The 66,445-nt window shown below is 43.5% G+C and overlaps 1 protein-coding gene across 1 annotated transcript; it reads right to left on the bottom strand.

Moving 5' to 3' along the window:
- Positions 1-1,209: 1,209 nt before the first annotated feature.
- Positions 1,210-52,088, bottom strand: LOC138355468 (retinoid-inducible serine carboxypeptidase-like). The gene is made up of 10 exons (XM_069310576.1): positions 51,646-52,088; positions 10,913-11,142; positions 10,113-10,253; positions 8,044-8,133; positions 7,648-7,758; positions 5,759-5,996; positions 3,441-3,614; positions 2,931-3,008; positions 2,487-2,644; positions 1,210-1,662 (listed from the first exon to the last, which is right to left on the bottom strand). The coding sequence occupies exons 1-10, from the start codon at positions 51,707-51,709 to the stop codon at positions 1,600-1,602; spliced, it is 1,347 nt and encodes a 448-aa protein (XP_069166677.1). The 5' UTR covers positions 51,710-52,088; the 3' UTR covers positions 1,210-1,599.
- Positions 52,089-66,445: the final 14,357 nt, after the last annotated feature.

Below are 66,445 nucleotides of genomic sequence, written 5' to 3' on the forward strand. Positions count from 1 at the left end.
CGCTCCCTTGCTATCCTCCTCTCATTCCTATCTCCTTCTCATTCGGTGGTTATAATAGGAGCTGCCTCGTATGGGCCAATAGACCCTCTGCAGCTCTTATTATTATTACTATCCCCCTCTAATACACCTTACTTTGCTCCTCAGCTCTCTCTTGCCTGTCTACTTCTTCATCACAATCGACTTGAGAATGGTCCAGGACGGACCGAAACGTCGTCGTCCCTTCACCTTCTAGTGTGTGGTCTGGTCAACATACTTTAGCCACGTTATTGTGACTCATCGCCTGCATAGTGTCACTAGGTTACCATTAACTCGTGTAGTTGTGGCCCTCTGCCTTGCTGCTTTGTCCTCCCTTGGTGTGACACCAGTTTGGATATCCAAAAATACCCTGTTGAATGATGCAAGTGTTGACATTTGTGACTGATATTTGGAACCTCGGACTGCCATGAGGATATTCAGTATATCTTCAAGACCCAGGGCTCTCCCATCCTCCAGATTGATTCCTTCACTTGTCCCACTCATGGTTGCCATGTTTGTTCTCTATTGTTCACATGATGGCAGGACCCTCCCATCTTCTGTCAAGTCATTCTTGCCGATGCTCCATTCAGGACTACATTCCCTCCATGCCTGTGCAATAGGTGTTTGGCCGTGGTTCTTGGAGCTGCGAGGTGACCCTGGGAGTTCTCACTGCATTAACTGCGGGGAGGCTGACCCTGCCTTTTCTGGCATGCTCATAAGTTTGAAGAGGCCATCCTCGCCTTGAAGCATCACGATTGTATTTCTTTTCCCTCGAGGCTCGGTGTTGGATCCTGCGTCTTGAATTTGTTTCTTTCTATACTTGTACTCGTGCATTTCATCACACTTCTTCACCACCCTTCCTTTCCTTCATTCTCCAATGATTTCAAACCCTTGGACCCCAATACCTCCTCCAGCTCCCCTTCTTCTGCAGCCACCAGTGTTCCTTTAGCATCTGTCAGTTCCACTCCATCCTATTTGCATAGTTAACTCCACTACTCTACTTCCTCCTCGTTCATCTGTGCTCTCCTTTTCACAGTCTTCTGTCCCTTCTCCCAATCGTCCTTGTGTTTCCCACTTTTGTTCTCCCTCAGACTATGGAAGCTATTGCATCATCACTGGCACTGTTGCTATAGTACTGTATAGCAGCAATACAGTAGTATTAACAGCAATAATTTGGATATTACATACTAAGTGTTTTATTCACTTTTTATTATTACAGTAATTACATTATATAAATAATTGGCCACTAATATAGTTCATAAAGATTCATATGTAATAACTTCGGCATATTAGTATTTGTTGGGGGGGGTGGGGCATTGCTGATTTACAGTATACAAATTATATCACAGTAGCAAACATTAATATTTATGCTGTCCTAACATTCAATAGTCAATGCCATCCTGTAGCACCAATAATACTTCATGTATCCTCCCCATTGCTTGACTTTTCACACTATACTGTACCTATATATCTAAAATATACATTTTTTTTGTTTTTTTCTTTTGTTTAACTAAAATCTTTCTAACATTAACTTTATTTAATACTTTGCCACTCTTCTGTTTCACATTTTATATTACCAGTATTTTACTTCACGCCTACAACCGCTTTCATCATCCTTAGAGCCACGTCGCTCGCATCAATAGGAATCTGCAAATTATACAAAATCTTGGTTTTTAAATGTCATCTTTTCATATCCTTATATTAATCACCATTTTCCAATTTGTGTATGGTCAGCAGGCACTCACGAAGATAAATACTATAGGGAAAACAAAAATTTTCCAAATGCCCAATAAATTCACAAGATAATAGTATACCACACCAGACACAATTTCGTAATATTTAACTAGTTCATATCAAAGGCAGTTCACTCAAGGTGGCTATCTTGATAATGGAAAACTACTATTTATTTATTTATTTATTCAATTACACTTAAAGCTCGACGTACCATAATTTAGCACAGACCAGGGCATGCTTTTTCACTCTTGGGATAATAAACCCAAGAGATTGCTTATCCACAAAAGGTATAAATATTAAGTCTGCTGCATAACTAGCTGGAAAAAAAAATCCTCGGGAGTAATGCAGCTACACGAACTGCCAACTGTTAACTCCTGTTGGCAGGCTGATGGGTTTAAAATCCCATCGCTCACTAAGCCTTACCCACTAGTTTCCTCTGGAATACAACCAACCAATTTTAACAACCACTTCTGGGTAAACAAAACATGTACAGGTATGTATTGGCACCTCATCAATCCTTCCCAGCCAGGATACAAACCTAGGAAAAGTACCTTGTGAACCACAGTGTGCATTACCACTGAGCCATCACTGACTTTGCAAAGCCATGACCTGTCTGTCTTTATTAAACCCATGAAAAAATAGTGACCTTTTGTTTATTTCAAGTTTAAATTATTCTGTTGCAAGAAAGACCTACTGAACTTGCTTGCACTGCATATACCGTGTGAAAATGATCTTACCATATGTCCTGCATTTAAAATCCAGTAAAAGGTGAAGTTCTTGAATGATTTTGTAAATGCAACAGTGCCACCACTCTCATCTTCCATGGGAATTCTAGCAGCATTCACCCACTGCTTGGTGCCTACCCAATGCAGATTTTCAACCCATTTCTGTACACCTGCAAAAGAATATTAAAAGAAGCATTTGCTTTCAAAATTGTGTATCAACTACTGTCCTATCTATTTACACCTCTCCCTCTCTCATTCATTAATATATTATAATAATAATTTACTGTGTCGGGGACAGGAAGCCAGAGTGTATTCACACACGTTTGCCTTTTATTTCTATTGCTGTTTCAAAATAATTTATATTATGCACCGTATGTATCGTTTTAGACCACCGTTGAAACCATGATTTATACCATTTGAACACCTTACTCTCACAAAATAATGAGAGATACTTACCTAAAATATTAACAATCAGGTCTAGCTGACCATTGTAGACGATGACCTTTATTGCCGATGTATTCAAAAGAAGCTCCACTGTTGAAAATAGAACATTTAGTGTATCATTACAAAGTTTACTTTAGTTATACATTACTGTATACACAACTATGATTATATAGCAAAAAGTTACCAAAAGTCTGCAATCCAGCAGTGCTTTCAATCATTACGCTTTACTTTTATTATTGTCTCTTTTGGGGTATTAAAGTTTTATAGACACAACATAATGGTACAGGCAAAAATACTAAGCCATTACAGATATATAATACTTGGAAGGGTTGAATATAAGGTTTGGGGACAGGACAGAGGGAAGAAATGGTGCCGAACCACTTGACAGTTGGGATTGAATGCTGACCTGCAAGAAGCAATACCGTCCCTCTTCTGTCCATTCCAAGTACAGTACAGTACAATACAGTACTTGGTTTATTGACAAGTCAATTTTCAAGGATTTAAAAGTTACTATCAACTTACCATCTTTCACAGCTGAATTCATGAAGTCTGCAGCAAGGGCCCTGAACACGAGCTGGCTCTGTCCACCCCAAGTCACGTTGTGTGGGATAACCTTCAGTTTGTCACGTATAGGCCCATTCATTAATGCATCCAATACGGCAGAAAACTGACCCACATAGCGATGATAGAGGCATTCTGTTAAAAAAAAATCATATTAATATGTATATGCAGTATTCTGAGGCCTGTAATGGTCTATAAGATAAGGTCTCCTGACATGATTACTCCTAAATCTTTTACATTACTGTACTTTTTCTTTCAGTAATGTGGGATCTGACTGTTTTATATGGGGTTTCTGTCTTGATATTTTTGTTTTTCCCCCATAGCATTCCCCATAACTAGAACTTATCCTCATTATCCATGTTATTTTCATTTAAAGACTTTACTAACATCCGATTGGAAGTTTACTGCATCCTCTATATTGTCTATTCTCATGAAAATCTTAGTGTCAAATACAAAGGACAATACAGTACTGCAGATTGCATCCTTGTCTGTCTAATATGAGGATAAGGCAAAGTACCGAAGCAAGCACCGTACCCTAGGAAACTGAACTTTTCACGGTGGACGATTCAGATTTTACTTTGTTGTTGATTACACTCTGGGTTCTGTTCTTTAGCAAGTTAAAGATCCATCTTCCTACTTTGGCAGTAATTCCTGTATACACATAATGCAAATTATGTGTATACAGTATTACATCAGCATTCTGATTGTCTTCCATGGCATCTAAGGCCATGTCATAGTGGTCTAGCAACTGTCACACGAAGGAGCACCCTTCCCTGAACCATGTTGCCCAGGATTATGTAGACACTGCGATTCCGTGTGTTTTATGATCTTGCCATTTGGGACTCTTTCAAAGAATTTTATGATGTATGCTGTTAGAGCTATTCATCTAAAATTTTTTGCATCTGCTTTAACTACCTCCCATGTGAAGTGGCGTGATCTTCACTGTTTTAAGTATGTTAGGGATAACACCAGTATCTAGGCTCCGTCTCCAAAAGATATTTAGGGCCTGTAATAAGTTTTTTGTTTTTCAATTCTTGATGACTATAGAATTCAAGGAGTCTGGGCCTGGTGCAGAATGCATGGATATGCTGTGTATGGCTACTTCAAAGTCAAGTGGCGTTAGGAACATATCTGATATAGTTCGATGGTGGTATCACATTTATAAAAAATTTGTTTGCATCACTGATCTTCAATATGTTCAGGGGTTCACTGAACACAACTTTCATACTGTAACCTTAGTATGTCACTCATTTCTTTGTTGTCATCTGTGAAGGTTCCATTGCCCTTGCATAAGGGCCCAATGCAGGATATAATTTTTGTTCTAAAATTTGCATAGAGAAAACATATTTTGGATTCCTCTCCATTTCGCTTATGACGTTTTGCACACTCTGGCTCATCTGGATTTTATATGAATCTTGCAAACTTTGCTCGATCATTTCTATTTCTCTACATTGCCTTCTTTCTTTATTTTTCTTGGGATCGAGCGAAGCATTTGACATGTTCTGCAATTTGTTTTCATCGCACATAGCGGCAACACCATTCTCGTTCCAGTTTTCATCTTTTTCTCTTTCTCCTTAGTTGTATGTGATTCGTACGTATTTCTAGTGCTACTGTGCCAACCTTACAAACAATTCCACTACTAGCTACTAATACGATGAAAATTACAAGAGGAATAGTTTACGCGACTTAGTTAGCTTGGAAATCCAACTAGCAAAATAAACAAAAAATCTCAATATCAAATTGATACACAGTACAGTTTTCGACTTTAAAACCGCATAGTCTTCATCATAAAATAATAAAAGCTAATGGTGTTAACTGATATTGTTAGTACAGTATGGTAATAAAATACAGTACTTTAAATGAACTACTGTAACAATTCTCCCAATTTAATCTCAACACTGATTAACACTACAGAATCAGTTATGTAAGCTCATCATTCATAATCTAGCTGTAGTTCACAATCCATTGTACCTTCATGTACTATATGGACAGAATATGAATACAATATGCTATTGATAATTTTTTAACTATTAAAAGAATATAATTAAATATATTAATATAAAGTACTGTATAGAATTTATATACACAATATAAATACTGCATACGTATTTATTTTAAGATGACAAATGGTTAGTTGTAAGATTTACCCAAAATGCTGTGCATGATAAGCGACCTCATAGAAGAATACTAGCAATAATATGCCATCTACCAATATAATGTTAATTAAACCAGTGCATATTTTTCTTCAAAGCATAATAATAATTATGACACTATCTTACCATGAATTCTTGAAGCAATCTCATTTGAGGGAAGAACTGTAACAGCATTAGAAGAATTATCTTTATGAGCCTGCTTGAGAATGTTGTAGAAATTGACACCGTTTGTTACATTCTCGATCAAATCTTCTGCCTGACCCCAGAGTTCTGTGGCTTGACCCATCTTTCCAGCCTGAACAGCATCCGATACTTCCTTGGCCTTCTTACTGATCTTGGCCAAGCCTGCAGAGTCGATCAGTGACTGGAAGGAGCATTTTAAATCAATTCAATAAATGTTTTATCTTCAAAAAAGTACATAAACCTTATTTCTGAGAGCCAAGAGAAATGTGTAACAAAATAGTTTGCCTAACCAATTTGCCTACATGAAGTAATAAACCATATAATCTCAGTTAATTACATGATTCAAGCGGGAAAATACCATTCAAAGCAACATGGGAACCTTTGACAATCTACTGGCTTCCTATCTCTGTTGAGGCCACTAAAGACAATGGCACTCAGGTCAATTTAGTTAAACCTCTGGGTAAATAATACGCTATTCTCAATAACATAGTAATATACGTTCAGCTGGATATATGACATCTCTGCTTTTCCTCAATTTTCACACTGGCCAAACAGCATCACCAATCAATCTTTGAATCTTGCATTCAATCGGTTGTTTTTCTTAGCCAACCTCTAGCACTCCAATTTCGCTTGCGTGAAAAAACTGCCCGAAACACTATGCATGTTAATGGCTTTACAAGAATGTACAAATATCAATGCTATGTGCTCTCATAAACCCAATGTACTGTACCTTCTTCTATATAAATAAATAAATTGTGCTTGATTCAGTACCTGTATGTTCATTCTCACTTTCAGATCCCAACTAATGTGCTCTGCATATTTTCTGGGACAATAATGCTTCCAACCACAAGAGTAAAAATGCCTTCTAATGAATCATTGGTTTTATATGCCAATACAGTACTAGTAAAGTGCAGTATGCATTGGGAACGATCCAGGAATTTTAAGACACTGGAACTAGCAGATCATTATCATAAACTCCAAACAAAGCACTTATAAGGAACAAGTAACAAAATCAGTATACACGTATTAGTTGTTAAAAATAAATATGCTCGGAAATATGCTCAAATGTCTCATTCCTGACCTGGACAACAACTTGGACCCAATCTGCTGTGTGTTGCCTATACTAACTTCAAGAATGTTATAATACTGGGGGGGATATGAATATTTAGGCAGGGATAGAAAGAAGTCATATGAAAGTGGCCCTTTTAGGTGTAAATGGAAATGGGGCTCTTTTGGTGGGTGGGTGCAAGTTTGACAGAGTGCAAGTTTGTGTGGTGATAGAGCCACCTGGAGAAACCTCTTCTGTGGCCACTACCTGATGATGAGATTGTAAGGTGTCAGGGGTATGCTGCGGAAATCATAAAACTTCCCTGTTATACATATATAGTGCAAATAGATACTATTGTACTACACTATGAAGTCAGGGATAACATTTTATAAATTATAATTATTAAAAGAAGTGCTATGCAAGGATAACTACATAGCAGGTGGAAGATATACGGAAGTCGGGGACAATTTATCAATAAATATGCAGTACTGTACTGAAGAATCAAATATTTCTGCTCTCTTTGTATGTAAGCCTGAAATGTTGGGGAAAAAATACAGACCGATAACATTCAGAGTTGTGTTGATACCACTCAATTCTGTATTAATTTTTCATCACCAACTTATTTTCAATTATAAAAGTTTAAAAATTGTTTGTCAAGTGCTACAACTACAGTACTATACAAAATGAATCCCAGGCAGTAATCTTGAGGTTATCTTGAGTTTTCTCAAGTAACTCAGTAACTCTTTCTATCAACATGCCAGAGTTCCGCTGCCCATAAACATACCGTGGCATAGAGGTATGGTCCCCACGAGAGCACAGCATCAACAGGGGACACCCATGAATCTCCCAAAGCTACACCAGCCAACTGACATTTTATCTTCTTCTGTTGCACTGCCTGTAAAAAAAGAATGTAGCAAACATTTTATTCAACACTTGCTATTCATAGTTATTGTGTCCAATATTCATGGCAAAGTGACCCAATTCAACTTTCCATACCCAAAAGTTACATTCTGTAACTAGATTATAAGTACTGTGCTCTGGCTTCATTGCTTGTATTTAAGAAATGTGAGTACAAAGCATGCATGATGTGCTTTAAAGGTTAAAATAATTTAGGCAGCTAATAAATAATCTATTGCATTTAGTAACTATGTCTTGGAGATTCAAGTAGTACAGTACTCACCTTGTTGAGTGATTGTGCAAACTTCACTGCCATTTTTCCCCCATAGGATTCTGCAAAGATGTAGAGTGGGATATTCTCAAACTCTGGAACCTGTGAGGAAGAAATTTACAAATAAGAATACAGTATAAGAATCCATAAGAACATAGCCTCGGCTGTATTCATAATTAAAATTCTAACATTTATCTCACAAAAACTGATCAAAATAAAAAATTTAACCCAGTTCCATGGCAAAATACTATAGTAACTTCTAGCTGCCTTATTATGTTACAAAATGTTCATATGAAACTATTAAAGATCATATAAAAAAAGCTGTACTTTACAATTTATATATACTGTACAGTATTACACGGTTATTTATATTCAGTAGTTACTGTCCATGTGTGCCATACAACTTTCAAATTTGGTAGAATTTTGCATAGCTGCAATATCGTCCTGAGCTGAGCCAGCTATATATTTCTACAAAAGTCAATGCATTTAATTTTGTATTATGCATTTAATTTTGACTATGTAGCAAGGGGTATTGCAGCACAACAGTCTACATCCTCAGCTCACAACTTAAGGGAACAGGGTTCAGTCCCTGTTACAGGCAGGACAGAAATGGTTATACACATTTCCTCTCACCTGAAACCTCTATTCCCCTAGCTATTTAAATAAGTATCTGGGAGTTACAGAACTGTTGTGGGCTGCATCTTGGGGAAGGTCACTAGTTGACTGAAGGGGGGCCTCGATAAACCTAACACCATGCTTCTTGTCCCCCAACAACAAGAATTATCTGCTTGTTAGTCTTCAGCTTTATCTTGCCCTTCTTAGGCTACAATTAGATTATATATATTTCAGCTTTGGAATTGACTTACTGAATGTACACAGTTCTCGGATGTGGGTGTTCAAGATTATTATTATAAAATAATTATGGTAACAGTAAAAAATTACTGTTACCATAATTATTTCAATAATACTTTTAAGAAATCTTTATTTTTATTTTAATTTGCTACTTCAACATTTTCTGCTGACAGCACACATACACACACCAAAGAGCCAGAGCTCAACCCCAGCAAGCACAATAAGGTGAGTACACACACACACACCTCTCATTCCCCTCATTGTTTGCTGATGATGCAAAAATTATGAGGAGGATTAAGACGGAGGAAGACAGTATGAGACTACATGATGACCTAGACAGTCCAACAAATGGCTACTAAAGTTCAACCCAAGTAAATGTAAGGTAATGAAACTAGGCAGTGGAAACAGGAGGCCAGACACAGGATACAGAATGGGAGATGAAGTCCTTCATGAAACGGACAGAGAGAAAGATCTAGGAGTTGATATCTCACCAACCCTGTCTCCTGAAGCCCGCATCAAAATAACATCGGCGGCATATGCGAGACTGGCTAACATCAGAACTGCCTTCAGGAACCTATGTAAGGAATCATTCAGAACCTTGTATACCACATATGTAAGACCAATCCTGGAGTATGCGGCCCCAGCATGGAGCCCGTACCTTGTCAAGCACAAGGTGAAGCTTGAAAAAGTTTAGAGATATGCCACTAGACTAGTCCCAGAACTAAGAGGCATGAGTTACGAAGAAAGGTTGTGAGAAATGCACCTTACGACATTGGAAGACAGAAGAGTGAGGGGAAACATGATCACTACCTACAAAATTCTGAGAGGAATTGACAGGGTAGATAAACTATTCAACACTGGTGGTACGCGAACAAGGGGACACAAGTGGAAACTGAGTACCCAAATGAGCCACAGGGACGTTAGAAAGAACTTTTTCAGTGTCAGAGTAGTTAACAGATGGAATGCATTAGGCAGTGATGTGGTGGAGGCTGACTCCATACACAATTTCAAATGTAGATATGATAGAGCCCAGTAGGCTCAGGAATCTGTACATCAGTTGATTGACAGTTGAGAGGCGTGATTAGAGGCGAATACAATCCTTGACAGATGAACCCCATACAGTATATATATATTTATGAAAAACACCAAAATTCATTTTCTACCCCTAATCATGGCCTTTGGCCATTATTAATGGCCACATGCAGACATGGGTCACATCTCACACTCACTTTTATGAAAAATCCTTTCATAAAGGACACAAGGTCATCAGCAATAACAGTGTTGTTGGTGGCCAGAAGCTTCGGGTCTTCAACATAGCTGTAGCCTGTTCCTACTGGATTATCAACGAAGAGTACGTTCACCTGCTCCGTCTGAAAAAAAGGGAGTACTTTAGGAAATATTTATTTCTAAACCTGCATCAAACAAAGGAGGTTTGATGCTGATAACATCCAAGGACAAAACCAATGATGATCTTTTTCAAGACACTAGTCCTCTCTCTAGGGTGGAATATTGTTGCACACTAACAGCCTCATTACCAAGGTCACCAAACAGGAGGCCTGGTCAGAGACCGGGCCATGGGGACGTTGATCTTTGGAATAACCATAACTTAGACTACTACTACTACTACTGGAGTGCAATTGATTAGCTGAAAACTTTTTTGGGGGGGGGGGATTTGTCGGATTCTTTCATTAGTCTAAATTATGGAGTTGAGTTTAGGTGCAGATAATCATTCTAGCAAGAGGCTAAGCAATGGGAACTACAACAATTAATTGTCTTGTCATTCAGCGCTTTCCAACGGTGATTAAGAAACGACGCATGTCACTTGAGCTCAAAACCAAATGCGTGAAAAGTAGTTAGACAGGTATACAAAAAAATCAAATAGTTGGGGAAGGGGGGGGGGGAAGGCTATTGTATATTTGTGAGTACATTCCATCTCTCCATACATATATATATAAACTTAACACATGGCAAAATTGCACCCGAAATCATCTTGTACAGCTGAAATATTAACCACTGTCGGTATACATACCCAAGCATTGGTCCTATTTTGCTGAGACGCGTCCTGTGGGCCTATCTCGAGGAAATTGCCAATGCCCGTAGAAGAGGCACCTGGGCCACCCTGAAGCCACAGAACCAGTGGCCGAAGCTTGTAGTCGACATCAGCGGTGGTGTAGTACAGCCAGAAGAACATGTGCGCCTTGTCGCGCACTCTCACATATCCCCAGGTTTCCTTGCCCCGCTTGATTCTTTGTGAGAACCCTGAAACAAGATAACTTTGTTAGACACGTTTAACTCAGAATTCTGATTTGTAAGACCAATCAATAATGGAGGGGGGTGGGGGGTGGGAAGAGACCTTTGACAAGCCACCGTCTTTTTGCCCCCCCCCCCATTAAGGCTACTGCCCAGTGAGCACAGTATGACGTTGGTTCGTCGTTGAATCAACGGTAAAGGTAAATAGGTAGCCTCGTGTTGGGTAACTGTTGTGGGTTACATTCTTGGCAGCATCAATGGTTGGCCTCGTTAAACCAACGAGATTACAACAATGAGATAATATATATGGCTAAATAGGGCTGTATTCACCTATTTGTGCTTGCGGGGCTTGAGCTCTGGCTCTTTCGCTCCGCCTCTCAACTGTCAATCAACTGATTTTTTTTACACACCCCCTCCCCTCAGGAAGCATCCCGTAACAGCTGTTTAACTCCCAGGTACCTATTTACTGATAGGTGAATAGCAGCATCAGGGTAAAAAAACTGTCGTGGCGACATACAGCTGGCAGGGAGTTAGCGCTAGATCCTGCAAACTCACTTAGGTAAGAATATCTAGGTGAGTACATTCCATCCCTCCATCTCTCTCTCTCCCCTTGAGTGGAAGGGAGAGCAAGGCCTGTAACTTAGCCCACACACTAATGTAAATACGGTCGGACCCAGCGACCAATCTTTATACCCAAAGGAATTTTCCGTTAAAGCTGAGATAGTTGTTAGAGGCAATAAGCGTGCACAGTAGGACATCTTTCCACAAGATCTTACTGCCACCTAGATTATCCGGGAGCACTAATTAACGTGCCAATCTTGCATACCATACCATATATACCTTCTACTTTGATGACCAATCCACACACTAGAAAATGAAGGGACGACGACGTTTCGGTCTGCCCAGGACCATTCTCAAGATCAATCGACTTGAAATTGGTCCAGGACGGACCGAAACGTCGTCGTCCCTTCATTTTCTAGTGTGTGGATTGGTCAACATACTTCAGCCACGTTATTGTGACTCATCGCCTGCATACCTTCTACTTTCCTATTATATTCTCTATCCAGATAGAAGTTTGTGAAGGCAAATGCAGCACCCTTATTTTCTACCATAACTTAGTCGTGGACCAATACGTCTTCCGCTATGTCTTTCAATTGTATCCCAGAAAACCGGTCAGGTGACGTTCAATATGTGATGAATTACCTAGAAGTATGTCCTGATTAACGAAATCCAGTACAAGGTCCTGAGGTTAGATTCCCGGGAAGAACGAGCCGTTTAGGCACGCTTCCATACACCTAATGTGTGTGTACACCTTGCAGTAAATACGTACCTGGGAGTAAGGCAACTATTTTGTGTTACATCTCAAGATCACACTTTCTCCTGCAGGTCTCCACGCATACTTCTCTATCAATTATATTCTTCTCAGCAAAGATTGGCTTGTAGAGCATTAGTGCCTTTATTTTCCAGAAGTCATCATGCCTACAGACCAAGCACTCTGCTTTGCATTCTTCTCCACAACTTAGAAAACACGGTAATTTCGTCTTTAGTTCTGCAGAACATTACCGAGTTTACACTTTCGTTTAGGCAGTGTGTCTAAGGGTAGTAAAACAACATTTCAAACAAAAGAGCTCTCGAAGAAACCCTACAGAGCACAGTAAGGGGGGTTCGGAAAATACACTAGAATTTTCAGCGATGCGCACACTCTGTATCGCTGTGTAATGTAGTTTTAACACTTGACACTAACATCCAGTGTAGTTTTGACTATATGTGGGGCACCATTCCTAACACTATACTAGTTTGGAAGGGCAAACTAACACAATTTATATATAGATACCGTCTACACCATTATTTGTTAGTACCAACCATAAAAAGAAGCCAAAGCAAAAACTTAGAAAATAACAGAAATGAAATTTAAGGATATTGACAAAGGAATATGATAATATAAACGCCTTGAAGGAGAAGAGAGCCGAAGACGAGAGAAAAAACAGGAAAACTGAAGGCGGGAGAGTAAACAAAATGACTTAAAAGGTTGTGAAAGTGGAACCAGGAGAGACGTACAAGGAGAGGGTGAAAATAAAATAAAGGTTAACCAATAGGTGAACATATGGTGATTATGATATACTGATTGATCCCATAAATTAGAAACTTATGGAGAGGTTAAAAAAAAACTTAATTTACATTCTGTCAAAACGGTGAAGAGTAAGGAGCGACATGATAGAAGTATAGAAAAGATAAGAGATATTACGTACTCAATATACACAAAATAGAACACCAAACAACAGATACAAACTGGACAGATTCGAAAGACCTGCGTAAGAATTATTTAGGAAACAGAGGAATAAACTATCTAGAAAGATAATACACTAGAGGCTGTTTCAGTACAGGTAGCAAGAGGGACAAGAAGGCAAATATTTGGGGGGACGAAGTATTTCCTCTGTTCGAGTAGCCTAGCAAGTTAGGCGCCGTTCGAGTAGCCTAGCAAGTTAGGCGCCGTTCGAGTAGCCTAGCAAGTAAGGCGCCGTTCGAGTAGCCTAGCAAGTTAGGCGCCGTTCGAGTAGCCTAGCAAGTAAGGCGCCGTTCGAGTAGCCTAGCAAGTAAGGCGCCGTTCGAGTAGCCTAGCAAGTAAGGCGCCGTTCGAGTAGCCTAGCAAGTAAGGCGCCGTTCGAGTAGCCTAGCAAGTAAGGCGCCATTCGAGTAGCCTAGCAAGTTGGGCGCCGTTCGAGTAGCCTAGCAAGTAAGGCGCCGTTCGAGTAGCCTAGCAAGTAAGGCGCCGTTCGAGTAGCCTAGCAAGTAAGGCGCCGTTCGAGTAGCCTAGCAAGTAAGGCGCCGTTCGAGTAGCCTAGCAAGTAAGGCGCCGTTCGAGTAGCCTAGCAAGTAAGGCGCCGTTCGAGTAGCCTAGCAAGTAAGGCGCCGCAGACTATTTACCATTTCAAATGTGGGCATGCCACTCCCAGAGTTGGGAGTCAGTACTAAAGCTTTAAGATGGAGATGAAAATCAAAGTTAAGAACACAGAAGTTAACTAAAAACGCACGGGAGCCTGTTAACTCTCACTTTAGGCACTTATCTTTGTGACGTGATAACGATAACAAAGGTGTTATGATCTAGAACGCATTAAAACGCACTTTAGACGTCGAGCCAACCAATTATTTTGTTTGGGGTTTGCACTCGCATGAGTGCACATGAATGTGAACTTGTGTAAGCGATTGTATGTTGGTAAAATACACACAAAGGGATGAGGTAGCTCAAGCTATTCTCACCCCGTTCAGTACATCGTGTTAATACATACATAGACACACATCACAAACAATAAACATATTACCAAACATTCTGAGATAAACATATACATTTCCTAATGTGCGCATTAGTTCCTATCTATCTTCGCTTATTGGAACTCTGGCTTACTATTTCTGGTTAGTACTTCATTCATCATTACAAATGAAGTACTTACACATTTCTTGAGCGCCACTGGTGGTGTTATCTCCGAATTCTGCTATTTTATCAGATTCAATTATATAATGATTATGGGAATAATTCTGTGTTACGGGCTATTCATGCCCGTGCCACCTCTTGAGTGGCTTAATCTTCATCAATCAGCTCCGCTGACAGTTTACAGGGGCTTACAGTCCACGTCAGCAGGTGCTGTAAACTCCCAAAGGTTCTACTTGTAGCTGAGTCTAAGCCTAGCAGTGGTAATATCTAGAAGTCTGCTAACCTTATTGGATGACCCATAGACGTGTGGTTCTTCCTGCATAAAAGAATGATGATAGATGGAGGAATTGGTGTGAATTTCACTTTGCCTCAAGTCTACAAGATTTTGTTGCTGTCCGCGGAATATTACTACTCTCAGGCTGCTCAAAGGCAGTCCAAGATGATGGGTAATCAACTTCCTCGTTACAAGCAAATGTTTTTGCTAACTCATCAGTTCTATCATGCATTCGGAGGCCTGTAAGATGCCAGTTAAATATGAGTGCGTGCGTGCGTGCGCGCGGTCGGCTGGAGCGTGTCCGTGCCTCTGAATACATGTCGAGTTTGCCTCCACCACTTAATCCAAGGATTTATGCCACTGGAGTACTGTACTTTTCTAATTAATCCCAGGCTCACCAGCCGTATTTAAATACCCCCCGACTTGCGTGTCTCTTTTTAATGTCATTGCATTACATGTCATTGCGTATCTGGTTACTGAGTATTATATATGTTGAGAGCATGTCTCTACCTAGTTAACTTATTACACAGGTGGGTTCAGGAGTAGACGCCTTCTGACTGCCTTCCCTTCCCATAAGAAGCGTATCTACAAGTCTTTTTCCTCCCTCATAAAGACTGTGAAGCAGTATCCTCCCCCGCGATAACAGCTTGATGGTTAAATGCAACCTCAGAATACTGAGAAAAAAAAATTGTACCACTTACGGGCTATTCATGCCCGTGCCACTTCTTGGGTGGCTTAATCTTTATCAATCAATCAATCGTCTTTTTCCTGAACACGTCCCTCCAATCGGTTTTACTCCCAGGTCCCCAATTACTGCTGGGTGAACAGCGGCGAGGAATTTAGAACTGGCGCCCAGTCAATCCTCCCTGGCCAGGAGTCGAACTCTCACCAATTTGTTCGCCGGGAGAGTGGTTACCCCTACGCCACCGTGGACTGTTGGGGGCCGCGTGTGTGCGTACTCGGATTCAGATTCTTTGAGTGAGTACATCAATCAACTGGTGCGTGTGTACACAAGTTGACGCGTTTGTAGGTGCGCACGAGGGAATGCGTCCATACCTAACCCACTACCACCATGCACACGGCACTATAAAAGAATGCGCGCGCACCAATACCCCACTCCTGTGTCAGGTAAGTTACGGGCTCACCATAGCCCGTGCTACTTGGAACTTGTTCCGAGTAGCTGAATCTATAACAACAACCACCAATACCCCTGCCACCCGCACCCCCCCCAACCCCCCACACAAACAGAAGCCACTAACCTCCCTCCCCCCCCCATTCAATCCCTTCACCCCCCTTCCTACACAACTTCATTTCCCTGTTATCTACCCCCCCACCCCCACCCCGCCCCCACACTACACCGCACCACGTGGTACTCAAGAGATAAGAGGTTCGCGTGGCGTAAAAACAACTTTCTCCACTCTTTCAGAGCACTGACAACAACGCTTATCAAACCCCCCCTAGTTTTTATGATGCGTATCAGAGGAAGTTACCCAAGTGTTGTTGAACTGCCGCCTCTTATCTCTGAAAGCAGGAGCCACCAAGACGTACCACTAAGATTTGACTAATGTGTTAATCTCCCATTAAAATATAAATGGTACACACACAAGCCCCAAGGAACGTAACCAATGATATACGCACACAGTATATCATTGTATATCACAGTACTCCATACACAGTTTCAAATGTAGACATGATAGAGCCCAGTAGGCTCAGGAACCTATACACTAGTTGATTGACAGTTGAGAGGCGGGACCAAAGAGCCAGAGTTCAACCCCTCGCAAGCACAACTAGGTGAGTACAGTTCCTTGGTGTAGAGGTTTAATGTCAATATCCGCGTCGTAAATAACGACCTAGGTTCGAACCCTGGACATCGTTTGGGGCCTGACAGCTGAGTGGACAGCGCTTCGGATTCGTAGTCCTGAGGTACCGGGTTCGATCCCCGGTGGAGGCGGAAACAAATAGGCGTAGTTTCATTCATCCTGATAGTCCCTGTTCACCTAGCAGTAAATAGGTACCTGAGAGACAGTTGCTACGGGCTGCTTCCTGGGGATGTGTAACAAAAAGGAGGCCTGGTCGAAGACCGGGCCGCGAGGACGCTAAGCCCCGAATCATCTCAAGATAACCGTTACTTCACTGTCTGCCCCCCCCCCCGCAGCAGGTCACTGGTCACTCTGCTGTAACACCACAACCAGATAGCACGTCATGTAACTCTCACAGCCTAGTAACCACGTCATGTAACTCTCACAGCCTAGTAACCGTAACCTATTTCAGTAGCTTAAACCCTACATCCCAACATTTAAAAAAGATTTACAAACCTCTATTGACTCCTGCACAAAACTATCAGGGCAAAGACAGCCTTAACAGTTAAAAAAATACACTAATATCCACCTCAGTCTTCAAAAGGGAAGGCGAAGTGCAGCGGAAATTATTGACCAAATCACATTAATCTCCGCCACACGCGGGGTCACGGGAAGAAGTGATGCCCGAAGTGATTGATTGATTGATTGATGAAGATTAAGCCACCCAAAATGTGGCACGGGCATGAATAGCCCGTAAGTGGTGGCCCTTTTGAACCATTACCAGTATCAATAGATGATACTGGAGATCTGTGGAGGCGCGACTGCACTCTGCGTGACAGGAGATGTCTCCCGTCCAATGCCCGAAGTGCTGCTGCTGCTGCTGTTTTAGAGTCAGCTACTTAGAACAAAAGTTCCAAAGTAGCACGGGCTATGGTGAGCCCGTAGTGGACTTACCAGGCACAGGAGCGGGGCTGTAACTCGCCCCCGCACCCCGAAGTGCTCTTACAGCAAGAGTTTTAAGGTTCGTGTCCCCTCCCCCTCACCCCACACACACACACACAAACGCTGTAAAGCATAAATATTTTACGTCCAAGCACTCAACCTTTTGTTTATGCCGAGCCGAGCACCACAGCATGAGAGGTTGAGGGCAGCGACCTTTCAACCTATATCTCATTAATTCTATATTATATATATTATAATAATAATAATAAACACACCCACCCAGAGTTCTTACATTCTTGTACAGCCACTAGCACGCATGGCGTTTCGGACAAGTCCTTAATCCTAATTTTCATACACACACGCACACACACATCCCCAGGAAGCAGCCCGTAGCAGCTGTCTAACTCTCAGGTACCTATTTACTGCTAGGTAAACATAGGGGATCAGGGTAAAAGAAACTCTGCCCATTTGTTTCCGCCTCCGCCGGGGATCGAACCCGGAACCTTGGGATTACGAACCCCGAGCGCTGTCCAGTCAGCCGCTAGGCCACCAAATTATTGTTTTTTATGTACTTATGAAGAGGGAGAGACACGTTAGTGTGTGTGTGTGTGTGTCATTAAATAATTAAATACCTATTTCACTACTAATGCAAGAGGCATCAGGTGAAGGGAAAACGTGCCTAGTCTGTTGTTGTTTTAGATTCAGCTACTGCGAACAAAAAGTTGCAAGTAGCACGGTCTATGGCGAACCCGTCGTGGACTTAAAAACCTGGCACAGGAGCGGGGTTGTAACTGTGTGCTCAGGCGTTCCTGTCCTGCCAGGGAAGTGAGCCTCGGCTGGCAGCAGAGACCAGAGAGCACTGCGCATTGTACCGTGAACTTCGCTCTTGTAATGAATGGCCTAAAACTTGTTTTGCGAGTGCAAGTGTTGGAGCGTGATAACGGGCCCCACGCTCACGGCCCCCGAGGGCCATTCACACACTGATATAATCTCATGGCCACTTGAATTCCACTCGTCTCGGTAAACACACATCAATGAAACTTACATGTTTCTTCCTTAAACATCATAGTCTTCTCCGGCGCTCGGTGAACGACTAGGGGTCATCTTATCTTGAGGTTATCTTGAGATGATTTCGGGGCTTTAGTGTCCCCGCGGCCCGGTCCTCGACCAGGCCTCCACCCCCAGGAAGCAGCCCGTGACAGCTGACTAACTCCCAGGTACCTATTTACTGCTAGGTAACAGGGGTATTCAGTGTGAAAGAAACTTTGCCCATTTTGTTTCTGCCTCGTGCGGGAATCGAACCCGCGCCACAGAATTACGAGTCCTGCGCGCTATCCACCAGGCTACGAGGCCCCCTGGACCTCGCCTGTGGTGGTATTAACATGTCAGTTTTTGTAGAAGTGATTATTGTTGTTATAGATTCACCTACACGGAACAAGTTCCAAGTAGCACGGGCTACGATGAGCCCGTAACTTACCTGGCACAGGAGAGGGGCAAATAGCATGGGCTATGGTGAGCCCGTAGTGGGCTTACCTGGCACAGGAGCGGTGCCGTCTGGTGAGTGTGTGTGTAGAAGTGATTTCAGAGTGCGTTAAGCAGGACCCAGCTAGGTGCTGTGACCTTGAGGGTACCGGTACATACATGGGTCAAGTTCCCACTATTGTGCGGCGCTGAACTTTTCAAGGCGGAGTTGGCTTCGCTAGTAGTGACACAGAGTTGATTTTATTGTTGGCAGCTTTGGCAGGGTCTCAATCCACTCTGACTGGTCGGTAGAGCGACGGGCCGGGGCCGTTGCTGGGTCGGCGATCCGTCACCAATGGTCTAAGTTGATAGACACCGTTCCTTCGCCCTGTCCTCGTATCCCAGCTCAGTGTTCTCGTATTCGTATAAATCAACTTTTGACATTTAAATATCTACACAAATCAGCATTTGACTCAGCATCTGGTAAAATGAGTTCTTAAGCTACGGCAACGCGCTTTGTTCACATCCAGCTAATGTAAACACACTTTAAATCACCGCAATCAAAACAATAACCTTCCCTATGTCTATCAACAGTAGTAGGCATCCATCAGTCTCAGGAGACTATGGAGTTGCGCTCTGGTTATCGGTCTGGAGTGGCCTCTCCAGGGCGCAAAGCCAGGGTAGGTTGATACGGGGGAGAAGCTGTTACCCATGCAGCAGGTCCTCCCTCTCCACGGCGCCAAAAGTCTCCGATGGAAAGGCAAACGCCAATATGATTGGTTCCAGCGCCGTCGCAGGAACGGGTCAGAACGAGGTTGAAGGCACCAACGAACTGCCCCCAGGGGCTCCAGTTCCGGAGTTGACCTCGAAGTTGGTAAAAAAAAGGCACAGAGACTCCAAACCCGGAGACCGCCGTGATCGGGGCCGGAGAACCACCACCCCAGCAAGGGCAAGAACGACCCCAGCCTCCTGAAGCAGAGCCTGGGGGGCCGCACGAGCCCCAGGAGGTGGACGACCCGGTCCCGCACCTACGGGTTCCTGACAGAGATCGTCACGGCCCTCTGTCACCCGAGGCCCGCTTCCTTCACGACCCAGCAGAAGAGTAATAATTATTAATTACAACAATGTTGACCAGACCACACACTAGAAAGTGAAGGGACGACGACGTTTCGGTCCGTCTTGGACCATTCTCAAGCCGATTGTGAGAATGGTCCAGGACGGACCGAAACGTCGTCGTCCCTTCACCTTTTAGTGTGTGGTCTGGTCAACATACTTTAGCCACGTTATTGTGACTCATCGCCTGCAAATTACAACAATTATAATTACTATAACTATCAATAAACCTATAATATATAATATTAAATTGTAAATATGATTTGTTTTATTATAGACAAGAAAGAAGACCACATACTGTGTCGTCTACTATACAAGCCAAATATGACTCGGAAAAGCCTACCCGAGAGAGAGAGAGAGAGAGAGAGAGAGAGAGAGAGAGAGAGAGAGAGAGAGAGAGAGAGAGAGAGAGAGAGAGAGAGAAGATTAAGCCACCCAAAAGGTGGCTTGGGCATGAATAGCCCATAAGTGGTGGCCCTTTTGAGCCTTTACCAGTATCAATAGATGATACTGGAGATCTGTGGAGGTGCGACTGCACCCTGCGTGACGGGAGATGTCTCCCGTGAAAAAAAAAAAGCCTACCCGAGTCAGTACTGAATTTATAGCTTGGGGCTGCAGGGCAAGTGTGACGCAGTTAGGCAAGCAAGAGCCCTCTACCCTAAACATGCTCAAATAACGTTGAATGAACGCAATCAACGTTACTCAAGCTTGTTTTGCCCACTGGTAAGCTTGACAAGGCACCAGAGAAAGACTTTAAAACACATGATAAGCTCACTAATATCAAATAAATCGCTAATTACATGTTGTTTATTTAGTCAACTCGCCCCCTCGATTATCCGAATCCACGGAGGGATCAAACACTGTCTAGTCCGATTAAGTGGACGGATAACAGAGACCAGATAAGTGGGTCAGGGTACACGAAAACATTCGGCTTATCTAGGTTTGGATTAGAGATAAACGCAAACGCATTCATACCAACACCGCGCACTTCGCCAGACAGATGGGACGTCGGCGGCGTGTGCGCAGACTACGGCTCTGACCGCCGTGTTACTGGGATACAAGGCTACGGAGAAGTGCGCAATTTGGCTAGCGGTCTGGGGACTGGGAACAGCGCTAGTTGGATAGATCCCTTTGGGGCGCAGCGCTATTTGGATAGATTCCTTTGGGGCGCAGCGCTAGTTGGATAGATTCCTTTGGGGCGCAGCGCTAATTGGATAGATCTCTTTGGGGCGCAGCGCTAATTAGATAGACCCCTTTGGGGCGCAGCGCTAATTGGATAGATCCCTTTGGGGCGCAGCGCTAATTAGATAGATCCCTTTGGGGCGCAGCGCTAATTGGATAGATTCCTTTGGGGCGCAGCGCTAATTGGATAGATTCCTTTGGGGCGCAGCGCTAATTGGATAGATTCCTTTGGGGCGCAGTGCTAATTGGATAGATTCCTTTGGGACGCAGCGCTAATTGGATAGATTCCTTTGATGTGATGGGTTAGTTCGATAGAGGCTTCGAACTAGCACACAATTGAAAAAACATTGTTTCAAGTGTACTAAGGTGTTTTTTTTAATATAGTTTATTTATTATGCACCCCATACCCATCTTGTGGGCGGTAGTGGACAGGGTTACAGAGGCACATAATGGGCTCAGGAACTGAACCCCACAATTCATGTAGCTAAGCCAAGTTACAATCTTGATGAGCTAGTTACAAAATTCAATGCACATCGTCACATTTTTAGACTGAATACATGTATCTGTATACTGTCGTCTCTCTAGACTGACGACAGTCTGAATACAATAAGACCATACAGTGGCACCTCAAGGTTAAGGTATTTGAATCTATTTACGTAGTCAAGCTGCGAGCTATCAGACAGTTGCATCTTGCGAACAGCTCCTGTATCATTATATCATCTGATATAATGTATCATCATATCATCAGCATGTCTATGTATGTATTAACACGATGTACTGAACGGGGTGAGAATAGCTTGAGCTACCTTATCCCTTTGTGTGTATTTTACCTCAATAAACTTATTTCAATTTCAATCATCAGCATAGATAATGATGGGGACGTTGCGTTTGCTCGGTACAGAGTTTAACAGCGTGTTTATTAAGATATTAAATAAATTAGGGCTGAAGACACCTCCCTGTGGGGTGCCTTGCTCTTAAGTCTCTTGTTACACTCCTATGCCCCCTGGAACAATACAGAAGTCTTCCTGTTGGATAAGTAACCCCTGATCCATCAGAGAAGCCGACCACCAACATTCAGTCTCGCAAGCTCCCTCAAGATAACATGTCGGTTTGCAGTATCTAAAGGGTGAAATCCATACTATTGGATCCTATGCTAATGGATCCCCCAGAGGATTTTATGCCCGGGGTGGAACAGAGACGGTCGGCCGTGTTTCACCCGCATACCTCTGTTCACCAAGTAATAAATAGGTACCCCTGCCGGTCAGCCGAGCGGACAGCACACTGGACTTGTGATCCTGTGGTCCCTGGTTCGATCCCAGGCGCCGGCGAGAAACAATGGGCAGAGTTTCTTTCACCCTATGTCCCTGCTACCTAGCAGTAAAATAGGTACCTGGGTGTTAGTCAGCTGTCACGGGCTGCTTCCTGGGGGTGGAGGCCTGGTCGAGGACCGGGCCGCGGGGACACTAAAGCCCCGAAATCATCTCAAGATAACCTCAAGATAAGATAACCCCAGGAGTTAGGCAACCGTTGCATCCTGCGGAAAGGTCAGTAGTTGATCTCTGGGACGTCATGAAACCTAAGTACAAGCTTCCTGTCTCCCCAACAATGGGAATTAAGGGCATATGGGCACCCTCGGCCACCCACCCCTCCCCCCCCCTTCGACATAAACAGTAAGTGATAGCCAGTGAGATTAGTTGACCACCACCACCACGTGTCGACATCCTCCATACCACAACAGTTGCGGCAAACGCTGCACATTCCTTGTCATCACACTGACGAGGCAGTTTACAGTAATATCATGCATAGGAAATATACCTGAGGCGACTATTAATTGACAGCTCTAGGCATTAAAGCTGAATCAACCAATCAAATAAAACAATGTAAGTCAAGAACTAACGAACCTTTTTTTTTTTTACTCAGAAAAAATGTAGTGTATTCAGCCTTCTTTATCTTGTCATATTTTGGTAACTTTCTCAAAAGAATTTAAGAACTGTCAAGTTTACTGTGAATGATGATAACGTGTCTTCAGGTTCTCCATTATTCTCGTGTAAAACTACTTCCTCCGCCACTATACAAGGAAGGTCCCTCTGTGAGACTACTCTGTAGATAGTTGACTATCCTGGATAGTCAGTCCCACGGTGTCTGGTCCAGCCTCAATCACCACGTGTATGAGTGATAAAAATATGATAAGGTTTGAATTGTATGGGGGAAACGCCTACTAACAGACAGCCCGACTCCCCGTCTGTCTGTGTCTGCCAGACAGCCAGACTGACTCCTAGTCTGCCCGCCCGACCGTGTGAGCGCCCAGCAGACGCCTCGCTAAAAATAAAATGAGTTACTCTCTGAATGCCACAGACGTCGTTTAAAAAACAAATCACTTACACGCCTGTCATGTCAGGGAAAACAAAATCTCATGCCAGAGATGGAAACATTAAGAACCAACCTATACGGATATCCCACCCCCCTCTTCCCCCATGCTTAGCTTATTATTTGCCAATACAAAATACAACACCCCATTTGACGAGTCAATTGCACTACCACTAGAATGACTATCTATGGAGACGGGAGACATCTCCCGTCAATTAATTAAGTGGAATTAAGTGGATTAAGACGGGAGACATCTCCCGTCCACGAGGCTAACCATAGCCCGTGCTTCTTGCCCCGCTCCTGTGCCAGGTAAGTTACGGGCTCGCCATAGCCCGTGCTACTTGGAACTTGTTCCGAGTAGCTGAATCTATAACAACAACAGACTATCTATGGGCGACAGACGTCACCGTCACATCCACGACAGGCGTCGGGTGCTGCAGACTCCGGCTCCTCCTCCAATATAACAGCATTATCAGGAGAAAATGCTAACCCAGTTTGACTATAAAACATGGCAGGGATACGAGGACAGGATAAATGCTGAGGATATCAGGAGTATGGGAAGGTTAGGTGCCCCTCCCACTTGAACCCTCGGAAATTGAACGCCGACCTGCAAGAAGCCGGCTGGCCCAGATTCACGAAGCAGTTACGCAAGTACTTACGACCAATCCAAAGTTGTTGAACAGCTCCCGCTTCAAGATAACGACCAAGTGCTACTTGTAACCACTTCCTGAGCCACAGAGGACGTACGCCACGCGTGCTGTCCTCACAACTTCCTGAGCCACAGAGGACGTACGCCACGCGTGCTGTCCTCACAACTTCCTGAGCCACAGAGGACGTACGCCACGCGTGCTGTCCTCACAACTTCCTGAGCCACAGAGGACGTACGCCACGCGTGCTGTCCTCACAACTTCCTGAGCCACAGAGGACGTACGCCACGCGTGCTGTCCTCACAACTTCCTGAGCCACAGAGGACGTACGCCACGCGTGCTGTCCTCACAACTTCCTGAGCCACAAGAGGACGTACGCCACGCGTGCTGTCCTCACAACTTCCTGAGCCACAGAGGACGTACGCCACGCGTGCTGTCCTCACAACTTCCTGAGCCACAGAGGACGTACGCCACGCGTGCTGTCCTCACAACTTCCCGTCACTGGTACACACTTTCTTAACAAATTCCACTCCACAGTAATTTGATTACACCTCGACCCACGAGCATAAAAATTGATCGGCCTGGGCCAAGGGAGCCGGTCGGCCGAGCGGACAGTACACTGGACTTGTGATCCTGTAGTCCCGGGTTAGATCCCGGGCGCCGGCGAGAAACAATGGGCAGAGTTTCTTTCACCCTATGCCCCGGTTACCTAGCAGTAAAATAGGTACCTGGGTGTTAGTCAGCTGTCACGGGCTGCTTCCTGGGGGTGGAGGCCTGGTCGAGGACCGGGCCGCGGGGACACTAAAGCCCCGAAATCATCTCAAGATAACCTCAAGATAACCACCAAAAAAAAATCTACCAATACTCACTTTTGAAAATGTGGTCTTGTTAAAACCCCCGCTCCCACCTGCAAACGTTGAACACATTTTCACACCAGCCCGTGTGCTCGTGCCTGTGACGATTGATTGATTGATGAAGATTAAGCCACCCAAAATGTGGCACGGGCATGAATAGCCCGTAAGTGGTAGCCCTTTGGAGCCATTTCCAGTATCATTAGCTGATACTGGAGATCTGTGGAAGTGCGACTGCACCCTACGGAGAGGTCGTGACCTCTGGTGCCTGTGACACCGCTGGGATTATTAAATTTTCACTCTCCTGGAGACAGGGGCGCCAGGCTTGGCACTAAAAGAGGTGACTGAAATCATCCCTCAAGAGCAGATTGATTGATGAAGATTAAGCCACCCAGGAAGGTGGCACGGGCATGAATAGCCCGTAAAGAGCTCCCCGGGAGACATGTAAAATACTTGAACCTTCTTCAACTTACAGGCTTCACCTCGCCTCAGGTCTGTCTTCAAGGTTTGCAACGAGACTAGTGTCAGAATTAAGTGGATTAAGCTATCACTTGGGGTTATCTTGAGATGATTTAGGGGCTTAGCGTCCCCGGGGCCCGGTCCTCGACCCGTCCACTACCTCAGAGACCTAAAGATATAATCCAGGGTGGATATGATCAGTACATACAAAATACTGGAGGGAATAGGCCGATTCGGATTCACGAAGCAGTTACGCAGGTACTTGTGAACCTGTAGAGCTTTTCTCAGTCTCTGGCGGCTTTGTTTACATTTATTAAAACAGCTGATGAGCTCCAAAGCACCAGGACGTTGTTTTTTGGGCATTAATAACATTTGTTTGAGAAGTTTTGATGCTCGTAAACCGTTTAATAATTGTAAACAAAGCGGTCAAAGATTGAGAAAAGCTGTACAGGGGGCCAGATTCACGAAGCAGTTACGCAAGTACTTACGAACGTGTACATCTTTCCTCAATCTTTGACGGCTTTGGTTACATTTATTAAACAGTTTACAAGCATGAAAACTTGCCAATCAACTGTTGTTGTTGTTATAAACAGCCTCCTGGTGCTTCGGAGCTCATTAACTGTTTAATAATTGTAAACAAAGCCGCCAAAGATTAACAAAAGCTGTACAGGTTCGTAAGTGCTTGCGTAACTCCTTGATGAATCCGGCGCCTGGTGGGCCAAGACAGTCTCTTCAAAGAAAATGGGTCAAGAGGGCATAGGTGAAAACTGGAAACGCAAACGAGTCAGGAAATGTACAGAAATACTCCTTTTCCTGCGCCCGGATGGCCAACAAATGGGATGTCCAGAAGGAAGTGCACTCCCCCATCTCTCTCTCTCTCTCTCTCTCTCTCTCTCTCTCTCTCTCTCTCTCTCTCTCTCTCTCTCTCTCTCTCTCTCTCACAACAGCAGCTCGACCTCACTCTCCCCGATGCTAACGTTAGGCGTCGTTTAACGTTAAACTAACGTTTTCTACTCATAATGCAAAACAAAAATCTAATTCCAAATTCTAAACCTATTCTTCAAAAGAATGCGTGCACAAAGAACACAAGAGTAATGTACAAATACACAAACTAATGACGCCACTGTTACGCGAAGCGTTTCAGGCAAACCTTAAAATAATTTGAAAAAAAAGGTACATCCAGGTACAAAAAAAAATATTATTATTTTCTACCACAGACGTGGCCAGACATTTACAATGCTAAGCAGCATATAATACATTTTCTTCTGTCCTCCATAGACAGGGTGAGAGATTTATCAAACATACAGTTCAGGGATTTATTGAACAATCAACCACAGAAGGGGATTGTATAGTGCCTTTAAAATGCTAGGCTAAGCTACATACGTAAAATACATAAGATACACAGATTTATGTATGCATATTGAGTGTAACCATTGTCCCCTTTACACAAGTTGTACCTAATAGCCAGAACCCACTACTTGGCCTACTTTGCAAGGCCCGAGTTGCCTAATAACCCGAGTTTTCCTGAGGAGATATATATGTTCACTTGAGACAGTTAAGCAAGTCCCAGCTGTGTCTGGGTACAAGTGACAGGATGAACAACCCAGCGGGTTTTCTTCCTATTGGGGAGTGTTGTACATGCTGCTATGGCGGTGTGTCCACTCACAAGATGAGTGGCGCTGCCCAATAAACTCGCCCCTCGGGGAAAAATTTAAAAAAAAATTAATTATATATATTTGTCTAAAATATATATATATATATATATATATATATATATATATATATATATATATATACAATAGTTTATTTATAATATATAATAGTAATTATTATATATATAATAATATATATATATAGTTTTCAGTTGCATATTGTCCTGGGGACCATTCAGGCTTGTTCGCATATATATATATATATATATATATATATATATATATATATATATATATATATATATATATATATATATATATATATATATATATATATATAAATTTTATGAAATGATAAAGCTTTCCATTACATTATATATGATTTTATTTTTGTTCTAATTTGAGTTCAAACGTAGAAATACGACCAAACCTAAAATGTCACTAATTCATGTTCTTAATATAATATTATTATTTCAAACCAATTGGAAGCAATTTTTTTTAAGACAGCGTAAATCCCTCTGCCTATTAGGCACATTGCATACTAGGCCGAGTAGTGCGTTCTGGCTAATAGGTAATTATATCTAACCTATAACTACCTATAAAATATATCTGGCTATTATAATATTATATATATATATATATATAATTATACTTTATCCCTATCATACTTGGTGGTTGATGAGTATGCTTGCGTCACAGCCTTGGTAACCCCAGAAGTTGATTGGCCTTAAGCCCAGCACATCGCTATACACACACACACACACACACACACACACACACACACACACACACACACACACACACACACACACACACACAAAGTGGCGAGTACCCTTCTTATCGGTGTATCAATCAGTTTACTTTAGTCCTGGGTAATGTTCAGGACTAAGGTATACTCGCTGGTTGGTCAGGAAACAATGCAAAACAATTGTTGTAAGTGTAAACCAATCATAGCTCTACGGTGGTTTACATCAGAGGGTGTGTGTGTGTGTGAGAGTGAGTGTGAGACAGTGAGTGAGTGTGTGTGTGTGTACTCACCTAGTTGTGTTTGCGGGGGTTGAGCTCTGGCTCTTTGGTCCCGCCTCTCAACCGTCAATCAACAGGTGAGTATGTGTGTGTGTGTGTGTGTGTGTGTGTGTGTGTGTGTGTGTGTGTGTGTGTGTGTGTGTGTGTGTGTGTGTGTGTGTGTGTGTGTGTGTGTGCGCGTGCGCGTGCGAGTGAATAAGTGATCCAGTGTGCGTGCGTGCGCGTGAGTGAGCGAGTGTGTAGCCTCTCCATGGTAATCCAAATGCTCATTAGTATGAAGGTGTCGATTCTATCACATGGGCGGCGCGGTCCACGAGGAGCGTTCGTGCAAGTTAGTCACCTGCTGGGTGGCTCGCGTTACAGGAAGCTGTTGTGGTTCGCGCTTATCTTTCACCCCCACATAAATACTGACGTAACGGATCTAATGACAAAATAATGCAACACAAGATATCATTTGATAGCTCAAAAGTTTGGCGTATTTCTACAAGCTGGGCCCAGGTTGTAACGCCTTATTTATAACGTATTTCTACAAGCTGAAGCATTACGGGATATTCGTGCCCGTGCCACCGGGAGCAGGGCGCATGCGCTACGGAGCTCCGAGTGACCAATCAGGTGGGAGACACCCTAGCGTCATCATCCTCCCAGCCACAACAGCTTCCTGTAACATGAGTGGTCCAGCATGTGACTATGTTACACGAACGCTCCACCCCCCCCCTAGTGTACCTCAACCCCCATGATCGATTCGAAACCTCCATACTAATGAGCATTTGGATTACTAGAAACTGTACAACACATCAATATACCTTGTCATACTCCCCGACGAGACCAGTTTACGGGGCTATTCATGCCCGTGCCGCCTTTAATCTTCATCAATCAACCAATCAGGAGACCAGTGTCACCCACGTAGACCTGAACACATCTCTAATCCTGTCCATGGAGGACAGAGGAAAATGTATATATGCTGGTTAGCATTGTAAATGTGTGGCCACGTCTGTGGTAGAAAATAATAATAAAAAAAAAATAAACGTAGACCCATATGTGCAAGATATTGAGAAAGGAGTGTTGGGCGCACCCTTTAAAACCAACTAATTGTAAACAATTGTAAATTGTTTACAATTATAAACAATCATGTTTACACTCACGATTGTCACCCAGTAAAAAAAAAAAATGCAACAGTATTCCTTCACCGGAAGCTCTCAAATACGAAACGAAACTGCCCGAAACGCTTTGCGTAATAGTGGCTTTAGGCATTGCATGTACTAGCTCTATCTATAAATCCATCAACTTTTGTATCTTACCTTGTATGTATGTACCTTACCTGAATAAACATTTATTTATTTTATTTATTTAATACGCCTAAACAATCCACCTAACGTATTGAGGCCGTTGCTCAGTAAAGTCAACATTACGGTGGATGAATTTATACTAATATGTCGCATTATTTTGGAACGGATTGGTTACATTCCGTCAAAACGTCGATGATATGATACCACAAAATTCGGCATGATTCGACTCCGTGAAAGCTTTTCCAAGATAATATGCCTCGAGGACATACACTATCACTTGTAGGGTGTCGAGTGTCGGTTCTTAAGGTACAACTCTTTATTCAAAAAACGCGTGCAATAAAATCACATACGCCATGTTATACGTCAAGGTAACGAATGGTGTGTTGTTGGGCTGAAGGTCTATCAACCTCTGGAGGATAAGTAGTTACCACAGTAGTTTCTTTAGCCCCGAACACAGTCCAGGACTATCTAGAGATGATTCCAGGCCTTAGCGTCCCCGCGGCCCGGTCCTCGACGAGGCCTTCTTTTTGTTACACACCCCCAGGAAGCAGCCCGTAGCAGCTGTCTAACTCCCAGGTACCTATTTACTGCTATGACTAACGTAAATTCCGTGTATATACCCCGAGAAGTGGGGGGGGGGGGGGGGTGGGGGGGAGGGATACACTTGTTGATGCATACAAATATATTCCATTATTTATCATTTCTACATTACTGTCGCGCCTCGGCTCTCCAATACACTAGGGGTAGAGTAACAAAAATTAGCACAAGGATTTGGTGTGGAGGCGAGAGGGCACATCTCGGGCCGTCCCTGAGGCTCCCGACCCGACACTAGGCTACCAGAAAAAACATTGGATCATTTGCATCTCCATTACCCACATTGGCCCCCAAGTGGCCGCAGCGTGTTTACATTCCCCTTGTGTGTGGACAGCCACTACTGGTTGCTTGCCTCCACCCACCAAGTAATGTCAACCACCACACCTTGACCCCCCACCACCACCACCAGCTTCACTACACCCACAATGTTGTTGTTTTTATAGATTCAGCTACTCTTAACAAGTTCCAAGTAGCACGGGCTACGGTGAGCCCGTAGTGGACTCGCTTGGCACAGGAGCGGACACACCCACAACCGCCACCTTTCTTATATCCCATGTGTGAGCACCGCCGCCCCTCCTCCCCCCAACTTGCTCGCACACCTTTCGCTTAAAAGTGGCAGCGCATGAATTAAATAATTTGTCTTGTACGGAACAGGAAACGCGTGCGCATGTTACAAACACACACCTCATATGTCAGATCAATGCTAGAGTATGCGGCTCCAGCTCCATCTAGTCAAACACAAAACGAAGTTAGAAAAAGTCCAGATGTATGCCACCAGGCTAGTCCCCGAGCTAAGAGATATGAGCTACGAGGAAGCTTTCGAGGAAGCTAGCCCGAGCTTTTTCAGTGTTAGAAGTTAAATGGAATGCACTAGGAAGTGATGTGGTGGAGGCAGACTCCATACACAGTTTCATATGTAGATATGATAGAACCCAATAGCCTCAGGAACCTGTATACCTGTTGATTGACAGTTGAGAGGTGGGACCAGAGAGCCGAAGCTCAACCCCCGCAAGCACACTAGGTGAAGTACACACACTTCAACTAGGTGTGGAGTGTGTACTTTCTCGTGAAGGTCTCCTCACCAAACTCCAACGACAGCGCTGCCATGCCAACCCGAAGCAAGTTTCAAGAAAAAAACAGAAAACCCAAAATTGCGAGAAAACTAAGAACATGGACACAACCACCTGCAGCTGAAGAAAGAAGCCTGAAGACCCAAGACTGAGGCGTCCCCCAAATAGCACCTACACACCATGCTACTCTCCAACTCACCTCAAGCCCTGGCACACACCTATGAAGCGCACCCAAGCCGCCTCCCGCTGCCCAAAGACATGTATAACAAAACCAAGAACGAGGACAAACACACTACGCCAACCCATGGTGGATAGGCCACCGAACTTTTTATCCGTCTCGTTCCACATTTTAAGTATAATTGTTCAAGTTCCAATTCACATTTCAAGTTCCAAGTATTTCAACTCATCCTTCTTCATTCCCTCAAATTCTCCAAGCCCTTTGGACATCGAAGATGCCACCACAGCAGAGTGGCCAATATAAGTCATCTCCAGTAATCCCCATAAACCCGAGTTTACTGAGGACGCGAAACCCTTCACGATTCCACTGGCTCCCTTTACAGGAGGCCTGGGAAGCCCTGCGCTTGTATAGGTAATCTCACAAGGGGCCTTCACGAAGGAAGACTTCTTTTAAACAGCTCCCGATTAAGGACACTTTAGGGCATGCACCCGAGTCGCTCAGCGTCAAGATAATTGAAAAAGACAACTGCTCCAGAATCAGACTTAGAATCGGCAGAAGGCACAACTAAAAAAAATAATAGCTGCGTATTGACCAGACCACACACTAGAATGTGAAGGGACGACGACGTTTCGGTCCGTCCTGGACCCATTCTCAATCGACTTGAGAATGGTCCAGGACGGACCGAAACGTCGTCGTCCCTTCACATTCTAGTGTGTGGTCTGGTCAACATACTTTAGCCATGTTATTGTGACTCATCGCCTGCATAATAACTTCGTTTATTCGGAGGAAAACCATAAAGATCAGCTGATATCAAAATATTATAGAAACAATGCACACAGTCCGCCTAATCCTCCCGTACATTAATGAAATAAATTAGCACGAATAAAACATTCACTTCATTCGCGCAGATTTAACTATATTAAAAGCCTATCGTAAATTGCCTTAACTTTTACTCAGTTACTCCTACATTTACAACTTCAAGATGCTTAATGTGCTGCAATAAAATTACTCTGCTTCTCTAGTATGCAAATTCATGTAAATGATCCTAGGCTATTTAAAATCACCATCAACAGCTTAGTTCAAAACAGTTGCCAATAAACTGTAAATTATAATTACCAAGATGGCCAAAACACCAAAGTTAAAGTACCTGGACATCTGTACAAAACCAAAATAGAATTTGTAGCCGAGGATAATAAGTACAAAGTGTTTAATACAAAACTCCCTAAACGCAAAGTGTTATAACACCATATGATAATGTGTAGACCCTTCATGACGGCCGCTGGGTTGAAACGTCTTGACAATATGTGATTTGTTTCAAGTACCGCCCATACATATATAATGTAATCACTTACCCGTATCAAACACGCTATGGTGACTAAACGTTGATTACATAAACTTTTGTACTCTAAGAACAGTCATACACCTTTAAAAATTACACTACATTAAATTCATACACTTTATACATACACTACACACCTGTGTGTAGTGTAAGTCATACACCTCTCTCTCTTGCTCAGTCCGTCATAATCAACCAAGAACAAACGCTACTTAATCCAGCCATCAAACGCCCTGTTCTTAAATGAAAAACACCAAATAACGTACCAACTTCACTGGTACAGTATCTCACAGGTTCCTAGGTTCGATTCCCACACCTCCCTAAATGCATCACCCACGTTGAGCATAGAAATAATCGTCAACAAAACATAAAAACCTAGCCTAACCTAACGCCTACGTACACAACTACAAACTATTTATTTGCAAAAATGTAAAGAACACCATTGCTATTCACTCTCACAAACCCAATGTACTTTTTTATATAAGTATAAATAAATAAATAAAAACATTAAACAACCGAGACAAGCAGCACTTTTGGTACGATTATTAAACGTTATTTTAGGGAGCGGAATATTGAAAGTTGTTTTTAACGAAGTTAAATTCGCGAATGAGGCTTTGTAACTGGTCAAGTCTACTTTTCCACGCGTCATCCCAAATCCTTATCCTGATCCCTTCCCAGTGCTATATAGTCATAATGACTTGGCCCTTCTCCAAGTTTCAGCCCCGCTCCTGTGCTAGGTAAGTCCATCACGGGCTCACCATAGCCCGTGCTACTTGGAACTTTTAGTTCCCAGTAGCTGAATCTTAAACAACAACAACGGCCCTTCTCCTGAAAGGTCCCTTCCCTGGTCAAGTCAAAAGTCATAGGGCGTTCTGGCAACGCTACTCACGCGACTATTGGTCACTGGTTACCCGTTGGGATCAAATCTGCGACTACGTAAGCCTTTGTATCTCAATGGACCCTTGGATAATTTTTGACGGTACAGATTGCCAAATAATTTTGTAACATTACGGATGAATCATTGCTGTATAACGAACCCAAGTTTTTGAGACCTATTCTTGTATTATATTATAAAGGCAATTCATAATACTAAAAAAATATAGTTTACTATATTTACTAAATACATTATATATATATATATATATATATATATATATATATATATATTAGGTATGGTGCCATGTTCAGTGTATACAGGCCAAAGGAAACTGTAAAAATGAACTTTGGAGAGTTAATTTTTCAACTTCCATCTCAAGACAATAAAAATGTAAGGAAAATATAAAATATTCGCGCTAGAATTAATGATTCAGAATCATTAAAAGTCGACTTAGTGTGCGCGCATTTCTCTTACCCTGTTTATGTTATACAGACGAAAATGTTTGATGGGTTGCACTGGCAAAGCACTACAATCGCCTTCTGTGGTTGAATGTTCAATAATTCTCTACACTTCATGTTGTCTAACATGAAGTGTACTAACTCTTAACTCTGCCCATGGAGCACGGAAGTAAATGTATTTGTACCTGGATTGTACCTGGATGGTGTTTTGGGAGTTGTTCTACTCCCCAAGTCCGGCCCGGGGCCAGGCTCTAGTTGTGAGAGCTTGGTCCAACAGGCTGTTGCTTGCTTGTTGCTTGGAGCAGCCCGCAGGCTCACATATCCACCACAACCCGGTTGATCCGGCACTTTTTGACATGCTGGTTACCATTGTAAATGGTAACATGTAAGAGTAAGCGGGGAAAGTAAGTGTGCCCAGCCCGTGAAGTGATCCTAGAAACCTACAATAGTAATTCTCTAGATCACTGAACATCGACCTCTCGTCAGTTTCGCGTTGGACCTTAAGGCCTATGAAACTCTTGGGGGAGAGGGGATATTATTTAGACCAACACCGTTGCTTACTGACGAACAACAAGTATACTTTAGTTCTAAACACAGACCATAACCAAGCTGTGTACATATATACCGAGAAGCGGGGTACACTCCTGTGTACATATATCCTTGACCTTTCACTGAAACCTTTTCCCAGTAAGACACTTCCTATTGCTGACCGTGAAAAGCTTGACGAGAGGTTGAGTGAGTGGGTTCAGGGCGTTGGTAAACAAACAGCACGGAACTCTTAGCGAGCACCAACATGACACATTCTCTTACCAGATAATAGACCGAGTGCTAATTATAGCGCAGCCCCTCCCCCCCTCTTGTCCCCAACCCCCCCTCCCTCCCTCCCCCCTCTCTTTCTCTCTCTCTCCCCCCTCTCTCTCTCTCTCTCTCTCTCTCACTCACTGGACCCCCTTTCTCTCACTGGCTTTTCTTGCCTCCCCCCCTCTCGCACCCTCCCTAATACATTATATACCTGCAAAGCATTTTGAAAATCTACAAAGTAATGAAAATATATGATTCACAGCGAGTACGCAGAACCTGTGCCAATCCAATAAGCAGCAGCACATCTGTGCCAGGTGAGTACGATGGGATCACCATAGCCCGTGCTGCTTGGAACTTTTTGTTAAGAGTAGCTGAATCTTAAAAACAACAATAACAACTGTGGAAGCCTCAGTCTGTCTATCTCTCTCTTTCAATGAGAGAGAATCGCCACTGCTAGGCTTAGGCTCGGCTACAAGTACCTCTGGGAGTTTGACACATCTGCTGGCGTAGATTTTACTACTTCATTAATAATGATGTGCTGCCAGGAATCATAGCGAAGTATCGAAAATTTCCTCACTGTAAGTAATGCATGTACATGACTGTAAAGCTGCCGCCCAGTTAGGTGAGTGTGGAGCAAGACTAGTAACTGTGTGACTCACCATAGATGTAAAGTGCCTTGTATAGTGACTGTTGTGAGCCTCTTGTTGAATCACTTGTGATATGAAAAGATTACTGATATGTATATGTACTTGTATATATATATACAATCATTTACACATGTGTATGTAATATTAACAATTGTGTAACTAGCTCCGAAAGATTGTCACTTGCTTGGCTAAACGAACTCTGGGGTTCAGTTCCTGAACCCATTATGTACCTCTGTAACCCTTTCCACCACCGCCCACGGGATGGGTATGGGGTGCATAATAAAGAAAGAAATTGACTGAATCATGCGTGATTCATTACTGACGTAACATCGCTGCCAGAGGCTTAAACCCGAAGGCGACACCCTAAGAATGCTATTTTTTCTCTCTCCTCCGTATGTACATACATACATACAGCGCACGTGTGATCTGATTAATCATCTATAACCCATCCCTTGGGCGGTGGTGGACCCCATACCCATCCCTTGGGCGGTGGTGGACCCCCATACCCATCCCTTGGGCGGTGGTGGACCCCCATACCCATCCCTTGGGCGGTGGTGGACCCCCATACCCATCCCTTGGGCGGTGGTGGACCCTCATACCCATCCCTTGGGCGGTGGTGGACCCCATACCCATCCCGTGGGCGGTGGTGGACCCCATACCCATCCCGTGGGCGGTGGTGGACCCCCATACCCATCCCGTGGGCGGTGGTGGACCCCATACCCATCCCTTGGGCGGTGGTTGACCCCCATACCCATCCCGTGGGCGGTGGTGGACCCCATACCCATCCCGTGGGCGGTGATAAGGGTTACAGAGGGACATAATGGCTTCAGAAACTGAAACACACAGTTCATTTACCTAGAAACAAGTAGCAATCTTGCGATGTTGTTATATTAGCAATGGTCTTCATATCACAAGTGATTCAAGAAGTGGCCCACAACAGTTAACTGTATACAAGTCAGTTTACAGCTGCAGGAAGTGGGTTACTAATCCTGCTCCCCCCCCCACCACACACACATCCCAACTGTGTGACAGCTTTACAGTCTTGCTTTACAGTCTTCAGCAAGCAAACTTTGGCTACCTGGCCAGGATTTATGGTGGTACATACTTTTTTAATGAAGTACCAGTACTTACACATGTCTTGAACACCATTGATAGTTTTCTTTGAATTGTGCAATTTTTTGTTTCATATTCGATTCCATAGTGACGCAATGTGAATATTTCTACTGACAGTGTACATTTAGTAAAGTCCACGAGCCAGATTCACGAAGCAGTTACGCAAGCACTCAAGAACGTGTACATCTTTCCTCAATCTTTGACGGCTTTGGTTACGTTTATTAAACAGTTTACAAGCATGAAAACTTGCCAATCAACTGTTGTTATTGTTATAAACAGCCTCCTGGTGCTTCGGAGCTCATTAACCGTTTAATAATTGTAAACAACGCCACCAAAGATTGAGAAAAGATGTACAGGTTCGTAAGTGCTTGCGTAACTGCTTCGTGAACCTGGCCCCACATCAGCAGGTGGTACATACTCCTATAGGTACTTGTAGCCGTGCCCAAGCCTAGCTGTGGTAACATCTAGAAGTCTGTTAACCTTATTGGACGATCCATAGATGTGCGGGTCTTCCTACATAATAGAATGATGGAGTAACTGGTGTGAATTTCACTTTGCTTCATATGTACTAGATTTTGTTGCCGTTTCCGGTATAACCTAACAGCTGAGTGGACAACGCTTCGTATTCGTAATCCTGAGGTTCCGGGTTCGATGCCCGGTGGAGGCGGAAACAAATAGGCAAAGTTTCTTTCACCCTGATGCCCTTGTTCACCTAGCAGTATACAGGTACCTGGGAGTTAGCTGCTACAGGCTGCTTCCTGGGAGGAGGGGGTGTAGAAAGAAAAAAAAAAGCCTGGTCGAGGACCGGGCCGAGGGGGACGCTAAGCCCCGAAATCATCTCAAGATAACCTCAAGGTATTGCTTCCCTCAGACTTCTCAAAGGCAATCCAAGATGAATTTTGTCAAGCATTCGAAGACTAATATGGAAAGGAATCCACAGGAAACAGACTGACTCCATCACTGTTGATTTCGTCATATCCGCGTCTAGCTTCAGACACAACAAGCCCGTCACAGTTATGCCTGGAGTGTGTCGAGTGCACTCATGGATGACAGTCACTCATGGATGACAGTCACTCAAGGATGACAGTCACTCATGGATGACAGTCACTCATGGATGACAGTCACTCATGGATGACAGTCACTCATGGATGACAGTCACTCATGGATGACAGTCACTCATGGATGACAGTCACTCATGGATGACAGTCACTCAAGGATGATAGATACATATACACGCTTGAGTGCGAGAATTATGGTGAACAATTATGTATAAAGGGTGGAGGCCCAGTTATCTATACGAGATCCCCACTCAGGTCAACCTGTTCTTTTTATAGCACGTCGCATTTTAACGTATACTTCACCTAAGGCCAAAAACTGGTGTACAAGACAATGGAAGCGGCTCGCAAAATTGACATAATACCCATTTTCTGCTGATGGGTCCTCTGGTAGGTTAGGTTAGGGCACTTTAATGCGACAGTTTCTTGACGGTGGGAACGCTGGCGAGAAAGGGCTGCAGTAGGAGCCATCCATCTCCCTCAGTCACAGCAATTACACTTCCAACTGCAGACAGTTAAGCAAGTCCCAGCTGTGTCTGGGTACAAGTGACAGGATGAACAACCCAGCGGGTTTTCTTCCTATTGGGGAGTGTTGTACATGCTGCTATGGCGGTGTCCACTCACAAGATGAGTGGCGCTGCCCAATAAACTCGCCCCTCGGGGCAAAATTAAAAAAAATTAAATCTGCACCACAGGACTGGTGGAAGGCGTCATCAATGTAAATAAGTTGGGAGCGCACGAGAGCTTTGTCAAGAGCATCAATTTTGATTAAGGCTTTGTTTCTTATCGAGACATGTGTCAGCTTTAATCAGCTTCTTGGGGAGAAAGGGGTGATTATATGATGTGCAGGAGAGATTTAACTGTTAATAACGTAATCATCTCCGTTGAGGTCTGATAAAGACCTTTTGTGCCCTCTGTAATCCTTTTTTGCGCTACCGCTCACAGGATGAGTATGGAGTGTATCATAAACTAGCCGCCTCCGGCGGCAACAATCAACCACTTGAACGGTCGGGGATTGAACGCCGACCTGCATAAAGGGAAACCTTCGCTCTACCGTCCACCCCAAGTGGTTGGGGGATACTGACTTCGTAAGGGGTTATGTCCATTTTACAGGAGAGTGCCGTTATAATAGTCTTTTGACAGAGATAGATCATGCACATGAGTACAGTTGCAGTTTTTGGTAACCCATTAGCGAAAATACTGACCCCTCAATAAAGAAGGTTTGGACCCGCCAAACACACACCGAAACTACGACGTTGGTAAAACGTTCGAACAAGTTTTAACACATAACCAGTTATTACAACCAATATAGCAAGTTGTAACAACGTTCTAATACGTCAAACACGTTAAGCCAAGATGTAACAACTTTATTACTAGCTGTAACAAGCGGAAAAGAAACAGTTTCGGTTTGTGTTTCCAGGGGAGGGCGTCAGTGCAGGGGTTGGGATAGGCTAATTTTAGCATCTTGATACCAATTACAGCAATGAATTCAATGATCCAATCACTTACACACGGGTATTCATTTCCTTCCTGACACGCATGTGCGAATTATTCTAAATAACCAGAGACGTTTGGGCACTTTTTTATTTTCCATACCCCCAACTATTGTGGGTTGTACCCTGGAAAATGCAGTCCCCTTCACAGCTAGAGGGTGAGGGAACCTTCAGACTGTCTACCCTGGTCGAGGACCGGGCCGCGGGGACGCTAAGCCCCGAAAACACCTCAAGATCCCCCCCGACAGCAGGAAACCATGTAGGTGAGTGGTGCTGAGGGAGGTAAGGGCAGAGGACAAGATCCTCGACACCACGCTGGCCTCCAAGTCAGACGAGGCCGCCACCTACCATACCCTCCACTTCTCTTCCGCCTTCCTTACACCCGACATGGTAGTCGGAAGCTTGCTTCAGTACACCTTCTCTACACAATAAATATTTCCAGGTGAAAAAAAGGAAGTCTCTTCCAAAGCAAAGAGAATGAGTGATGTGGGAGTCAACACTAGCGCCACCGACCTCTGGGGGCAAGCAGGTCTGAGCTGCCATCACCGGCATTTAATGTATTTTCTTATTGACAATAACAATTATTCTCTACGAAATCGATAGCTGTGACAGGAAAGCACAACAATGGTAAATAATTACCACTTCGTCAAAAGGTACCAAGCATAAAACTATTTCAATCGCAAATGAACGACAAAATTCAATATTAAATTCTCATATTTATTGTATAATTCACACGACGAGGCTACGCTATTTGTTAAGTTTCCACTTTCTATATTTAAGTTTCATAGAACGGTTGTATTTAATAAAAATAACTAATTGTCTCACAAGATTATAAAGTAGGCCGCAATCTAATTCTTTCACTTCCAACAAATCCTCTTCAAAATGTGAATCATTAGCCTAAACATTTTGTATGGTACACCCCCCAAATACATATTACAGTGCAAATGTTGCAAAAACTGCTGTAAAACATAGTCAACCATTGACTGGTAGCCTTACATCGTCCCCGGCACGGCAAGGATGAAAGCCTTGCCAAAAATCACCAAGACAACACTTTAAGGTCAACAAAACTTGACAAACAAGGTAAGGTTTTTACGAGTGTTGACAAGTCAGGTTTAAAATAGCTTCTCCCCCCAACACAAATAATGACATGCATCCCCTGCCCCCCACCCACCTCCATGTGGTCAGTAGCCCCCTGTTTATTGGGATACCTTCCCACCCGCCTTCATAGAAAATACCTCTACTGATAGAAATGCAGTGAACAAGTAACAGCTAAACTAACTGATTTCTCTCTTACAGTACCAAAACAACTACCCGTACTCTGAGATATGGAGCAAAATGGAGACTGCTGCTATTACTTGAAGTGACTTACTATTATTTCGACTTGGTTTGAATTTGTTTTTCTTTAATGTTATTCTTTTTGTACTCGCCGTTTGCATACTATGCCATGATAGCTTTTCGTTCAGCAGGCAAACTAGTTGCTCCTCGTGATGTCCTGGACAATGACAAACAAATCTTTGACTGCCAGGAAAAGAATGTAGTTAATCAACTTGTATTAGTCTCTGGCGTGCCTCCCTCACCACACATTTAGACTACTGAATCCAAGTCTGGAGACCATCATGGGAAAGACGTGTCTACTTTGGTGAAAGTTTACCGGTGATAAAACTCATCCCAAAACTCAAGTCCACTCTCAAACCCGGAAATGTTGAGGACCACAATACTTAACCCTGTGAAGCACACATGATAGCCCTGATGTCATCGAAACTAAAAAACACTGAACAAGTTGAAGGATACTAATCCAGACCACTTCTTTACATGGTTAGATGTAACACACACACACACGCGCAGGGCTGTGGAGTTGTTTTTTTGAGATACAGTATATACAAGAGTTGTTACATTCTTGTACAGCCACTAGTACGCGTAGCGTTACGGGCAGGTCCCTGGAATACGATCCCCGCCGCGAAGAATCGTTGTTACAACCAAGTACACATTTTACTGTTGAGTTAAACAGAGGCTACAGTTAAAGATTTGCGCCCAGTAAATCCTCCCCGGCTAGGATACGAACCCATGACAAAGCGCTCGCGGAACGCCAGGCGAGTGTCTTACCACTACACCATGGAGACTAAGAGTTGTTAACTCTTCTTGGATTACCAGAGTCGGAGGCTATTTGAGAGTTACCGGAGTCGGTAAAAATGTAACGACTCTCGACTCCCAATAAATTTAAATTGTAATATGCCTAATATTCAGAGGTTATTAGGGATGTAGCTGGGACTTTAAATATTCCACGGGAATATTATCGCTATCTTCCAGTCAATAATATATCCAAATCTGCCTGATGCTAGCCATAAAGTCTAGGTATAGTTTTTATTTGCTGCCGCTTATTTCTAAGATTTCCAAGTGACTATTTTTTACTTTGAATTTCACAATGTAGCAGCAATGGGGAAAATATACACGAGGCTTTTTAGTAAAATAATTAAGGTATACACAGTCTTTACAAATACACACACAGCCATAAGTATAGGGCCCACTTGGACTGGACGGTACAGCAACGGTCTCGCTTCATACACGTCGACGTTCAATCCCCGACCGTCCAAGTATTTGGGCAGCATTCCCGTCCTATCCCAAAATCCCTAATCCGACTCTTTACAAGTGCTATATAGTACTAATGGCTTGGCGCTTTACCCTGATAGTTCTAATCCAATTCCAATCCCCCCCTCCTACTCTAGTAGACCTCCTCAATCAACAATAATGTTAAAACATATTTAAAACATATCCGTAAGTCATTTACAATTACACTAGAGCTTGTTACACTCGTTACTCAACAATAATGTCTCCGGATATTCAATGAACTCCCCCGAATGAACTGGAAACCGGAATCAACGATTGACTCATTAAAATCTACGAACAAGGGTGACTAGTCCAATCCTACCATCCAGGTCAAACACGAATATCCAAACCGATAAACAACCTCACCATATGCTCAAAACTAATGTACTTAACCAGCTAATCCGAAATCCAATTCACACCGCAGGATTTACAACAAATCCATGGTGGTCGGAGCCCCAAACTACAATCTCACTCGCCTCGTCATCCTCCGGTTAATCAAAGGCTAATTATTAATTGAATTAATTCAAGAATTAAACCTGCAACTAATTCTCATCAGTAAAATAAACAGTATACAGACAAGTCTGATTTCTCCTCGGATATCAGACTATAATGAATTCTTAAGACAATAATGTGCAACAGTACACCACTAAGCCACAAAACACTAAAGAAACCCACCCACTTAAAGATGAACCGGCTCTTCTAGGCTTGGTCGCGGAATTGTTGCAAAAAAAAAAAAAAATATACCGAAAACGGGCAAGATTAGCCCTTAGTTTTTGTCCATTTGACCAGATTACCGGGCAAATGACTAACCATCCTGTGTGATGGGGATTTTTAGCATCACCTAGTTATCTTTTTTTGACACACTGTACTCCACTTCATATAGTCTAGGGTAGCTGCACTAATGCAGATGTACCTCATATCTTAATAAAAAAAAAAAGCGGGCAAATGCTTAAGTTGAACTATACCTGGGGTACCCAACCTCTATTGTTAAAACTATTCCTGTGGGCAAAAGAGTGGCGTTGAAACAATGGCGGGACGACGTTCATTCCACATTGCTCTAGGATACTGTGCCCAGTGGGATGAGGTTTCAAACATTCAGGTTTGATAGCGAAATTACATTCCCAGAGGCTTGAAAGGACTGGTATAGAGAAAACATGGATTATTTATATTTTAGATCTGATACCTATGCTGCACAAGGGCAGCACAAAACGTCCACCACCAGACAATGCTACTTGTGGTTGCCAGGATCAGGTATAGTTACCGCTCCCTGTGGCAGGTGGCTACAGGCGACAAGTCCCAACCCCCAAGCGCTCAAGAGAGTAAACTCGATAAATTTCAAGACGATAAACAAATTTTATTTTGTAGGTGGAAATTGACAACAAGGACGCCTTCCTTACGGGTAGTAGTTAAATGAAACGAGTTCGAGGAGGAGGAAGTAGATGCCAACAATGACTGAACATGACACAGCACACGAAGTTGGAGATATTGCACCATGTGACATAGAATGGCTCTTTGTCCTATGGCTCATCCACTCCTACTCTGCCCCTCTCTGGAGGGTATCCAGGAGCTAAAGTTTATCCAAACACTGCTAGGCAAGTACTAAGTGAACACGTCTACACAATTGGTCACATTATCAGCACACACAACAACAGCCGATAGCATAAGCAAACTAGATCATGAAACAATTAGATAATTCCCCTGACCACAAGATTTTCCTTCTCTATTTTCGATCATAAATTTTTTCTAGACAAATACTATTATTTTACAGCAATGCATGGCGGGACGAGGTACCGAGTACCATCCACAAAATAAGGACTGACACTTGAGCTTATCCTTAAGGTAATAAACCTTAGGTTGATGTTAGATGTTTATATGTGATAAGGAATTCTTCGATGTCCAGCTTATTATAGACGACAACTACCGCCAATAATCCTCAGATTTATCTCTGTAAGGCAAAATGAGGCTTATCTAATCATACCAACATATAGACAAGACAACAATATCCTAATTCTCATTATTCGAGCTGTTACTGATGCCCTCAAAGCTTCCTAGTAAAGTACCAGGCTCGACATCGGCATTTATGTTAATTTATATGTATTTCTCTATTAATACCATATAACTTACTTCGTATACGAATCTATTTTAAGTAAAACCTTCACTCTCGCTTGCCAGCCGGCCTGGACACCACCAGGAGGTGCTAATAAAGGTCTTGAAGGATGAATGGTTGAAGCAAGTGGTTGCTGTGAAGGCCGCGAGGGAGCCAATGGGTGACAACGACCATCTGTATTGCACCAGCTTCATCCACCTGATGACCACGGGAACAGCTCCTTACTGACAATTACAAATTCATTCTCAAAGGAATTGATAGGGTATATAAAGACTAACTTAAGGGGCAGAGGCATTAGGTGACACAGGTCGAAATTAAGTGCCCAAATGAGCTATAGACATTCGATTCTTTTTTAGTGTCAGTAGTTGACAAATGGAATGCATTAGGCAGTGATATGGTGGAGGCTGACTCCATACACAGTTTTAAATACAGTATAGATATGATAAGAGCCCAGTAGGCTCAGGAACCTGTACACCAGTTGATTGATAGTTGAGAGACGGGACCAAAGAGCCAGAGCTCAACCCCCACAAGCACAACTTGGTGGAATACAATCTAGATGCACGGTGTAATGTGTAGTGGGTTTATCGCGAGGCTTCGGCACTAGAAGCCTAACAAGTGAATCTCTTAACGTGCTCTGCAGGCAGAACATATTTGCACAAAACTTTTACAATAACGACTTAAGTGAGAAAATGCAAATATCAACTGCAAGAACTAATTAGCGGAAACGAACACGACGCGTCAATCAAGTATGAACAAAAATCCAGGCCAGGGATTTGGGGATTTTTATGGGGGGGGGGGGGGCCGGGGAGGGTAGACTGAGCAAAGTATGTGAAGTAACCGCAGCAGGACGATGAGTAAAGGGGGTTGCGTCCTCCCAGTGGAGGAGGGGGGGGGGGGATGCAGCATCCTCCCAGTGGGGGAGGGGGGGATCCTCCCAGTGGGGAAGGGGGGATGCAGCATCCTCCCAGTGGGGGAGGGGGGGATGCAGCATCCTCCCAGTGGGGGAGGGGGGGATGCAGCAGCCTCCCAGTGGGGGAGGGGGGATGCAGCATCCTCCCAGTGGGGGAGGGGGGAATGCAGCATCCTCCCAGTGGGGGAGGGGGGATGCAGCAGCCTCCCAGTGGGGGAGGGGGGGATGCAGCATCCTCCCAGTGGGGGAGGGGGGGGGGATGCAGCAGCCTCCAGTGGGGGAGGGGGGATGCAGCATCCTCCCAGTGGGGGAGGGGGGATGCAGCATCCTCCCAGTGGGGGAGGGGGGATGCAGCAGCCTCCCAGTGGGGGAGGGGGGGATGCAGCATCCTCCCAGTGGGGGGAGGGGGGGATGCAGCATCCTCCTAATGGGGGAGGGGGGATGCAGCATCCTCCCAGTGGGGGGAGGGGGGATGCAGCATCCTCCCAGTGGGGGAGGGGGGGATGCAGCATCCTCCCAGTGGGGGAGGTGGGGATGCAGCATCCTCCCAGTGGGGGGAGGGGGGGATGCAGCATCCTCCCAGTGGGGGAGGGGGGGATGCAGCATCCTCCCAGTGGGGGAGGGGGGGATGCAGCATCCTCCCAGTGGGGGAGGGGGGATGCAGCATCCTCCCAGTGGGAGAGGGGGGGATGCAGCATCCTCCCAGTGGGGGAGGGGGGGATGCAGCATCCTCCCAGTGGGGGAGGGGGGGATGCAGCATCCTCCCAGTGGGGGAGGGGGGATGCAGCATCCTCCCAGTGGGGGAGGGGGGATGCAGCATCCTCCCAGTGGGGGAGGGGGATGCAGCATCCTCCCAGTGGGGGAGGGGGATGCAGCAGCCTCCCAGTGGGGGAGGGGGGGATGCAGCAGCCTCCCAGTGGGGGAGGGGGGGATGCAGCATCCTCCCAGTGGGGGAGGGGGGGATGCAGCAGCCTCCCAGTGGGGGAGGGGATGCAGCATCCTCCCAGTGGGGGAGGGGGGGATGCAGCATCCTCCCAGTGGGGGAGGGGGGGATGCAGCATCCTCCCAGTGGGGGAGGGGGGGATGCAACATCCTCCCAGTGGAGGGGGGATGCAGCATCCTCCCAGTGGGGGAGGGGGGGATGCAGCAGCCTCCCAGTGGGGGAGGAGGGGATGCAGCATCCTCCCAGTGGGGGAGGGGGGGATGCAGCATCCTCCCAGTGGGGGAGGGGGGGATGCAGCATCCTCCCAGTGGGGGAGGGGGGGATGCAGCATCCTCCCAGTGGGGGAGGGGGGGATGCAGCATCCTCCCAGTGGGGGAGGGGGGATGCAGCATCCTCCCAGTGGGGGAGGGGGGGATGCAGCATCCTCCCAGTGGGGGAGGGGGGGATGCAGCAGCCTCCCAGTGGGGGAGGGGGGATGCAGCATCCTCCCAGTGGAGGGGGGATGCAACATCCTCCCAGTGGGGGAGGGGGGATGCAGCATCCTCAAATATGTCTTCAACATGCAGTGTGGCCAGTAATTGCCAACAGAACCAGAACGCCTATAACAAAATTACAATGTTAACTTAAGGAAAAACAGTGTTACATGACTAGATACACAATTGCACAAGCTGGACAATCAGTTCGACAATGGGTTTGGCTCTGGCGAGTCGTAGAGCATGTTCAATTCCTTAAAGTGTGCCCGCTTGTGTTAGTGAGTTACTAATGATCAAGTGTGTACACTGGGGTCAAGAGATGGCGATGCGGTTTGACTAACCATTCCTTGTCATTTACCAAGACTCCCCGACCGTCAAAGTGGTTGGCCACCATTCCATCCCCCTCCGTACCATCTTAAATCCTTGTCCTTTCCATGTGCTATGAAGTCTTAATTGCTTGGCGCTTTCTCCCTTTACGAAGAGGGGGCTGGATAATACGCCAACTTCCATACCAACGAATGAATGGATATTATGCCTTTAGATTTGGTAATCAATTGTTTTAAAGTTTATATAGCAATCATTCGAGCTCTAGTTTTTATTCAATGTTTAAATTACTTCGACTACTATCTTATGCCTCCCACGCGACACTTTACCTACCTCCGAAAGAATTAAATATCAGTATAGTTTTCCAGAATAAAAACTTTCTGCAGTAAAGATAAAAACTGCTCGGCTGCACATATTACCAAATAAACACATTTATGGCAGAACACCTGTGCAACTAACAACTGTGCATCTCTTCCGTATGATGTATTGCCTGTTTGAGCGTTCGTGGTTGTGTCAAGGTTAAATATGTAAACCAAATTTTACCCACAACCACCACTTCCCAACACTATGGGCTTCAGTAGGCATGCCTTACAAGATCCAGTAGTTATGCATCCTAATAAAATAATTGTCGGAACGAAGGTGGATGTATTCAAGAGCCACTTTGGTCTGGCACTTCTTGAAAGAATCTGTCAATCGGGCTGTGGTGGGCGTGTGAGTATGCAGGCCGCTCCAAGCAATAGTCTGTTGAACCAAGTTATCACAAGTCGAGCCTTGGGCGAGTAGAACTCCCGAAACCCTATCCAGTTATCCTGTTCCTAACTAAAGGAGAGGAGAAAAAAAAAAAAAACTTACGAAAGGCACGATTTGCCCACGCTAATTATATTTTAACTTACGGAAAGCATGTACAATATTTGTAATTTGCAGTACTAAACTGAACATTTAAAAATACTAACCTAAACACGTCGTATTTGTCGTACTTAAATCACAGCAACTTTTGCTCTAAGAAAAATAACTGCATATCTTTGCCAGTTTACCACATTCAGTGAGGGACTTCAATGCTATTACAGATGAATACTGTAATATTTTCAACACAAGCATAATGTTGCCATGATTAAGGCTTTATGCCAAACTTTCTAGCCGCTGAAAAATCACACATCTACACACAGTATCTTGTTTCTATACCCTCAATACCAAACCCTTTTGAATCCACAATTTTAAACTTAACATTTAGGCATTTTATGTAATTTACTTTTCCAATACATCAGGCCAGTGTGGTAAAAATGTTTTATCTAAACCGACAGACCTACCATAGGCCTATAACAGTAAAACGAGCACATTGAAATTTTGACCATAAAATCAACCTATTTTAATCTACATTTAGAGATTAGTGCAACAAAAAGATCCGAATTACATTCAAGCAAATAAAGGAAGAAAAAAAATAACACTAAATTTATTAGTTTAATACAAGAGCACCTGTACATACATTGTTTTACTGCAGTATACTGCAGCCAATTCACGTAAAAAACTAAAGCTAATCATCCTTGAAACATTGCAAGGCTTGTCACTTAATTCTGTGAAGCCTGTGCACACATCTTTTACTCAAGCTAAATCTACAGCACCTTACCTTTAGCTAAACTTAAGGTACAATATAAACTTCAAAATATTAAATGCCTATAGGAACAAAACTAAACTATATACACAGGCAATTGTCAATACCAGATGTTTAATTTAAGGACTAATAAGGCATGTGTAGGGCTGCAGTGTAAAACTGCTACAAGATATGTCAAAAACAGCCAATTTACAGGCTATTAAAATTAAGTGTTTTGGCCACTTTTGGGAAACATGGAAATTAATATTCTTCACCCTACCAGGAACATCTTACATAATGCAGGCTCCTAACAATGCCCACCAGTCTGTACTTTCACATCTTTTAGTGCAATTAAAATAGCAGCGAGCACCAACAATGTACAGTTTCCCAAATCATTGGTCTCTAGAACTGTCAAGATAATTTTATCACAACCTGTAATCCACGTGCCATAAACTATCTACAATAGTGGAAATCGAAACTACTAGAGGAACAATTACCTTCGTAACCACATTAAAACCTAACAATAAATAGCTACTATGAATTGTTAAACTGATTAATGTATTTATAAAAAAATAAATTCTAGATTGAGCAACATTTATGTTATGATCTAAATGTATATGGGGGATGGTCTGAAATGGTTTAAGTGCAAATGCAGTCTGGGAAACTTAAAACTAACACCTTAGTTTATAATATAACATTATTTTATCAGATTCTGAGTAAATGCATGACAATGAAATGTTTGCGATTACATATGAAGGTCCAAATGTTGACGTAAAGTTACATTACGTTAGAACACCTTTTATTACTAGATATTAAGTTTTTAATACTAGGGAGGTCACCATGAAGATTTACAATTCGTTAGCTAGCACGAGCACTCACACCAGGGTGAAAATTTAGCGTGAAGCACTTACAGAAGCAGACGGTTTACACCATATCTTTCGGCAATGTAATTTAACTGTCGAATAGTACACCTTCGTGATTACCTCCTTATTAGCCTCATCGATCACATGAGAATAGCCTCATTAAAGCACAACTTACCACTGCATACGTCCAGAAGAAATTAGGGTTACTATTTAAAGAGACATCTATACCAATGTATCTTTAATACAGTACAAAATTCCAATAAATATTAAATACAAATGTGTGAAGTAGATTGGAAGTTTCATGACTATCTTAAGATAATGAAACAGTGAATTTAAAGAGAATCAAAACTCAAGACTAACCAATGCAAAAGCCTGGACGATCTGTAGTCTCCAATTTTTATTTTACCTGCGAGGTATTTTAATTTTTCAGATTGAAAGTCATGCCATCTTTGATTGCCATCAGTCAGCAACGGCCTTGTCACTAACTAAATACACGTACAGCACTTCATGCACTTTACAAATGAACATTTATTCTAGCTTCCTGCCCGAGGACAGTCTACTGAAAACGAGAGATCAACGAGCTCCCTCGCCCAAAGCCACACCACCACCTGCAGCGACATAATGCTGTGGCTCTTAAGATATCACACACAAACACTCGCATTCCTCCCTCGGCCGCCGACAGCTGGTGCACCACCAGTTCTGCTTTATACTGATGTTTAGCAGCGACGACGTCGGCGACGATGACGGCGAAGAATCCGACACGCTGTATTCCTTCTTGCGGTTGGCCGAGGCCCACGTTGACGGTATAGACCACCGGGCTGTGGATAGCGCTGCAGCTACGCTGGTGGCTCTGGGTGGCTCTGGTCGTTGCATCGTCACTAGCTTCTTATTGCACTGAGGAATGAAAATGCAAGTTGCATGGAGTGTCTTACTAATTTGGCAAAAGTTTATATTCACAAGTCAAAATTATAGTTATGCCAAGACGCCAACACGTTATAATTGACAACCACCACCACCAATTGGTTCAAACTTTTTCAGAGTCCACAGTAGCACTTTTTACATTTGTAAAGCTGAAACACCACTTTTAAAGCTGAACATATTTACAACACACTAAGAATTCACAGACCGGGAAAGGGGGGGCGGCTACAGACGACGAACCTTTACAGCGTCAAAAGAATGTTGAAACTGCCCAAGTCGGGATAACTATGTAGCATTTTATTGGACAAGATCTTCGCAAAATTACGCAGGAGTTACGTAGCGAGTGTAGATATAGACCACCCGCCGAGAGGAATGTGAAGTACGCGGCTTGAAGGAGACTTTTTGGCAACAGGTTACAGGGTACGATGCCTGGGAGGCCACGTAGCTGCCAGCTGCACAGCCGAGGCAAATATTTTGCAGTTATGTTAGAGATACCTCTATGGGAGTTAAGAGGAATAACCAAACTACGGTAAAGCGTAGAATATGGATTCGGTAAACCGAAAGGGAAAGGATCCGGTAACCGGGTCTGTACCAAAACTTGGAACATTGTAGAATTACATTACTATAGCTAAAGTGCTAGAATGAATGCAACTATTACCATAATTAAACTAACGCATGGCCAAAATTTCCCTACCCAAATCACCGAAATCGATGCTTTAAAATTATCTTAGAGATGCCATACCTTTCCTGGTATTTTCATTTACACAACCTTACAGCTAACAATGTTCAGATCCCAATTTATATAATGTACTAAACTATTTCATTGTTAAAACAGGGGCCATGTTTGGAATCTATTCAGCAACTGCAAATACGACTAAAATGGCTACTCGAGGCTTTCATTATCCTAGCAAAATTAAAATGTTTCCAAATACAGTAAAAGTTAAGTGCCTATGATTTTAGCACCCCATTCTCTGTACAATCTTTTCTGAAACCACGATAGGAACCAAGTGCACATTGATAAGGTCAGTTACATCCCTGTATTAAACCAATATTACCATAATTTTATATTGATATAGTCAAAGTACTTATTTAAGCTCGCTACACATACGTAATAAACCATAAAAAAAAACTAATGAGGTAGTATAAACTTCATTTGCGTCTACCACTTCGCCCATGTTCAGATTTAAACTAGTACAAATTTCATATAATTTTATAAATTTAGTAAATAATGGCTTATACCGTATAGGATCCCCCCCCCCCTGTCCTCCCAGTTAAGAAGTTTACAACTAGTGATGCCACACGGAAAATTGTCTTATAAGGGGAATCCCAAGACTACCAGGAACAATCACCATACCGTTAGGCTCACGTGTGTAAGGCGTTAACACGAGCTCTGCGTAATAGCCTGTTAACTACGATTATACGCCGTCTTAATTAAGAAGCCCAATAGTATCTAAGAGTCGATATACACACAAACGCACATAGCTAAGTAAACAAACAGGAAGAAAACGATGTCCCCCCCCCCTCAAAAGGCGCCATACATACACAGCTCAACAAGCCCGTCAAGGACAGACCACGCAACAAAACCCTCCACAAACACAAAATTACCAACCTAACGCACAAACACCAAAGCCCGACACCTCTAAACTACGCCAAAGCCACTAGAGCACCTACCGTCAGCGGTGCCAAGCGTTGTCACTATCAATACCGAGACGAGGAAGAGAATTGTGGGATTCATGCTGCCTCACTCACTGATGTAAACACACTAGGGAGCGCCGGCCGCGCCACCCGGCCCATCCACGCGCACCTCCCCCGGCGGTAACCACGCACCCTTATCAAAAACCCATTATTTTCCCCTAATTTACCATTACAAAATGGCTAGTTTGTGTGGCGATTCGCGAGGATATAGCTGTGGCGCTTGTACGTAAAAATCTTTCGACGATACAATACGCAAGTTCGGAATAATCGGGTTAAATTGTATCGTAATGTTTCGTGCCGATCATTGCCGAGTAGGGAGGAGGTGTAGTCACGTGGTCGGCGCCGTCTGGCTCCCACAACAGCACTTAAACGTTCTTCAAAACAACAGCTTGGAACAGCTCAACTGTTGTACACACGAGACAAGTGTTATTCAATGGAGAGAAGAGCCACGGCAGCTGTTTACAGCCAACGAGTAGGACACTTTGTGGCGTCACTCAAATTCCATGTATACAAAAAGTTCTTGCCACCGCAAGGTGGTGCAACGCCTTCGGGGCAAGATAGTAGTCAAGACCCGCATTACGAACAATGCACAGCAATAAGGACGTTAACAATAAAGGAACAAGGAGAAAATTATACCGATAAGAACACTATTTGACAACAGGAAATATATATCACGTAAAATATAACATACACAAACACATGTCTTAAATTAATTAATATTTCAAAATAATCAAATACCTAGCCAAATAAAATTCAGTTATAAATAAAACTAGCAAATAAATCAGAGACAACTACATACCACTAGTGATGATAATGTACACAGCTTGGTGGCTGGTGGTCTTCGAACACAAGGTAGACCCGTGCTTGTGATATCAAATTCAGTCATAAATATCTTGTCTTCAAACACGCGAGGATGTAGAGAGGAAACACCCGCTCTGGTGGCTAGGCTGTGAATGGAGAATGACAGACATTTAATCTTTTATACTTTTCTCTCGGGGTGAGACGTATATGCTTCGATTCGGTGATCGATTCGTAAGTTAATTTCCCACGACGTAGTGCTATAGAATCCCTTCAAAATACAGTATTATTGCCAAGCCCACTGAGTGTAATTACAACACGACCTATCAACAATGTGTAATCATATATACATGGAAATCATCAGCTTTATTTGTTAAAAGTAAATGGAAATATAAAGTCAAGCAAGCACTGCATGCCTACTGGTGGACCAGACGCCATTAACCCCCCCCCCCCCACCAAGGCCCCACCAAACCAACCCCCCTAATCTCTCCCTGGTTACCCACACCAACCATCAACTCCCTGTCCCCCACCACCTATTCCTTAACCACCCACTACATCCACTTTCCAATATAATTTGGAGAACACTCAATAAGACCTACTGTTAAACTATCCCAAATTTGAAGGCTTAGATTGTTTTCTTCTAAATTACGACCATTTAACGTGTCCTTTTCCTTAATTTTGACCGTTAATTGTAGTTTTCTATTTTATATTTTACCAGTTTTCTATCTTCAATTCTGCAGTCTGAGCAATAGTTTTAATTAGTTGTGTATCGAATTGATTGGAGTCCTCTCCAGTTGAGGATTGGAATAGAGTAGGCTGGGCCACAGGCCTCAGGCCTACGTGAGATATGTCATGTTGTCTGCTTCATTGCTGGTGGCCCACAACCCCCCCACCCCCTCTAAACACACCCACACATAGGCCTATCCCCCCATGTCTCCACAAAATTACATAAAAACGTGTTCCGTAAATATGCAACCCTATTTCCAAACCGATAATTATCCAGGGGCCAGATTCACGAAGCAGTTACACAAGCACTTAAGAACCTGTACGTCTTTTTTTTAATCTTTGGCGGCTTTGTTTACAATTATTAAACAGTTAATGAGCTCCGAAGCACCAGAAGACTGTTTATAACAACAATAACAGTTGATTAGGAGGCTTTTCAGGTTTGTAATGTTTAATAAATATAACCAAAGCCGTCAAAGATTGAAGAAAGATGTGCATGTTCGTAAGTACTTGCGTAACTGCTTCGTGAATCTGTCCCCAGGTCTTTTCTGATTTTGAACTTATCTGACTTGTATCCGCTGTGTCGAGTTCTATGATGTGTTGACATATTTACCACCATATTTATAGCTCTCTGTTATAACCTTTCATCCAGTCGAAACTCATATTTCTCCCTTTCTCTTCGCCTTACTAAAACAAAATATTCACTTTTTTAATATCTATTAAACAAAATATTATTTTTTTAATATCTGTTCAGTACTAATGCCTAAGATTAACTTTGTTTTAAATTTTTGTACAGTTTCTAAAGATTTATTTTTGCCATATTTTAAACAGTTATACATCTCAAGATTTCCATTAATCATAACAAGATATTTATCGCATTCAAATTCGCATATTTCAACATTGTCCAGCTGATATCTGATATCTCAGCTATAATTTCCTTGGGGATGAACTTTGGCACCTTTCTTAAGAAGACAGCTTTGGAGAAACTTTACTTCCATTTTATTGACGGGAGACATCTCCCGTCACGCAGGGTGCAGTCGCACCTCCACAGACCTCCCGTATCATCTATTGATACTGGTAATGGCTCAAATGGGCCACCACTTACGGGCTATTCATGCCCGTGCCACCTTTTGGGTGGCTTAATCTTCATCAATCAATCCATTTTATTGCGAGCCGAAGGACAAGAGTTACAGCACAGGAGCTCAGCACCGCTCCTATGCCAAGTAAGTCCACTACGGGCTCGCCATAGCCCGTGCTACTTGGAACTTGTTCCGAGTAGCTGAATCTATAACAACAACAACAACAACGACAAGAGACATATGATAGCAGTCAACAAGTGATTCAAGGTCATTTACAAGAGGAAGATAAACAAAGCCGAAACGCAGTGCGTGTTAGTGGCTTTGCAAGAATATAAGAACATCAATGTTATTGAATCACTTGTGATATAGAAAGATTATCGATATGTATATGTATTTGTGTAAATGATTGTATATCTATATGTACATGTATATGTAATATAAATAATTGTGTAACTAGCTTCACAAGATTGTCACTTACTTAGCTAAATGAACTAAGGGGTTCCTGAACCCATTATATTTGCCTCTGTAACCCTTTTCACCACCGCCCACGGGATGTGTATGGGGTGCATAATAAAAAAAGAAATTGAAAATTAGATTCTCACAACCCATGTACCTTCTTGAATATAAATAAATAAATAAAGTATTGTATCAAACCAGGTCAGAAGGAATAATTGAAATAAATCGGAGAAATTCTGATTTTAAAGGAATACAGACAAAATTGGTTTGGTAATGACGAGTGGTATAAATTACCAATTAGCATTATTGCGGTTAGAACTTGGTAAGTTGTTTAAAATAGGACAAGTACACGAGTGGAAATGCTTGAATCACTGCCAGTAGGCAGTGATTCACTGTTACCTGTTACCTAGCAGTAAAATAGGTACCTGGGTGTTAGTCAGCTGTCACGGGCTGCTTCCTGGGGGTGGAGGCCTGGTCGAGGACCGGGCCGCGGGGACACTAAAAAAGCCCCGAAATCATCTCAAGATAACCTCTCAAGATAGGCATCAGTGATGCAGTCTGACCCATGTTCTTATATTCTTATGTTTCAGTTTGAATTAATTTTATTAAATTTAATCTCATTGAAAAAGTAGACTCATTTTACAATATACTGAATAAAAGATCATTCACTGGCGACAGAAAAGTTAATTGCACACAAAATACGACGATGAAAGAAATATATATTAGCAAAGCAGAGAGCTGATAGGGAAAGTATTGGAGAAAGTAGGGCAGAGGAGACGAGTCCTGAATTGGTAGTTACGAGGCTCTATGGAGAACTACGAAAGCTAATAATAATTACAATTACAATAATTATACAAATAACATTTATTATAATAATGCGTATGACTTGACAGGCGTTTATGCGTAAGACTGACAATCACAAATTCACAAAAACTGGACCAAGTTTGTATAACGATTTGGAAAGTGTGTTATTCTATATGGTCGTCTAGCCTAGTCAAGCCATCAAACCTTCCAGAGACAATTTAATTTTAATTCAATATCAAATTTAATAATAAAAATCACGAAAACATTCCAGATTTCTTTAATAATGCATTTTTTATTCTTCAAAATAACTCACGGGCTTTCCTAAATTTAAATATCGCGGAAGAAGTCCCTGTTGGGTGCCTAGAGGAATCAAGTCCAGTCTCTGTGAGCTGCCCCTGGGGAAACAAAGTCCAATTCGAGGCGAGTCAGTTGACGCGACTCCTGGCGCCTATAGGCTGTCGATCAGCCATTATCTGGGTGGAACCTGGAGGCCCAAAGCAAGGACCAACACAAGAGACCAACCCTACCACAATCACTCCAGATCTCCACCGTTTATTTACATATCAAGGAAAATATTTGTCTACTGTGGGTTGGTTACAATGACCCCTGGCAGGTGTGGCGCGGCCTCGGCCCAGAACAGCAGGAGCAGAAGGTACTCTACAACACGCAACAGCAAGAGAAGGTACTCAACAAGTGACAACAGCAGCAAAAAGTACTCAACAACACAGAACAGCAGAAGCAGAAGGTACTCTACAACAGCGGTAGAAAGTACTCTACAACAGCAGTAGAAGGTACTCTACAACAGCAGTAGAAGGTACTCTACATTAGCGGTAGAAGGTACTCTACAGCACAAATGGCTAAAGCCTCCTGCTGCACTCCGAAATCGTCCTCTAAATACACAAACCGTCTTCCATCTATGTACAAAAGTATATGTATCGTCTGTTTGTGATGTAAATAAATTAATTTTTCATTTATACATCTGACAACCAACCGACGTGATGAATATTTTATACCACGTAATAACAAAACATTCTTTTTTGTCTCAAATGCCAAATAATTTTAATATGTGTTGTGGGGTTTGTGCAGTGTTAGGCTAGTAGATAAGTGTGAGGTAAGGTGTTTTGGCTATGTTGACCCAGGAAGGGTTTGGAATACAGGTTGGAAATGAATAGAGCTCCCAATGAAGGAAGTTGTTAGTGAATTGAAGGCAGTTTGTGAACGAAGCTGTTAGCGAATATAAACCAGCTTCAAATGTTCTTTTCAGCTTCAGCCGTTGTTATCAAATTCAGTAGTTTATCCGTTATTGAGGTCAGGTTGATAGGAGGAGGGTCACATAAGTGAAGTCATAGACCCATCCAGGTCTTATGTAAACAATTACTAAACCGGCCTCCCTCCACGTGTGTGTCTCTCTCTCTCTCTTAACACCTGATTGTTATCATTCCTTAAATATACCGGGGGTCATGTAGCACAACAAAGTTCCAAGTTGTGTTTTTATGTGGTTCCTTCATAATATTCCTGCTACATAGTCCTTTTTTATATAAACACTTTGAAAATATTCCGCCAGAGCTCGGGGATATGAGAATATTGGTAGATAGCCTAGTCTCTGGTGACTGAACTCATACAGAAATGATTTATCTTGGAGGCTCTGTAAATATTGAGACACACAGAGGTCGACAGCCGCTCTTGGTGGGTCCTGGATACCCCCTAAGTAACACGTTACCTCGAGTAACTTGTTACTGGTCTATAGTTGCCCCTGTTATGTTAATTTCTTCTCTCGTACGACCTGGTACTTTCTTCTCTCGTACGACTTGTTACTTTCTTCTTATATGGTCTGTTACTTTCCTTGTGTTTTTTCTTTAGAGTTTACACGCTCCCACGTATTCCACTTTAACCTTCATTAAAGTTACTTACATTTTTGTGGTTGACAATTTTGTCAGCATTGTCACCTCTGTAAGACAGACGAGAATGTATTTCTCGTCTGAATGTAAAATCTATGTATTTACGTATGTAGGTTAGCTTAGCATTTTAAAAGTACCGAATCACCTTCTGTGGTTGATTGTTCAATAAATCCCTGAACTATATGTTTAACAGATCTCTAACCCTGTCCATGGAGGACAGAAGAAAATGTATATATGTTGGTTAGCATTGTAAATGTGTGGCCACGTCTTTGGTAGAAAATAATAATAATAATAATAATAAAAAAAAAGTTACAAAAAGTACTATTTTAACAGGAGAATGGGTTAATGCTCTGGCTCACCGTATCCCCCCCCCCCTCTCACCTACCCGCAGAGGGCCGAACTGTCCCCCCTCCACCTCATCCCCGTCCCCTGGGATAGGGTCAAAACAACCCAGCGTGAACAAATAGTCTAACCCGTTCTCAAAGTCCATTCTATCCAGCGGTCGACCCCAAAGACGCATTCATCATTTTTAACATGCTGTTCATTCAAAACAGGAATTTTTTCAAATATAAATGAATATTATTATATATTAGCATTTTGTGCATATTTAGGCACTGGTTAGGTTAGGGGTTTAGGTTCTGTTGGCGATTATTTGTATTTGTAGTACGTGGGTGAAGCATTTACAGCGTTGTGGTTCAAACAAAATTCGTCAGTGAAGCACTTGTTCCGGAAGTGTTCGAACGTGATCGATTGGGAGTCGTGTGTCAACCAGCCCGTCCTCCAAACAAAGATCCAAAAGTGATTCCATGCACCCGCCAAACCCCCTGTTTATGAATGAAAAACGGTTTACACACGACTCACAACTGCTGACGTTCGAACATATCCGGAACAAGTGCTTCACTGACGAATTTTGTTCGAATCACAACGCTATAAATGCTTCACCCACGTACTACAAATACAAATAATCGCCAACAGAACCTAAACACCTAACCTAACGTAACCTATGCCTATATATGCACAATATGCTAATATATTATAATATTAATTTATACTTGAGAAAATTCCCGTTTTGAATGGACAGTATGTTAAAATTTATGAATGCGTCTGTGGGGTCGACCGCTGGATGTAATGGACTTGAGTCGAGGACGGGTTGGTGTCAACCGTTTTTCATTCATAAACAGGGGGGGTTGGCGGGTGCATGGAATAGACCTTGGCCCTTTGCTTATGAGGACGGGCTGGATAGTAAATAGAATAGGATCTTACGGGCTATTCATGCCCGTGCCATCTCTTAGGTGGCTTAATCTTTATCAATCATCAATCAATCGGAATAGGATCGAACCGCTGTTACAGGCTTCGCCCGGCTGTTTTAACTGAACGAGTCTCACCGTAACTGTATACTGAACGACCCTCACCGTAAATGCTTGTTAAACCCTGCCCAGTACCCCACAGAGCTGATACAAGCTCTCTGAAATCGTCTGGGGGGGGGGGGGGTGGAAAGTCACAACTCTATGGAATGTCAACATCATGTTTCACACAGGACTACAATTTTATCAACAGCCTGCCAGATCCAAGCCACTCTCATAAGGCCTCGAGTAGCAGGCGCACACACGTGCGCCTAGACCTTCTGGCAGTCTTGGAAGGTGCAGTGTACCCAACCACCTCTGTGTGTGGTGTTTGTCATAGCTCTCCCAGGGTTGGTAAATAAGACTTTCCTCTCCCTCAAGCTCTCGTGTTTACAGTTTACAATGTGTTTACTTGCGTTGCGACTGTGTTGTTTACGGTGAGTCCTACTGACCTCTCCTCTCGTATTCACCTAGTTGTGCTTGCGGGGGTTGAGCTCTGCTCTATCGGCCCGCCTGTCAACTGTCAATTAATCAACTGCTACGAACTACTAACACACACACATACACGTGTGTAATTACCTAAGTGTAATTACCTAAGTGTAGTTACAGGATGAGAGCTACGATCGTGGTGTCCCGTCTTCCCAGCACTCTTTGTCATATAACGCTTTGTGTGTGTGTGTGTGTTTACTATTTGTGTCTGCAGAATCGAGCTATTAGCTCTTGGACCCCGCCTGTCTAACCAATTTATTTGTCCTCTATTATATCTAGTACATATATTTGTCACTAATACACGGACGCATATCCCCAGGAAGCAGTTCGTAGCCGTCCATAGAATCACCCAAATCTACCCAAATTTACCTAAATCCTTCTAGCATTACGTAAGTAATGAAGAATTATGGTATATTTACTCACTATAATTTTTTTTTCTTTTTTTGAGATATATAGAAGAGTTGTTACATTCTTGTACAGCCACTAGTACGCGTAGCGTTTCGGGCAAGTCCTTAATCCTATGGTCCCTGGAATACGATCCCCGCCGCGAAGAATCGTTGTTACAACCAAGTACACATTTTACTGTTGCGTTAAACAGAGACTACAGTTAAGGAATTGCGCCCAGTAAATCCTCCCCGGCCAGGATACGAACCCATGACATTGCGCTCGCGGAACGCCAGGCGAGTGTCTTACCACTACACCACGGACACATAATGTTGGTGCTGAAGGCGGAACATGATCAAACCTACTTTTACTCTGAAATAATATAATTTCATAACGAAATTAGAAGTAAATATGCAGCAGGTGACACCATAGGAAGTCGACGGTCCAAGCGACAATGTTGTGGAGCGACTTATCCAAGATATATGGTCGCCTGGAGAGTGTTTGCTGCCATATCAGCCCACAACGATTGCCTAAAAAAATTCCCGGGCACTTGATTTACTGCTAGGTGAACAGAGGTATCAGGTGAAAGAAAACGTGCCGCACAAACGTGTCTGCTCGGGGGATCGAACCCCCGGGATGTTTGGTTGTAAGCCGAGGGCATATATAAGATCTGCCTGGCGAGATAGGATGCTTATGGCGAGAGGGAGGGAATTATCAGGGGGAAAGCGCCAAGCCATTACGACTATATAGCACTGGGAAGGGGTCAGGATAAGGATTTGGGATGGGACGGGGGAAAGGAATGGTGCCTAACCACTTGGACGGTCGGGGGATTGAACGCCGACCTGCATGAAGCGAGACCGTCGCGCTTATGGCGGGAATTGTGTTATCAACGTGATTGGCCCGGCCAGAGATGGTGAAATATTAAGAGGAGGCACTGAATGGTTCGAGTGGTTACTAGTGTTCACTCCTAATACATGCAAGGTAATGGCGGATAGGAGAAGGAGGAGGAGGCCGGTACTATCGTCCCACCTCTGAAAGGGGGTGTGGGGGGGGGGGGAGGGGGGAGGGGAAGCAGCCAACAGACCCGGATTATATGGGACTGAGATTCCCCCAGATAGTGATCTGGGGGAGAGGGAGATAGAGAGGGTACAGATACCGCACCAAATCTCTTTATCTCTCTCTCTCACAAGACACACACACACCTTAGCGATATGCGCATTGTATGCAAATATGGAGCTCCTCATATCTAACTGGTGTACCATCACCAGGGAGATGGTACACTTTTCGCCTCTTTTTCTTTCTTTTCCAACCGTCTTTTTCAGCACCTCAAAAAAGGGCGGCAGGACTAGGCTCCCCTGCCTCCTATCTCACAATAATTCACTTAAATCGATAAACGTGAACTTGATTCAGAAATTTCAATCCGGAGTCTTTCAAGACTCTGTGCCCTACGTATGTAAGACTAATATTATAATATGCGGCGTTAGCATAAAGCTCTCACCTTCTTAGGCATGTACGAAAGCTCTGAGAATAGATGTGAGTGCGAGTAATTAGAGTGCAAGCCACTCGAGTGCAAGTTACAGGAGTTACAAAAAGTATCACAAGTAACACTGAATTTACAAAATCATCACACAATTTACAGAATCATCATATAAAATGAACAAGTCGGGCCCAAGAACTAGAGCCCGCTAGTAAACACACACACACACCCACCTCACTGTAGGGAGAGCCGGCCAGAACCACTCAGGGGCCCCAAACGCGCGATAACCACCTCACTCTCCCAACTACGTGATAGCAAGTCCAGGATAGCGTTACTCATTGGTCACCTGCACCTGGGAATGAAAAGCCAAACACGCATGATATACATGTTGTTTTAATAGTCAGCTACCAGAACAAAATTTCCATGTAGCACGGGCTATGGTGAGCCCGTAATATATATATATCATATCATACTATCTATCATATATTATCTATCATACTTCTGACATAGCGATTATGTAGTGTACTGGCGGTCAGGTGTACAAAGGGTAGTGGGATTGGGGCAGGTTGCCACTCAAAAGCACTCTTGTGTGCTTGTACTCGTATGTGTGTGTGTGTGTGTGTGTGTGTGTGTGTGTGTGTGTGTGTGTGTGTGTGTGTGTGTGTGTGTGTGTGTGTGTGTGTGTGTGTGTGTGTGTGTGAGGTAGTGCTCACTTAACCAGCCCTGGCGTCACCCACTCGTTATCTTAAGTAGAGAGCGCAGGGAGTTACTGTACCTCGTCCTGCACTGTCTGATAACCCGGAAGTCCTTACTAGGCTACTGCTTGTCACTCTCTGTCTGGTACTGTCTGTCATTCCCTCTGTCTAGTACTGTCTGTCACTCCCTCTGTCTAGTACTGTCTGTCACTCCCTCTAACGAACACTGCCTGTCACTCCCTATATCTGTCTAGTACTGTCTGTCATTCCCTCTAACGAACACTGCCTGTCACTCCCCGTAATCGTTTGGGATTGCCCGTCAATCTAACACCGTTTTTTGTTACTAATAACATTGTAAAATAAACACGTCAATAGATACAATGACAGACAATATCACTATGTTATTATCTATCATTTGGCGACCCTAAACAACAACAACAATTTCTAAACAGCATAAATAATAACACAAATAATTACTACGACAATTAAAGAACAAGATACAATACAGCATTCAGCTTCGTGGCCCAACTGAAGACAGCATACACCAGATTGGTTGGTTCTGTGAGCCCCGACAGAGAATACAAGAACCTGCCGACCATTCTGGCGTCAGCCTCGCATATTTGTACTCTGAAAACTCCGCTAAGAGCTCGGGGGCATCAAATATATATATATGACAAAAACTCAAACAAAAAATTCAAGGTTGTTGAGGCTGGTGTAGCGTGAAGCCTCTTGAAGAAACTTTGGTCTCTTGGTCTATCTCTTTGTCTCTCCAAAGCCAACTATATTTGCTCCAGTCATCCTATATCAACTCAAGCGAGCGTCAGTCAGATATCCCAAAACTCATTGATCATGGATGTACAAGCACGTACATGTATGCATAAACTTATGTGTACACACTCAGGGGTGGGGGTAGAGAGAGAGCTTGGAGGGGGGAGAGTGGGGGTGGGGTTGAGAGATGCAGTTTAAGGCAGAGCAAATATTGGGAGGAGTTATCTGAGACGAGGTGGGCTAGGCTACTCTCACTCTCTATATAACCTCACTTAACTTCTCCCTCTTTGCAGTCTAGTTGTCGTAATTTTGATCTTAAAGTTATCTCCCTATGATAACTTTATAGTTTAGTTCTCGTTTGTGATCTTAGTTCCATTTCTGTTTGGTATATTTGACTTTGATCAAATTTAATTTCAGTAAACCAAAATTGGAATTTCAAGGAAAGCAGTTCACCTGACCTCACATCTAAGCAGGATTTATCAGCCTCATGTTGCAAAGTGGTTGGGTTGGACGGTAGAGCGACGTTCTTGCTTTATGCAGGTCGACGTTCAATTTTCGACCGTCCGAGTGATTGAGCACCATTCCTTTCCCCCGTCCCATCCCAAATCATTATCCTGATCACTTCCAGGTACCAAGTACTAAGTACGCGGCTCCTACTCTTGAAGATCATGTGAACTGTGTACTTACTCCATCTTCAGGTATAAGGAGGATAAGGTGTCCTGGAGGAAGGAGATCTGTGGGTGTGAACATTCTTGGACCCGGTGGTGTTGACCCGCCCACTGGGGCACAATATTCAGTGCTGCCTGGCGCTATTTCTACGTCAAATCAACGTTAATTCAACGGTTAATGGCGTTTACTCGGCGTTGCTGTTGGATACTGTGCCCGCGGGGGAGGTTATATATCTATCTAGGGAGAAGTAATGTCCTGACAAAGCAACCGGAAAAAGACTCTTGCAGATGCCAGCTACACTTCCAGTGGCGCATGAGCTCACGAGGCTACATAACCTGAACGTAATCTGGGGGTGAAATTGTAATAACTAAAGGGTGCTTTTCTGGCCAGCAGTCACAGGCCCTTATGCCCTTAGTAATAATGATCATAATAACGCAGATAATAAGTCATAATATCGTGGTTTAAAACAATGAATACACCAGGACTCTCCTGGACTCAGGTACGATTTATTAAGGGTCCAGGACAGACCAAAACGTTGTTCCTTTCATTATATATATGTGGGCCTGGGTTTAATAATAATAATAATAAGCGTATGTGCGTGTGTGTGAGCTTACGAATGTGGTTAATATCGTCATAAATAATTACACATTTCCTAGCGCAAACCGCTAGCTTCCTCTTACAATGGGCTTGAGGCTGGGCGGGAAACCGGGGTGGTGGACGGATCAGGGGAAGGGATGGGGGACGGAGTCGGGGGACGGGTTTCCGTTAAAATTCAGTAGTACCAAATTCTTCTTACTATCTATCCATTACGTCAATATATGTACGGTTTACATCGCTATTATAAGGACTATCTAAACTTGGACTGGAGACATCACAGTGGCTAGCAAAATTGACGTGATGTTCCGTTTTCAATCCGTTGGTCCAGAGTTAGGATAGGTTAGGTTCGGGGCAATTTAGTACAACAGTTTAGTGATGCTTTGTGTCCAATGGGGCCATTGTGTCCAATGGGGCTATTGTGTCCAATGGGGGCCATTGTGTCCAAATGGTCTATCATTCCATTTGTGCATTTTTACTGGTTGAGTTTGGTCTAAGGTGCCTAGACCCATTAGGCTAGGAGCGTGGGCAGGCCCTCAATAATGGCTGCCACAATAACACTGACCATTTGGGTTACACAAACAAACACACACACACATATATATATATATACACGTTGATGATTATTTATCCAGGACGTAACTTTTTCTCTATTTACATTTCTATATGAAAGAACATTTCGTATAACCAGCGAGGAGTGTGGAAAATGTTGAATACATTTCGAGTGTTTCAAAGAATATGGAAATTCCCTTATAAGGTTTGAGTTTGCAAACACATAAACAATATCTTAACATACACTATGCAACACTTGTCCCAAAGTCGTTCCTTCTTGTAAAAAGGTGAAAAGATTTAAGACAAATAGAAAACTTTGTATGTGAAGGGCAGATTTAGAGTGAGCCTCACTCACAATTTTTAATTTTTCCTGTACTTCAAAAAAGGGGACGGCAATGGGGAAGCAGTGTGTGTGTGTGTGTGTGTGTGTGTGTGTGTGTGCGTGTGTGTGTGTGTGTGTGTGTGTGTGTGTGTGTGTGTGTGTGTGTGTGTGTGTGTGTGTGTGTGTGTGTGTGTGTGTGAGGATAAAACACTTATTCCTGGCCAGCTTGTGCGTTGACCCACACACACACACACACACTCTCTTCATGCAGATATTCCATGTTTACTGAGCCAACAAACTTCTTCATGCATCTTCGACAGTTGAGTTAGCCTAGCAAATGATTTTTTTTACTTATTTATTTCTCCTCCGCCTATCCCTTACCTCCCTCCTCTCAGGACTATCCCAAACGTCCGCGCTGACCCCTCACAACATGATGGTGGATATTGTGACTATCTTCATACATTAAATCACTTATTTTTTCTTTAAACGATTGAGGGTTCCTTCGGACATTAATTCTTGAATTAATCGGTATTAAAACATGTCTGGGAGGGGTTGGTTTTAGCACTTCTCTCTTTACACGCTCAATTGCCTTGATTAACATGAACGGGGAGTTTGATATTATTGCCAGAGAGAGAGAGAGAGAGAGAGAGAGAGAGAGAGAGAGAGAGAGAGAGAGAGAGAGAGAGAGAGAGAGAGAGAGAGAGAGAGAGAGAGAGAGAGAGAGAGACAGAGAGGTATCCTCGTGTCTAGACACGTGACATACACATGTCCATATACATAACCGTACACTTTTCCACACATACACCTCTTCATATACAACACTATATACACCTGTTTATACATACATAAGACCATACACCTCCCCATACACCCGACATATACCTACACCTGACATACCAGTTCAAATAATTGAACAAACGTGACACATGGCTAAAACATGCCTGGTCTATATTTAATATATACCTGTAAATATATATACGTGACATGAGGCGATGAAGGTCACAGCTAGCAGGTCATCTACTAGCCAGGGGCATACAGACACCACTAGCCAGGGACACACAGACACCACTAGCCAGGGACACACAGACACCACTAGCCAGGGGCATACAGACACCACTAGCCAGGGACACACAGACACTACTAGCCAGGGTACACAGACACCACTAGCCAGGGACACACAGACGCTACTAGCCAGGGACACAGACACTACTAGCCAAGGTACACAGACACTACTAGCCGGGGCACACAGACACCACTAGCCAGGGACACACAGACACCACTAGCCAGGGACACACAGACACCACTAGCCAGGGACACACAGACACTACTAGCCAGGGACGCACAGACACTACTAGCCAGGGTACACAGACACCACTAGCCAGGGACGCACAGACACTACTAGCCAGGGTACACAGACACCACTAGCCAGGGACACACAGACACTACTAGCCAGGGACACAGACACTACTAGCCAAGGTACACAGACACTACTAGCCGGGGCACACAGACACCACTAGCCAGGGACACACAGACACCACTAGCCAGGGACACACAGACACCACTAGCCAGGGACACACAGACACTACTAGCCAGGGACGCACAGACACTACTAGCCAGGGTACACAGACACCACTAGCCAGGGACACACAGACACTACTAGCCAGGGACACACAGACACTACTAGCCAGGGGTACACAGACACCACTAGCCAGGGACACACAGACA

The sequence above is a fragment of the Procambarus clarkii genome, chromosome 67, assembly GCF_040958095.1.
Source record: "Procambarus clarkii isolate CNS0578487 chromosome 67, FALCON_Pclarkii_2.0, whole genome shotgun sequence".
In the NCBI taxonomy this organism is placed as follows: domain Eukaryota; kingdom Metazoa; phylum Arthropoda; class Malacostraca; order Decapoda; family Cambaridae; genus Procambarus; species Procambarus clarkii.

Coding starts and splice junctions, on each gene's coding strand:
- LOC138355468 (XM_069310576.1), bottom strand. CDS start 51,709: ATGAATCCCACAATTCTCTTCCTCGTCTCGGTATTGATAGTGACAACG. Junction 11,143..51,645: donor AACGCTTGGCACCGCTGACG/GTAGGTGCTCTA, acceptor ATCTTGTTTCAG/GGTTCTCACAAAGAATCAAG. Junction 7,759..8,043: donor TTGCACAATCACTCAACAAG/GTGAGTACTGTA, acceptor CTTTTTTTACAG/GCAGTGCAACAGAAGAAGAT.